The following is a 71291-nucleotide window of genomic DNA, read 5'->3' on the forward strand; positions in this document are numbered from 1 at the left end:
GAGAACAGAAATCAGAATACATTGAGAAATTAATAAATGGTAAGGAAGTAGAGACAGTGAAAGTAGATTTTTTTTTTTTTTTTTTTTTAGAAATTTACCAGTCCAGGGGCAGCTGGGTGGCTCAGTAGATTGAGAGCCAGGCCTAGAGATGGGAGGTCCTAAGTTTAAATCTGGACTCAGACACTTCCCAGCTGTGTGACCCTGGGCAAGTCACTTGACCCCCACTTAATACATAGTATTGATTCCAGGATGGAAAGTAAAGGTTTAAAGAAAACAAATTTACCAATGAAAGGGAAAAGAGAAAAAGAATGATAATTCAAGGCACTAGAAAGGTTAAGATTTTCTTTTTTTAAATGATAAAGTTGCCCTGAATATATTTGTGGGCTAAGGTGTGAATGAATTAATAGATAGGGAAAGATTGAAGATGCATGTAAAACAAGATTAGTGGAATAGGATCAATTGTACAATTTGGTGTGTAAATTGGGGAAATTCCTTCTATACATTGGACTTTGGTAATCTTACATGTAACTTCCCCCTGACCCCAAGGGAAAAAAGTAACAGAAATATGGCAAAAGATTTATTTTTGTCTGGTGTTTTCTAGGGACTGTAGTGAGAATTCCATCTATAATCACTTCCACATTGAGCTCTGTCTGGGAAATCCTTCTCTTGGAGCTTCCTTATTTTCCAGTTTTGTCGGATGAATCTTAATAGTAAGTGGATGGGGAGTAGGAATTATAAAATGGAGTCACTGCATAGTCCAGTGAGAGTGGAAAGAGGACTGGGCTGAAAGTCAAGAAGACATATATTTGAGTCCTGGTATTACCATTAAGTCAGGTTTTAACCTTGGTCATCAGTCACTTCTTTGTCTCAACTTTTGCCATCTAAAAGTAGTGGTCCTTGCCAAGAGATGCTATATGTAAGCAAAGAAAGTCTGATCGGATGATCTCTAATGTGCTTTCTAGCACTGATATTCTCAGATTCTATTTGGCTTGATATGCCTGAAGGGACTCTTCTCATGTTTGTCTATGTTCTTGAGCTAGACTTAATTATCAAGAAAACAGTATGGAGACCAAAAGATCTTTCTCCTGGACACCCTATATCATATTTATGGGAGACTTGATTCCAAAACAGTGTCTCTACCTTCCCCCCCACCTCTCTGCCCTATCTATCCCTTCATTTTAAATCTCTCTGGAGTTTAATAATCCATTCTCAGATTGGTGAAAAGAAATTAGGATTGTAGGGGGTAGCTAGGTTGCTCATTGTTTAGAGAGCCAGGCCTAGAGACAAGAGGTCTTGGGTTCAAATATGACCTCAGACACTTCCTAGCTGTGTGACCCTGGGCAAGTCACTTAAACCTCTATTGCCTAATCCTGGAACCAATACACAGTATTGATTCTAAAATGGAAGGTAAGGTGTTTTTTTTTTTAATTAAAAAAAAAAAAAAGAAATTGGGATTATTTAACCTAGAGAGCAAACGTTATAGTAGGAGATCAGGAAAAGGACATCATCATTTTCTCCAAAGTACTTGAGGGGTTAACCAATGGAAGAGCCATTACATATATTTTGCTTGGGCCACAAATATACAACTAGGACTGATAGGTAGAAGTTAGAGAGAAATACACATCAGCTCAACATAAAGGAAAATTTCTTGATAATTAAGGCTGTCAAAAAAAATGGAATGAGCTGCCTGGGATTAAAGGTGGAGATAAGGGATTTTGTTTTGGATTCCCAGCTTCTTGTCCTCTCATTCTATCCTCTCTCCATCCCTCCATATTCCCTCTACTTTCTTTCCAGTCTTTCAGCCTTCACCGATGCTGATACTTCATCTGATCTCTCCTGTTTCCACTTGGTTGACTCCTTCTTCCTCTAGAGATTTGTTTTCTCCATATTCTATGTGTTTTGGTCCGCTGCTTCCCCATCCCATCCCACACTACATTTCTCCCTTTATCACTTGCAGATAACCTTGTTCCACACTTACACGAATCTGTCCCTGCCCTATCTGTACCTGGTAATTTTCCTAGATGTAGCTACGAATTTATTCACCACACATTAGAATACATGTCTAATTCTGCTTTTATATACGATTGTATGGATATACAGATAGTTTCTCAGGGGGACCCAGATACCCTTCTCATCTACTACTTTCACACACCCTGAGGCTATCCATTTCAGGATGGAGGCTGGGGTGGGGGGAGGAACTTGGGGGAGAAACAACTACTGCATAGTCACTATGGCAACAGAGCCTAGCAACAGCTGAGAGACTGATGTCTGGAGGGGGAAAGGAGGTTGGGTGCTGTGTAATAGCCAAATACAGAACTTGGGGTTTTGAATTCCCCTGTTTCTACCCAAACCAGCCAGCCTCCACCCTCTTACCCCTCACTTCCACCCACCCTGCCTCAGAGCTGCCACTTAGGAGCCCTCCCATTAGAAATGCTGGAGCTGGGGAGCTACTGGGGAGAGCTAATCACAGGGAAAGTAATGCAGCATTAGGGAGCTCTGAGGAGGTTGCGTCAAGGTTGAGGAGCAAGGCCCCAAATGAATAATTAGGGCAGCTTCCCTCCAGCCTCCCACTTCCCCTTCATTTCTTATTATTTCTCCTCCCTTTTTCTCCTTCCATTTCCCCAAGTTTCTAATCTCCCTATATAAAAAAGAAAATCCTTTTCTTCATTTATTTATCTATTCATTTAACCTCTTCTTTCCTTCTGCCTCCTTTTGCCTTAAATACCTGGCTATCTTGCTATGTCTCTCTTTTGGGGGGGTTGGGGCGCAGATCTGTGATTTTGCTGGCAAAACGTAGTTTCGATGAGGAAACTTTCTCTATTAATGAATGAAAGTTGACACCTGCTCTGCAAATGATAGTCTTTGAGAGTGGACTGGAGCATTTAGAGGGCAAGCATTTGCCTCAGATTACACAGCTAATATGGGCAGGAGACAGATCTTGAATTCAAGTCTTTCTAAGACCAGCTCTCTAAGCATTACATCACATTGCCCCATCCCACTCTATCTCCCTCCCTTCCCCTCCGGAGTTAAAGCTTGAGACCCCAATTGGACTTACCTTCAGGTCAGAGCTGGGCTATAGGTGCAAGGGATTCCTCCACCCTGTCTTTCTCTTCCCTTCTCCCATTACCCATTCCTCTCAACAGGGGTCACAAGGCAGAAGTAGGGGGCTTGAGTATTTTGCAAAGGTTTTATTTGAAAATTCTGAAACTTACATCCCACGAGAATCAAAGATTATCACCACAAGAAGAAAGAGAGATAATACAAAAATATATATCACAGCATAGGGGGCAAAGAGGGGCAAGGAAAGGAGAAGGAAGAGAAGAGAGAAGAATGCAAAGAGAAAAAGTGGGCTTGGAGAGGAAGCAAAGGAATGGGGGAGGAAGGGCAAATGACAGAGGTAGAAAGAAAAGAGGAAAAAAGAGGCAGAGTGAGAGAAACAAGGAATGGTAGTGGGTAAGAAGGGCATAGCTGTGGGTACTGGGGGGGGCAGAGTGCCCAATGGCCTTGAGCCTCCTGGCTTTGCTTCCTCCAAAGCCGAGGCTAAGTTAATGAGGCCACTCCCTTAATAAAGAGCTGGCTCTGGGACTCTGATATCCAGAGGGACTGACACATAGACAGAAACAGCTGGCATTAGCAAGACGGAGGTGACTTGGGAGCTTTCTCCGGGGCGTGGGAGGTGTCTACCCCGGAACCCTTTCAGATACCAGAATTGAACTGGATGGTAAAGGGTGAGGCTCAGGGACTGCGGTGTCCTCCTCCACTCCCATCAAGAGGTCCACAGAGTGGTAAGAGCGCCTGGGGTGGGGTAGGGATAGGCTAGGACAACTAGGGAGGGAGAGCTGGGAAACACAAGACATTAGGTGGATGGGGGCAGTGAAAGCGAAGGGCATTAGAAGCCCCCCAAGCTCACTCCCTTCCCACCTGTAGGGCAGCATGCAGGGGCCACAAAACCTAAGTGAGTGTGCAAGAGAGCATGTGCAAGCCACTCAATGTGACAACAGAGTGTATATGGGAGAGTTAATATCTGTGGAAGTTAAGTGTGCGTGAGAGTATGGCCAATTAGGTGGTCAGATGGAGATGAGAAGGTTTAAAAGAAGTGATGAATGAAAGCCTGGGTGGGACAAGAGGGAAGGAGAATGTAAGAGATTAGTTTGGAAACAGATGTGGAAAAGGGTGAGTGCAAAAACCTATCTGTACAAGAGAGTGTGTGCAATATGGTTCTGATGTGGAAGTGAGCATTGGAGGCTTTTGTGTGAGTGCGCAAGGGCTTTGGGGGAGACGAGCCCCATCTGTGGGATGTGAACGGGGAGGCTGCCTTTGGGGCCTGGGGAGTGTGCAAGAGAATGGGTGTGCAAGAACAGGAGCAAGGGTCCTCTGCCAGCAGCATCTGGGGCCCCGGCTCACCACAGCTGCCCCACCCCCAGCGGGATGGTGGCTGGGTAGGCCCCATGGGCTTCTGGTTGGCCGGACCCCACCACTGAGGGGCATCACAGATTCACCAGGGGAATCCTAAGGGGAAGAGGGAAAGGGCAAAGTCAGGGACCCTGGGATGGGGCCGAGTCGGGGACGGGAGGCCTTGGCCGGAGTTGGGTGGAGTCGGCGTCGGGGGCGGGGCCGTGGAGAAGGGGTGGAGTCAAAAGTAAAGAGGGGGAGTCAGAACCAAAGGGGCGGGGCCAGCGCTAACAAGATGGCGTCGTGGCTAAAGGATCGTAATTAATGCTTGCTGGAATGGACTGGGCAATAGAATTATAGGCTCATAGTTCATAAAATCATAGTGTTAGAGCTGTAAGGGACCTAGAGATAATGTGGTCTCACCCCTTCAGGTGGGAAAGAGATCTGGAGGTGGGGTAAGAAAAAAGACGATATAGCCCAATCAGACACACTCCACAGTCTAGCCGCCCACTGCCCCTCTTCCCCACGAAGACTCACAGCTCCTGAGAAGCCTCCTCGTTCCCGCCCTCGGTCCCACACACTGACCCTTTACTCCAAACTTCTGCCCCATCTCCCCCCTCCTTGAAGCCCTCTCTCCCTCACCGGTTCAACTGGAAAGCAGGGGCCCCCTTGGGCTGGGGGGGCACAGGCCGGAGTCCCCCGTGGGGCTCCTCCCGATCGGGGGTAGGTGTGAGGGAGTCCCCGAAGGACCCCAGCACAGTGACTCCTGCCGGGGACAGGTCAGTGAGGGGCTGCTGACTCTCCTCTTGCCGTAGGGCACCCTGCTGCCCCGAAGGCCTTCGTCGCTTCTGGCTACGGTCCCAGCTGTGGAGAGCAAAGGGAAGAAGAAGTCAGTCACCACCCCCCACCCTTCCCCAAGCAATACCTTCCTTAAATATTGTAGGACATCATCCCATAAAGCTTTGGAAACTTCCTTTGCAGGGGCACTGCCCCCAAAGGAAATAGCCATCCACCATAGAAATTTCTTTGGACACTAGCCCTGAAACACTTTCTCCCAGAACCCTCTGTGGACTCTCCCTCTAGAGGAGGGCTCTTGGGACCACCTCTCCCAACACATCATTATTGACCACCCTCATCTAGGATCCACTCCACAAACCTATACTCCCCAACACGGTCTCAGCCCCAAAGTGGTGTCCTGAGAACCTGAAGTCCTCCCAGCCTCAACAGAATATGAAAAGCTCATCCTCAGACTGTCACCTGTGCATAATGGAAGCTCTATTCCAAACTTTAATTTTCTTTCAGGATAGGATATACTAAGGGTCTAATCTTGGTGTGGAGGGAGGCAAAAGAAATTCTCAGACTATAGTTCATCACAGGTATCATGTGGGGGAGAGAGGGTTCAGGAAAGGCAGGGAAGGGACTAACGCATAAATAATTTGCTTTTCTCTCTATAGTGCCTTGACTTCAAAATATGTAGAGCTCTTTTTACTTTCTTCATCTGGTTCTCTGGAAAGAGGAATCTTTTCTATCCCCATGTAGGCTATAGTATCCTTAGAGCCCCTCCCCCATCCCTCCTATTCCTAGCCTCCCACAGGGTCTCACCCTGAGTCTGTTCCCATCCTCCCCCTTGCCCTGCCCAGGAGTCTAAATCCCACTCTCTGCACCTCTAACATTTCCTGCCCTCACCCACCAATAACTCCTTCTCCAGACTCTAGCTTACCAGAATTTGAAGATTATGCCAGTGGCTACTAGGACAATGATGATAGAAATAGTGATGGTGACATACAGCTGGGGATCCACACCTGTTTAAGGAAGGACCAAGCATTAGAGAAACCTTGGGGAAGAAGGATAACTTAATCTCTGTGGATGCCTCTTGGGTCTTCTGCCTTTACCCAAAACTCTTCCCTGATCTCCAAAGTCATATCTCCCTTTCCCTAAAATGCTCGCTCCTACCTGCATTCTCATCCCAAAAGCATCTAAGATGGTAAAGCTTCAGGCAACAGATGCCTCAGACATCTCTGTCCAGATAGTGGGAATAAACAGGCCATTCAGCTGTCCCCTATCTACTCTTCTCTCAAGCCACCAGTCTCACCTTTTCATTTCCATTTATTTCTGTAACTACCATCATAGTCTACATAAAACTCCAATCATAGACATCACAATAACCTAAAGCACTGGGGGGAAGGGAGAAGGCCTAGTATCCCCAATATTAATTCACTCTGTCCAACTGCATTTCTATCTTTATTTCTAGAATCCTTATTTCCCACTTCAAATGAATTTCACCTTCTAAAACTCAGAATTCTCTAACCAGCCTTACCTCACCCCTCAGATGGCCCTTTCATATACCAATCTCACCTTCCCCACGGCCACCAAACAGAAATGGACGAAGGGTGGCAGGAGCTCCCCCAAGGATGATGCCATCCCCATCTCCACGTCTCAGGGAGTCCGAGTTGGGATGTGGGGTAGCCAGACCGTGGGGAACTGCGAAGTAGTCCAATGGCAGAAATCCGGGGTTAGCAGAATTGGGATCCCCCCCATCCTCTCGGGACACTGTGGGGCCCCACACAATGGCCCAGGGGTACTGGGATGAAGGTGGCCCCTCCTCAAAGCTAGATGGAGTGGCAGGGGGTGCAGTATCTGGTGGTACTTGACGCCTTGAACGTGAGACACGGGGGGACCGGCTTGGGGGAGGTGCTCGTTCCCACACACACACATGTCGAGGAGCTGAGGGACCCCCCCGGGCACATGGGGGACGGGCAGGAGCTGAAGGGGTACGAGGTGAAGAGGTAGATGAGCCCTGGGCTGGAGGTGGGAAGGGCAGCAGGAGCAGTGACCAGAGTGGGAGGAGGTGGGACATCAACAGTGTAGACCTGTATTAGGAAGAGAAAAGGAGTGAGATTAATGACTGTTCCTCACCAGAAACCATTTGTCAAGGGAATATGTTCATAGGGCTAGGGACAAATGGCTAAGACCATTCCTTTGCATAGGGGTAGGGATAGTTGTTTTTTCCTTAGTATAAAGATTTCTCTGTAGAAGCAGGTGAGATCTCTTGCAAGATTTTAACTAGTTTGTACCTCTCTAACATATTCTTTTTCTTTATGACGGGGTTTCCTAGGATTGGGTCAATGAGAAAGGGTCAACATCCTAAGGAATGGGATTTCTGGATTCCCTTTTGATGACCAATACCTACCACATCCTGGATTCCATATCTGAGGTCTCCCTCAGCTATGATCCTGATTCTCAGTCTTCACTGAAGGAGAGAAGAGATACATAGTTACAGTCTATAATTCCCTTTCCAAGAACTTTTTTAAAAACTCTTATCTTAAAGATTTTACAAATTCTATACTAAGGGGGGGGCAGCTGGGTAGCTCAGTGGATTGAGAGTCAGGTCTAGAGACACGAGGTCTTGGATTCAAATCCAACCTCAGACACTTCTTAGCCAGGAGACCCTGGGCAAGTCACTTAACCCCCATTGCCTAGCCCTTACCATTCTTTTGCCTTAGAACTAATATACAGTATTGATTCTAATGTGGAAGGTAAGATTTTTTAAAAAAATATATTCTAAAAGTCAGTTCCAAGGTAGAAGAGCAATAAGGGCTAGGCAGTTGGGGTTAGGTGACTTGTCCAGGATCACATATTGAGGAAGTATCTGAAGGCAGATTTGAACCCAGGGCCTCTCATCTCTAAGCCTGGATGTCTATCCACCAAGTCACCTAACTGCTCCTCATACTACTTCTGAACTCTTGACTTGGGCATCCATCCATCTCTTAATCAATCCTATGTCTGTCCTTCCCATCCTTCTTCTTCCCAACCTCTCCATATTCCCAAAATTAACTCCTTGTCCTAAGTAGTAGTATTATTGCTTTTATTGCTGCTCCCCAAAATCACCTGCTTCTCATCCACTGGGAGTCACTGTACTCTAGTCTCTTCTCCTCTCCTACCCCTGAACCAACCAGTCCCCACAATTCCCCTCTCTTCCCAGAATGTTTTTGTTTCCTTTCTTCTCACTTCCTTTGCTCCCAGCTCTCAGAACATCTTCTAGTTTCATAGACTTAAAATGGGAAGGGACATTGTTGGTCCTCTTATCCAACCCTTTCATTTACAGATGAGGAAACTAAGGTCAGAGAGTGATTTGCCATGTAGTGCATGGAAGATTCTATATTGGAACCTAGATCCTTTGATCCTAAACCCAATATTCTATGCCATGCTGCCTGGCCTCTGATTTTTGTTTAGGGTCCAAGAATTGTGTGAGCATTTGAGCAGGAACTATAGGGAAAGAGATCCAAAAAAGGGCAAGAGGAAGATGAAGATGCTTTGCTTGGGATGGGGTAGATAGTTCTTTCCCTTTTGTTCCTTAACTTCTTTGTAACCCCATGTTCTAGGAGGCCATGCCCTTCATGGGTAGGGTCCCAGATATCCAAAGGGGAAGACAAAAGCATAAACTAAAATTTTTGTTGTTAGTGTTTAATCAGCTAAGTGCCCAGGTGCTTTCTGAAGGGAGCTGAGAGGGAGTAAGCCTCTCAGTAAAAATAAGTAAGAATGTGGCATTCTTTCTGTGGCATTTCACTCTGAATCCTAAGGTACCCCAATGAATAGATCCCATTTTGGTCCCAACAGCAGTAAATGTTCTTATCTGAATGGTGTAGTTTTAATTCTGGGTTTGAATCTAAATTAGAAATGCCACCATTTAGGTTATGGAGAAGGCCAGGGGGAAAGAAACATTGAAGAGAAAGGGAGTTGGTAGAGACAGAGACAGAGCAACACAAAGGGTACAGATAAGAAGGTAATATGTATTGGGGAAAAGATGGAAAGATTCAGTTAAGTTCAAGAGGGTTAAAGGAGAGAAGAGTAAAAAAAAAAAACAAGAGGAGACAGAGAGAGGAAAAATAGGTCTAAGGGAGAGGAGAGAGGAAAAAAGACAAGAGAGGGTTAGAGAAAGGTAAGTAGAGAAGGATGCAATAAATACAGAAAAGGATGCAATGAGTACAGAAAGGGATGCAATAAATACAGAAGAGAAAGAGTAGAAGGCATTGAGAATGAAGACAAAGTAGGAGAAAGATAGGTGGGGTAAAAGATAGAGGGCAAGGAGAAAAAAGAGAGAGAGAAAGACAATGAAAGGAAGAAAAGAAGGAAGGTAACCCAGATGAGAGAGGGAAGGAAAAGATGATAGGAAAGTGCTGGAGACAGATCAATGTAGAGAAGAGAAGAGGAAGAGTAGGAGGGATAGAATATCTGACACAAGAGAGGAAGAAAAATGGACGAGAAAATACAGGGGAGTCAGGAATTGTCCCTTCAGATTTTCCTAAGAAGGGAGAGGAAGAATGTGATTGCTAATCAGTGAAGCGGAGAAGAGCCATGGGGCTATTGAAAACTCCGGATTCATCTCTTCCCTATCCATCCTCCCAACCTTAACTCCAGCACCTTGAACCCTCCCAACTCCTTCAGGAACCCCGCAGTCCCGAGGATTGTACACATCCCCCACCCACCTGTCCAAGCTCCGCACAACAGGTCTGTGCGCAAGAGATAAGCTGGGGGGTGGGGCAGGGGGCCCTTCCCAGAGAATCTGCCCCCATTCCCAGACCATCTTCTCACTACAAATTAGACAGAGCATCTCCCAGAGATGGACAGGAAGGGAGGGGGGGAGACACCGAGGAGGAAGAGTGGGTGGGAAGAGGCCAATGAAAGGAAAAGGAGGAAAACAAGAGGGAAGAGAGCGAAGGAGAAGGGATGGGAAGAGGGAGGAGGAATGGGGAATCAGAGAATGCAGGCAAGGAGAGGGAAAAAGGGATGGCGACAGCTGGGAACGGAGAGCCCCAGCCGTAAAATAAAGGATGGAGATGGAGACGGGGAAGGAAAGATGCAAATATAGGTGAATGGATGGTGGGGGGCGGGGAGGGGGCACGGAAACCGAGATGGGGAAGGAAGGAGAGAAGCATAAGAAATAGGGCCAGGACAGATGGAAATTTAAGGCTGAAAAGGAAGGAGGAGAGGAAAGGACGCAGGAGCCAGGAAGGACAGAGCCTGGGCACCTGGGATGAGGGATGGAGATTGCAGGGTGTCACACTCACCTGCTCCGTGGCTGATGTTGCGGGATGGCTAGGGGGGCTAGAGGCCGTGAGGGGTTGGGGGGCTGCGGGGGGCGCCAGGCCAGGCGCATGGTCAGGGGACTAGCGGGCGGGGCGCGGGAGGAGGCGCCCCGAGTGTGGGGCGGCGGCAGAGGCTCAGCTCAGCTCTGCTCAGCTCGTCTTGTCTTGTCTTGGCTAGGCGTCAGCTCAGACCTTCCGTCTCCGCCTGCCACGCACTATTTAACCCTCCTGTTACCATACCACTGGGGATACGGGGATCCCCGGATGGTTTGGGACAGCCAAGTAGAATAGGCTTGTTGGTCATCCTAAGATCCCAGGCTGTGCCAGGATGTACCTTTTGGTATCCCTACCCACTCTTCACCCAAGATGTGTCACCTCATTTGAGGGTCATTGTAACTCCCCAGGTTCCCACTATCACCACAATTCCATGTCACTCCATGCCCCCAAATTAAGGTCAGCCGAACTCTGGCACCCCAACTGTGAGTTATTCAATCCTATGCCATCTCAATTCATATCCCCTACCTCACCATCTTCTTTCTTCTCCCTGGGACTGGGCCCAGAAAATAGCCATAAAATCCCATCCTTATCCCCCAGCCTCCTTGGTTAAGAATATCTATATTCCTAACCTTATATACATATATACATATACATATACATATATATATATGTATATATATAAATAAAATTACTGATGCATGTGGGGTAGGGACTTAGCTCCAGTAAACTCTTCTGTGACCCAAATCATTCTTAACTCCCTCCTTTCTTTCTCAACTCTCTCTCTCTCTCTCTCTCTCTCTCTCTCTCTCTCTCTCTCTCTCTTTCCATCCCTGGGGTTAGTCTTTCTTTTTCTATTTGCCTTCTATCTATCTACTTCTCTTTCCCACTGCACTCCTCCACCCACATAGAGAATGTAAGCTACTGGAGGGCAGGAACTGTTTTATTTTTCTTTTTGCATCCTCCACATCTAGCTTAATGCCTGGCACACAATGAACAGTTAGGAAATGTTTCTTTCTTTTCTTGTCTTTTTAAAATCTTTACCCTCCATCTTAGAATCAATACTATGTATTGGTTCCAAGGCAGAAGAGTGGTTAAGTGACTTGCCCAGGGTCACCTAGCTAGCAAGTGTCTGAGGTCAAATTTGAACCTAGGACCTCCCATCTCTAGACCTGGCTCTCAATCCACTGAGCTACCCAGCTGCCCACAAAAATATTTCTTGATTGATTGACTTCCATCTCTGCTTCTACAACTCTCTCTGGCTTCCTTCCCTATCTTCTTTTTCTCAATCTTTGGTTCTTACTTCATCTTTAATATCTCTGTATTCAGAATCTAACTTCCATGTTCCAAACCTCTTTCCCCTCTCCCTTCCATTTGGTTATTACCCAGGATTAGAAGAAAGACTATTCCTAATGCAGATCAAAGCATATTATTTTTTTATTTTATTTGGGTTTTTATTTTGGGGTTTTGGTTTTATGTGATTATTCTCTTACAAAAATGAACAATATGGAAATGTGTTTTACATGATAATGCATGAATAACCCAGATCAAATTGCTTACCATCTCTGGGAAGGGGGAAGGAAGAGATGGAGGGAATCAGTTTGTATCACTCAACTTCAGAAAACTTATGTGGAAAATTGTTATTACATGTAATTGTAAAATAAAATATCTTTATAATAAAAATAAATTTAAAAAAGAAGAGAGATCATTGTTATGAGAAGAGGAGTCCAGATGATTTCAAGTGCTGCTGTGTTTCTGTCAATTTGTTCCACAAAAAATGTAGCTTCAGTGAAGAGGTGCCAGTTGTTTCATATGTACCTCTGAAAATAGAAGTGCACATTGGGACACTTAATGTGTGTTCTGTATGTTGTTTGTATGTACCCTGGTTGTGCCAGGCTACATGTCATGTATGTATGCTGAATGTATATTCTGGGTATATGTTTGGGCTTGGTTTTTGCCATGGATATGCATATGTGCAGTGGTATTCACAATTTATGTTGTTATATTTGTATCTGTGCCTATTTTTGTAGGGAGGAGGAGGGAGTGAAGAGGACATTAGGTCATTAATCTAATTCCATCTGCTGATTTTGCTGCATTTCTTTATTTTTTTTTTAACCCTTACTTTCCATCTTAGAAACAGTATTGGCTCCAAGGCAGAAGAGTGGTAAGGGCTAGGCAATGGGAGTTAAGTGACTTGCTCAAGATCACACAGCTAGGAATTGTCTGAGTTCAGATTTGAACCCAGGAACTCCTGTCTCCAGGCCTGACTTTCAACCCACTGTGCCACCTAGCTTCACCCATTTTGCTGCATTTGTTCAGAGATATTTCCATATTGGTCATTGTTGTAAGAGTACACTTAAACAAAAACAACCCCCCCAAATAAAACAGTAAATACAATGATGTGAAAGATAGCATGCTTTAATCTGCATCTATCTGACTCCAACAGTTCTTTCTTTGAAGGTGGATAGCATTAACCATCATAAGTCTTTTAAGATAGTTCTAGATCTGCGTTGCTGAGAGTAGTCAAGTTTTCAGAGTTGATCATCTTACAATATTGCTGTTACTGTGTATACTGTTCTCCCTGTTCAGCTTATTTTGCTCTGCATCAATTCATACAGAACTTTCCAGTTTTTTCTGAAATAATCTTGCTCATCATTTATTATAGCATAATAGTATTCCATGAGTAACATGTACCATAATTTGTTCAGCCATTTCCCAAGTGATATATATCCCCTCAAAGTCCAATTCTTTGCCACTACAAAAAGAGCTGCAACAAATATTTTTGTACAAATAGGTATTCCCCCTCCTTTTTTTTTTTTTCATCTCTTTGGGATACAGATCTAGTAGAAGTATTACTAGATCAAAGAGTATGCATAGTTTTATAGCCCTTTGGGCATAGTTCCAAATTGCCCTCCAGAATGGTTGGATCAGTTCAGAGCTCCACTAACAATGTATTAGTGTCTCAATTTTGCCACATCCCCTCCAACACTTATCACTTTCCTTTACTGTCTATATTGGCCAATCTGATAGGTGTCAGGTGGTATCTCAGCATTATTTTAATTTGCATTTCTCTAATCAAGAGTGATTTAGAACATTTTTTCATATGATAATTGATGGCTTTGATTTCTTCATCTGAAAATTGCTCATTCCATGTTATTTCTTTACCTAAAGTTGTGCTGTATACCTGAGTTTTGGCTTAGCAATTTAATATAATACTTTTCAATAGATGATTGGTTGAGTGGGTTTCTGTACTTTTCTCTCCAAGTCTCTATCTCAGACACTTTCTCTGATTATCTGTATCTCCCAATCTCTCCCTCAGCATTATTAACAGAATGCCTTGCACTGGTGTTAAATTAACGAATTGCTTGTTTAGGGAATTGTACAAAGTTAAAGAGACCCAATTTCTGTCTTCTGTTGTTTCTCTATTTCTATCCTCTTTTCTTTATCCTTTTTATTACCTCTCATTCACTTTTTTCATCTTTTTTTTTCCTTAGTTCCCTCTCATCTGTCCCTCTCCCTTATCTCTATTACTTAGTGTATTCTCTCCCTTTTTCTTTTTTTCTTCTAATAAGAATCATCTTATCTTATCTTCTGTCTTAGAATCAATAGTAAGTATTGGTTCTAAGACAGAAAAGTGGTAAGGGCTAGGGAGTTGGGGTTAAGTGACTTGTCCAGGGTCTTAGCTTAGGACAGCTAAGAAGAGTCTGAGGGCAGATTTGAACCCAGGTTCTCCCAACTCCAGGCATGGTTCTCTTCTGCTCTGCTATCTAGGTGCCCCCTGCCCTCTTTTTCCATCATTCTTCCTTGTCTCTTCCCTTCCTCTCTCTCAGTTCATAAACTGAATCATACACTTTTTTTTTAACCCTTATCTTCCACCTTAGAATCAATACTATGTATTGGTTCCAAGAGTGGTAAGGGCTAGGCAATGGCAATTAAGGGACTTGCCCAAGGTCACACAGCTAGGAAATGTCTGAGGCCAAATTTGAATTTAGGACCTCCCATCTCTAGGTGTGGCTCTCAATCCACTGAGCTACCTTAACTTCTGTGTATTGGCTTTTAGGTGGATGAGTGGTAAGGGTGGGCAATGGGGGTCAAGTGACTTGCCCAGGGTCACACAGCTGGAAAGTGTCTGAGGCCAAATTTGAACCTAGGACCCCCTGTCTCTAGGCCTGGCTCTCAATCCACGAGCTACCCAGCTGTCCCAGAATTATACACTCTTAAGAGCTAGAAGGGACCATAGGATCTAATCCAAATTTATCATTCTACAGGTCAGAAAACTGAGACTTAGGTGAAATAATTTCCCCATAGGCACACAAGTAGTGAATGGCAAAATGTTGAACAATAGAGCTGGGTTTAAATCTTGACTACTCTACTTATTTAGTGTGTCAACCACTTAAGGCCTACATTCCTGTTGAATAAGGAGGCTGGACAAGGAATTGACACAAGCTTATAGTATCAAGAGCCATCTCCAAATAGATAAATCGTCAAAGGATATGAACAAATAATTATCACACCAAATGCAAATAAGAAAAAACTTACCTCATGCAAATTAGCAAAGATATAAAAAGATAGCAACAATAAATGTTGGTGGGCTATGGATGGTTGGGTAAATTGGCATACTACTAATAAAGCTAAAAAAGTAATGCATTCTGGAATTATGCAAGAAAAGTAACTTAGTAGGACAATGACAGATTTTTATATATTGACTTATTTCTCTCTATATTTGAGAAATTAGACCTTTGTTAGTGATACTTACTGTAAAGCCCCCCCTTTCTGCTTTCTTCTCATCTTGGTTGCATTGATTTTGTTTGTACAGAATCTTTTAAATGTAATATAATCAATATTAATCATTTTATGTCTTATAATGCTTTCTGTCTCTTGTTTGGTCCTAAATCCTTTCTTTATTCTTAGAGCTGACAGGCAAACTATTCTATGCTTCCCTAATTTGCTTATGGTTTTCACCCTTTATAGTTAGATCATGTATCCATCCATGTTAACCTTATCTTGGTATATGGTGTGAGATGTCGGTCTATTCCCAGTTTTTGCCATACGTTTTTTCCAGTTTTCTCCAATTTTTTGTCAGATAATGTGTTTTTGTCCCCAAAGCTTAGATCTTTTGATTTATCAAACACTACATTATAATGGCCATTTATTACTAGGTTTTGTGTATCCAATCTATTCCACTGGTCTACTACCTGTCTCTTTGCCAGTACTGTTTTGATGATTACTGCTTTGTAATACAGTAGTCAAAGGATATGAACAAACAGTTTTCAGAAGAAGAAATCAGTCATCTATAAAATATAAAAATGTTCTAAATTGCTTTTTTTGTTATCTTTATTTTATTTTTAATACAAAATTTACACATAAATTTCTCAAAGTTATATGATTCATCTTGTCTCCCTCCCTTCTCTACCCCTCCAGTTGACAAGCAATTCAATTTGGGTTGTACATGTATTATCATGTAAAATATATTATGATATATGTATTTATTTTATTTATATAAAATATATAAAATAATAAAAATATTAATTTTTGTAAGTGAATAATCTTTAAAAATCAAAACCCCAAATTATATGTCCAAATAAACAAGTGATAAATTGTGTGTTTTCATCTGCATTCCTATTCCAATAGTTCTTTCTCTGGGCGTAGGTAGCATTCTTTCTCATATATCCCTCAGAATTATCCTGGATCCTTGTATTGCTGTTAGTAGCAAAATCTGTCACACTTGATTGTCTCATAATATTTCAGTTATTGTGTATAATGTTCTCCTGGTTCTGTTTATTTCACTCTGCATCAGATCATGTGGATCTTTCCATTTCTTTCTGAAATCATCCTGTTCATCATTCTTCTTAGTACAATAGTATTCTATCACTCTCAATGTACCACAATTTGTTCAGCCATTCCCCAACTGAGGGATATCCCTTTAAAGTCCAATTCTTTGCCACCATAAAAAGTACAGCTATAAATATTTTTGTACAAACAGGACCTTTCCCATTTTTAAAAATCTCTTTGGGATATAGACCCATTAGTGGTATTACTAGATCATGTTTTATAGCCCCTTGGGCATAATTCCAAATTGCCCTCCAGAATGCTTTTGGAACAGTTCAAAACTCCACCAGCAATGCATTAGTGTCCCAATTTTGCCACAACTCCTCCAACATTTATTATTTTCCTTTACTGTCATGTTGGCCAATCTGATAGGTATAAGGTCTAAATCACTCTTGATTAGAGAAATGCAAATTAAAACAACGATGAAGTACTCCCTCACACATATCAGATTGATCAATAAGACATAAAAGGAAAATGATAAATGTTGGAGGGAATATAGGAAAATTGGGACATCAATACACTTTGGTGAAGTTGTAATCTGATCCAACCATTCTGAAGAGCAATTTGGAACTATGCCCAAAATACTCAAAAACCGTGCATACCCTATGATCTAGCAATTACTAGGTCTGTATCCCAAAGAGATTTTTTAAAAAAGGGAAAAGAACCTATTTGTACAAAAATAGTTATTGCAGCTCTTTTTGACATAGCAAAAAATTGGAAATTGAGGAGTTGTCCATCAGCTGGGGAATGGTTGAACAGTTGTGGTATATGATTGTGATGGAATACTATTGTGCTACAAGAAATAACAAGCAGGATGATTTTAGAAAAATCTGGAAAGATTTGCATGAATTGATGCAAAGTGAAGTGAGCTGAACTAGAAGAACATTGTACACAATGACAGCAATATTTTGTCTACATTTATTTTTTTTAATTTCCATATAATTTATTTTGTGAGTAATCTTATAAAACCAAAACCCCTAAAACATATACCCAAATAAACAAGTGACAAATTATATGTTTTCATCTGCATTTCTATTCTAATAGTTCTTTCTCTGGAGGTGGGTAGCCTTCTTTGTCATAAGTCCCTCAGAATTGTTCTGAATCATTGTAATACTGATAATAGCTAAGTCTATCACAGTTGATCATGCCACAATATTGCTATTACTGTGTACAATGTTTTCCTGGTTCTGCTTATTTCACTCTGTATCAGTTCATGAAGATCTTCCCAGTTCTTTTTGAAATCATCTTGTTCATCATTCCTATAACACAATAGTATTCCATCACCAGCATATACTACAATTTGTTCAGCCATTCCCCAATTGATGGACATCCCTTTAATTTCCAATTCTTTGCCACCACAAAAAAAGAGCAACCCTAAATATTTTTGTACAAATAGTTTTCCCTTTTTTAATTTTAATTTTTATCTTTTTGAGATACAGACCTAGAAGTGGTATTACTGGATTAAAAGTTATGCATTGTTTTATAGCCCTTTGGGGCTTTTCCCTTTTTTAATTTTAATTTTTATCTTTTTGAGATACAGACCTAGAAGTAGTATTACTGGATTAAAAGTTATGCATTGTTTTATAGCCCTTTGGGCATAGTTTCAAATTGTCCTACTGGATAGTTGGATCAGTTCACAACTCTACCAGCACTGCATTAGTGTCCCAATTTTGCCACATTCCCTTCAACATTTACCATTTTCCTTTACTGTCAATCTGATAGGTGTGAGGCAGTACCTCAGAATTGTTTTAATTTAATTGTTTAAAAAAACAATTGTGAATTACCTAGTTATGCAATGCAATGATCTAAGACAATACCAGAGACTCAGGATGAAAAATGCCATCCACCCTCTGAGAAAGAACTGATACAGTCTGAATGTAGACTGAAACATACCATATTTAATTTTATTCTATTCTCTTTATTTTTCATTTGAGATCTCTTCCACAAAATGACTAATATGGAAAAATGTTTTGCCCAATTGCATATGTAAAATCTTATCAGATTGCTTATCATCTCAGAGAAGGCAAAGGATGGAAGTGAGTTAGAGAGAGAGGGTGGGAAACAGGGAGAAAATTTGGAACTCAAAAAAAATTTTAAATGAATATTAAAATTTTTTTAACATATAATTGGGGGGGTAATTTGTTGTAAGAAGTGTTTGGAATGTTCAGCTCTGCCAGCTTTTGCCTGGTCTGCTTTTGCACTAACTATAATAAATCCTAATCTATAATTTTCCTATAATAGAAGAAAGAAAGAAAAGTAAATAAACTGAGCATACTTTTTGCCCCACTAATCTCACTATTGAGTATATACTTCATGGAAGTAAAAGACAAGAAAGAAAGGTCCAAACTATAATGAAATATTCTCAGCAGTACTCTTTGTGGTAGTAAACAAATAAAACAAAATAGATGATCATCAGTTGGAGACTAGCTTTAAAGAATTAGGGGTTAATGTAACAATTATTATGATAGGTTATAATACAGTTAAAATAAAGTACCAAATATGAGAAATTTGGAGAAATGTGGAAAGGCTTTGTATGAACTAATACATAATAAGCAGTATTAGAACAATTTATGCAACTAGAACAATGTAATTTTTGTTTTATTTTGTTTTTTATTACAAAAATTTTTAAATCTTTGACCTTAGAATTGATATGAGTTCCAAGGCAGAAGAATAAGGGCTAGGCAATTGGGTTAAGTGACTTGCCGAGGGTCACACAGCTAAGAAGTATCTGAGATCCTATTTGAACCCAGAAACCCTGATCTCTAGGCCTGGTTTTCTATCCACTGAGTCACCTAGATGCCCCTAGTAGTTTTAATAAAAGGAATAATGAAAAAAACCAATGAAGACCTCTGAGAAGGGATAATAAAACATACCTCTTCTCCAATGTTTAGGACAGGATATTGTATATAATGCCAGATATGGTCAGGTTTTTTCCTTAATTGCTTTTTTGTTTCAAGGGAAAATTCATTCTGGAGGAAGTAGGAAATAACTAATACAAAGACAGAGGCATAAATAAAACTTCTTAAAATAAAATAGACTTTTTGTTGTAGCAGTGATATGTAAATAAGCAATTGTTAATTGAAATATGATGTAATATTATTGTGTCAAATAAAATTAGAAATAGGAAAATTTTAGAAAATCTTGAGATGAATTGGTACAGAATCAAAATAGTTTACAAGATGACTGCAATTATGTAAAGGAAAATAACACTAAAGAAATTCAGAACTCTGACAAATATAGTCTCAAAAGAGAGATGGTAGACTATAAGGCTACAAAAAGAGAAATACGTTTTCAGGCATGGCTAATATGTTGATTTATTTTGATTAACTGTGCTTCTTTACCCTGTCACTTTGTTCTTCTGAAGAACTTACCAGGAACCGGAGAATCACTGGGAAATCATTGGGACATCAATGTTAAAAAGACAAAAAAAAAAATTCAAAAAACAACAACAACAAATAACGAATAATAAAGGCTAGGGAAATGAGATAATGAAACACTCCTTCCCTCACTGCTGAGAGGTGGGGGACTACTAAGCCAGAGTGTTGTATACATACGCAAAGCAAAATGTATTAGATGTTTTTTGCTTAATTATCTTTCTTTAACACCAGAGGCAGTTCCATCTAGAGGGGGTGGAATAGGAAATGACTGACATAAAGACAAAAGGCATCAACAAGATATTTGTTTTTGTTTTTAAAGAAAAAAAGAATGGGTTGGACTAGACTTCTAAGGTCCCTGTCACCTCTAAATGTGTGAAAAAGAAAGGTTTCGCTGTGTTCTTCCATCTCCTCCATTTCCATCTTCCCCGTTCCTTCCTTCTCTTGTGGCACTGTAACCCCACCATCACTCCAGCTGCTGGTCCCTCGCAGCCTTAAGGGTTTCCCCGAAAGGTTTCCCTAATCAAGTGCATGGATACTCAGACTTGATGGAATGAAGAAGGGTGTGCAATCATATAGCGTTTCTAAACAATAAAGTTTTTTTGAAAGACAAGAAAAAAAAAAAAAGAGACAACCAGTAGTCACCTGCCATTCTCCAGACAATGGCCAATCAGAACGTGGAAAGGGCCAGAGAGCCCTTTTCGCACCGCCCCCTGGGCGGGCTCCCGAAGCCTATGACGTAGAGGAGCGGAAGTGGGGGGTCTCGAGAGCCGGTCATAGAGTTTTGTGGCCAGAGGGGCCACGGAGGGAGGCTGTGGTAACGGTTTATAGCAGCTGGCGGAGGTGAGGGAGGGGCCATCCCTCTAAGTGCACCGGAAAAGCGAAGCTGACAGGTAGCCGCTGCCCCGCAGAGCCTGCCGTGGGGCCTCTGGGCTAGAGTCCACAGCCCCTGAGTCGGCCCCCTTAAGGGCGGGAGGGGGGAGGAGGTCGTGGGGGGAGGGGGCGGAGCCCTGCGTGGGCGGGGGTCATGAGGGCTGGGAGGCAAGCAAGGGGCACGTGTCTTGCACGCGCACCCCTCGCCTCGAAGGTTGGGGGGCGGGCGGAGCGGAAGCATCCAATCACTCCCCCTTAACACCACGTTCCAAGGAAAGGAGCTTGTGGTGGGGCCTGGGTGGGGGTGGGGGGGTCAAGGGAGTGGGAAAGGAGCCCACAACCCAGGGATGTGGGGTGTCCCTGGCTCCCTAAACACTGCTCTGATGATTTTTTTCTTAATGAACCTACGTTTGTAAACTCCATGAGGCCCCACTCCCCTATTCTTGGGGAACCTCTTCTTCCCTGCCAGTCCAGGTTCCAATCTGATCTGTGTTGACCGAGCACCCCTGGACCATCGACTCCTGTGTCTCATTCTCACTGACTCCATGCCTTTCCCCACAACTGGCACCCCCCCCTCCCCAATTTGCTCTTCCTGCCTGCTTTCAACCCCCTTCTTCCTTGCAGCTCTAAGGCTCCTGAGCCCAGTGGCCCCCAGCCCAGTCTAGCCATGAGCTCAGAGGTGAAGGTGACAGGGCAGAACCAGGAGCAGTTCCTGCTTCTGGCCAAGTCGGCCAAAGGAGCTGCCCTGGCTACCCTTATCCACCAGGTGCTGGAGGCCCCAGGTGTCTATGTTTTCGGGGAGCTGTTGGATATGCCCAATGTCCGAGAGGTGGGTACCTGGTTTGAGGAGTCCAACAGACCTTCTTATGGAAATTCCATCAGCAATCCTTCCCTCCCTCTTTTAGATTAGAGCAGAGAGCGGCAGTCAGTGACTAGTACTGCTCTTCCCAAATACCTAAAACAAACATGGTCTGTAGAAGTTAGGGTCAAGAGGCCTTTCAGCAACAAAGGCCTCAGGCCTCCAGCTTTTTGTTGAGGTTACAGATATATAAGAGGGTCATTTCTATTATTATTAACGGAGAATTTTAGCTATGCAGATAACAAATGATGAGTAGGGAAAGATGGTTCCTGTTAAAAAGTATGATGTAGGTAAGAAGGGTGACACAGTGGATAGAGTGCTAGTCTGTGGAGTCAGTGGAATCTGAAGTCAGGAAGACTCATCTTCTGGGGTTCAAATCTGGCCTCAGATACTTTATAGCTGTGTGACCCTAGGCAAATCACTTAACCACTGTTGGCTCAATTTCCTCATCTGTAAAATGAGCTACAGAAGGAAATGGCAAACCACTCCAGTATTTTTGCCAAGAAAACCTTAAATGAAGTCACAGAGTTGGAAATGCTGAATAATCAGCAAACAACCAAGGGGCATGAAATCTCCTGGTTTTTTCGATCTTGGGCACAGTTCCATCAGTAAAACATTTTTTGAGCAAGTATCCCAAAATATGTGTATTTATTTTAAAATTACATGCATTAACTACTGTACTAGTAGTAATGCATATACATTTTGAAACATATACAAAACAGGAATTTGAGAAGGATGAGAAAAAAGAAATATTTTGAAATAAAGAAAAAAATTTTAACATTCTCAGTGCAATAAGAGCGCCCTATTTGAATATGCTTCCTTATTTTCAAAAAATTCCCTGTTTATGGTCTATATAAACTTGCAAACAGTAATTTTGTTAATAATTTACTTTGGAATCAGTATAGTTAGCCAAATAGGTGAATTTTTTAATACTCTTTTTTTTAGAAAATTGTACAATAATGAGCACAATAGCTTGTGTAAGTGTTCACCATATACAATGCAAATACAAGCAAAAATGAATTTTTCCTTATTTTAGCCCAGGAGAACATTTTTAATATTAAAAAATCCTTTTTTATATGATTCTGCTTAGTGGGTGATATATTATTTTCCTATTCATGTTTGTATTTTTATGTTTTTGTATGAGTTTGAGGAATAGTAAGAAGGTCAGTTTGGCTGAACTGTAGAGTGCAAGAAATCATAAATTATAAGGCTGGAGAAGCAAGTTAAAGCCAGATGATGAAGGACTTTAAATGCCAACGAAAGGAGTTTTATATTTGATTGTAGAGGCAATATCAGATCTCTATGTAGGAAAATCATTGTTAGGTCTGTGGAGAAAAGATTGGAGTGTGATTGTATTAGTCCAGTTAAGACTGGGTGAAGAGGGAATCATGTGAAGGGTTTGAATTAGGGTGTTGTGTGAGTGGATAGAAGGGAAAGGATTTCAGAAATATGCTAAAAATGTTTTATAGAGATGACAGGATTTGGCAACCACATTACCATTCTTGACTCTTCTTCTTACTCTATGGAATGGTAATGTGGCTGCAAACCCAGGTTTTTTTCTTCACATAAAGAGGGACTTTTGCAAGAGGGATGGGTCTGGACAGAAAGATAATGAATTCTGTTTTGGACATGTTTGAGAAATCCATTTGATATTCCATATTCAGTTGATGATGCACTGGAATTTAAGAGAGAAAATAGGACTGGATGTTTAGATCTGGGGGTCTTCTGCATAGAGATGACAATTGAACCCATGACAGTTGATGAGAGATGATCAAGAAAGAATGTAGAGCTAAAAGAGGTCCAAAGCTTTGGGGTACACCCTCAGTTAATGGTATGACATGGATGATGAATTGGCAGAAGTGTCATAAAATTATTCAGACTGTTAGGAGAAAAGTAGAGAGACCAGTGCCATGGAAATGCTGAGAGAGGAGACTATGGAGATGGTGCTTAGTAGTACCAAAGACTTCAAACAAGGATTTGATTGAGAGGAGAAGGGCCATTAGATTTGGCGATTAAAAATAACTTTGGAGAAGCAGTTCCAATTCTGTGATGAGGTTGGAAGACATTACAGAAGGTTTAAAAAAACAGAAAAAGATCAAAAGGAAAGGAAACTGAGACACTGATTTTTTTTTTTCTAGTTTAATTAGGAAAAGTAGAAGAGGCATAGGATGATAATAGTGGGTGATAGATTCTAGGAAAGGTTTTATAATGATGGGGGAGGTTTGGGCATGTTTGGAAGTAGCAAAAAAGAACCAGAAGATAGGAAGAAATTAAAGTTTAGAAAGAGGTGTTGATGGTGGGTCAGTTTGTTGGAGAAGGCAAGAGGAAAAGAGATTGAAGGTAAAAATAAGAGAATTTGGCTTTGGTGAGAAGAGCTACTTCCTTATCACAGTCTGGAGCAAAGGAAAAATGAGATGGGAAATAATATTGTTGAAAGATAAGGAGGGTTGTTCCACCGATAGAAAAGGAAATTTTTGGTAAATAATGGTGAGGCTAGGGCCTAAGGCAAGGGCAGGGAGGAAGTGCTTTTGTTGGCCTGAAGAGAGAATTTGTTAAAGCCTTTGTGGAGAGAGGAATAGATCAGTTGAAGATCTGTAAAAGAATTGTCTTGCTACCGAAAAGGTCCCTCCTCCCCCCATCTTGAGAAAAACAGATTTATAATGGATCCAATCAGTATGCTTGCACTTGTTTGAAGGAACTAGAGATGTGAAGATTTTGGGATTCCCTTTATGAATACGAAAGAACACTGCCTTTTTCTGCTTGACCCCAGAGGGAGAAATAGGAGCTGCAAAGAGGCATATTTAGACCGCATGCTAGGGAAATTCTCCTAATTATTAAAACTTTTCAAAAAAAGGATTTCAGAGGTTGTGTCTGGCCATTTGTCAGTTACATAGAAGAGATTCCTATTCAGATAGGTGTTTGAATATATAGGCTCCTGAATCCCTTCTTATTTTGTGATTCTTTGATTGTATCCAACAAGAAAAAGTATCACATATTGTCATTTAGTTAGTAAGCATTTGTTAAATACTTAGTGCTAGGTGCTGGGGGAAAATGGCAAAAGACAGTCCCATCTCTCAGGAGCTTACAGTCTAATGTGTGAGGCAACACAAAATCGACTATGTACAAACAAGATATATATAGTTTCAACTGGGGATTTTCAATAAAGACACTAACATTAAAGGGCATCAGGAAAGGTTTCTTGAAGAAAATAGCATGTTAGCTAGGACTTCAAAGAATTCAGGGCAGCCAAAAAGTAGAAATGTGGAGAGAGAGACTGTATTTCAGGCATGGAGAACAGCCAGTGCAAATTCCCAGAGTTAAAAGATGGAATATCTTGTTCAAGAAACAAGGAAACCAATGCCTTTGGATTGAAGAGTTCTTGCTGGGGAGTATTAAGAAGACTAGAAAGGTAGGAAGATGCCAGGTTGTGAAGGGCTTTGAATGCCAAACAGAGAATTTTATATTTGATCCTGGAGTTCATAGGGAGCCACTAGAGTTTATTGATTTGAGGGAATCAGAGAAGACAGTGTCACAGTATGATATGGTCAGATCTGTATTTTAGGAAGAATAATTTGATAATGGAGTAGATAATGGGGAGAAGTCTGAGACAGAAACCAACTAGCAGATACTGTAATAGTCTAGGCATGAGGTGATGTACTAGAATGGTGGCAGTTATCAGAGAGAAGCAGTAGTATAGAAGAGAAGTTATGAAGTTAAAATCAGTAGTACTTAGCAAAAGATTGACTGTGGGGGTAGGAGGTGTGTGAGAGAGTGAGGAACCAATAATAATATTTGGAGTTGAGAATCTAGGTGTCCTCGGAAGTAGGGAATAATTAGAGTAGGGAGGACAAGCTCAGTTTTGCATGTATCAAGTTTATGATGCCTATAGGACATCCAGTTTGAGATATCTAGTAGTTGGAAATTTGAATCTGGAGATTAGGAGAGAGGTTAGGGCTGTACAAGTAGATTTAATAGTCCTCACCATAGATGTGATCATTGAAATCACTGAACTGATGAGATCACCAAGTGAAAAATATATAATCTNTGGTAACGGTTTATAGCAGCTGGCGGAGGTGAGGGAGGGGCCATCCCTCTAAGTGCACCGGAAAAGCGAAGCTGACAGGTAGCCGCTGCCCCGCAGAGCCTGCCGTGGGGCCTCTGGGCTAGAGTCCACAGCCCCTGAGTCGGCCCCCTTAAGGGCGGGAGGGGGGAGGAGGTCGTGGGGGGAGGGGGCGGAGCCCTGCGTGGGCGGGGGTCATGAGGGCTGGGAGGCAAGCAAGGGGCACGTGTCTTGCACGCGCACCCCTCGCCTCGAAGGTTGGGGGGCGGGCGGAGCGGAAGCATCCAATCACTCCCCCTTAACACCACGTTCCAAGGAAAGGAGCTTGTGGTGGGGCCTGGGTGGGGGTGGGGGGGTCAAGGGAGTGGGAAAGGAGCCCACAACCCAGGGATGTGGGGTGTCCCTGGCTCCCTAAACACTGCTCTGATGATTTTTTTCTTAATGAACCTACGTTTGTAAACTCCATGAGGCCCCACTCCCCTATTCTTGGGGAACCTCTTCTTCCCTGCCAGTCCAGGTTCCAATCTGATCTGTGTTGACCGAGCACCCCTGGACCATCGACTCCTGTGTCTCATTCTCACTGACTCCATGCCTTTCCCCACAACTGGCACCCCCCCCTCCCCAATTTGCTCTTCCTGCCTGCTTTCAACCCCCTTCTTCCTTGCAGCTCTAAGGCTCCTGAGCCCAGTGGCCCCCAGCCCAGTCTAGCCATGAGCTCAGAGGTGAAGGTGACAGGGCAGAACCAGGAGCAGTTCCTGCTTCTGGCCAAGTCGGCCAAAGGAGCTGCCCTGGCTACCCTTATCCACCAGGTGCTGGAGGCCCCAGGTGTCTATGTTTTCGGGGAGCTGTTGGATATGCCCAATGTCCGAGAGGTGGGTACCTGGTTTGAGGAGTCCAACAGACCTTCTTATGGAAATTCCATCAGCAATCCTTCCCTCCCTCTTTTAGATTAGAGCAGAGAGCGGCAGTCAGTGACTAGTACTGCTCTTCCCAAATACCTAAAACAAACATGGTCTGTAGAAGTTAGGGTCAAGAGGCCTTTCAGCAACAAAGGCCTCAGGCCTCCAGCTTTTTGTTGAGGTTACAGATATATAAGAGGGTCATTTCTATTATTATTAACGGAGAATTTTAGCTATGCAGATAACAAATGATGAGTAGGGAAAGATGGTTCCTGTTAAAAAGTATGATGTAGGTAAGAAGGGTGACACAGTGGATAGAGTGCTAGTCTGTGGAGTCAGTGGAATCTGAAGTCAGGAAGACTCATCTTCTGGGGTTCAAATCTGGCCTCAGATACTTTATAGCTGTGTGACCCTAGGCAAATCACTTAACCACTGTTGGCTCAATTTCCTCATCTGTAAAATGAGCTACAGAAGGAAATGGCAAACCACTCCAGTATTTTTGCCAAGAAAACCTTAAATGAAGTCACAGAGTTGGAAATGCTGAATAATCAGCAAACAACCAAGGGGCATGAAATCTCCTGGTTTTTTCGATCTTGGGCACAGTTCCATCAGTAAAACATTTTTTGAGCAAGTATCCCAAAATATGTGTATTTATTTTAAAATTACATGCATTAACTACTGTACTAGTAGTAATGCATATACATTTTGAAACATATACAAAACAGGAATTTGAGAAGGATGAGAAAAAAGAAATATTTTGAAATAAAGAAAAAAATTTTAACATTCTCAGTGCAATAAGAGCGCCCTATTTGAATATGCTTCCTTATTTTCAAAAAATTCCCTGTTTATGGTCTATATAAACTTGCAAACAGTAATTTTGTTAATAATTTACTTTGGAATCAGTATAGTTAGCCAAATAGGTGAATTTTTTAATACTCTTTTTTTTAGAAAATTGTACAATAATGAGCACAATAGCTTGTGTAAGTGTTCACCATATACAATGCAAATACAAGCAAAAATGAATTTTTCCTTATTTTAGCCCAGGAGAACATTTTTAATATTAAAAAATCCTTTTTTATATGATTCTGCTTAGTGGGTGATATATTATTTTCCTATTCATGTTTGTATTTTTATGTTTTTGTATGAGTTTGAGGAATAGTAAGAAGGTCAGTTTGGCTGAACTGTAGAGTGCAAGAAATCATAAATTATAAGGCTGGAGAAGCAAGTTAAAGCCAGATGATGAAGGACTTTAAATGCCAACGAAAGGAGTTTTATATTTGATTGTAGAGGCAATATCAGATCTCTATGTAGGAAAATCATTGTTAGGTCTGTGGAGAAAAGATTGGAGTGTGATTGTATTAGTCCAGTTAAGACTGGGTGAAGAGGGAATCATGTGAAGGGTTTGAATTAGGGTGTTGTGTGAGTGGATAGAAGGGAAAGGATTTCAGAAATATGCTAAAAATGTTTTATAGAGATGACAGGATTTGGCAACCACATTACCATTCTTGACTCTTCTTCTTACTCTATGGAATGGTAATGTGGCTGCAAACCCAGGTTTTTTTCTTCACATAAAGAGGGACTTTTGCAAGAGGGATGGGTCTGGACAGAAAGATAATGAATTCTGTTTTGGACATGTTTGAGAAATCCATTTGATATTCCATATTCAGTTGATGATGCACTGGAATTTAAGAGAGAAAATAGGACTGGATGTTTAGATCTGGGGGTCTTCTGCATAGAGATGACAATTGAACCCATGACAGTTGATGAGAGATGATCAAGAAAGAATGTAGAGCTAAAAGAGGTCCAAAGCTTTGGGGTACACCCTCAGTTAATGGTATGACATGGATGATGAATTGGCAGAAGTGTCATAAAATTATTCAGACTGTTAGGAGAAAAGTAGAGAGACCAGTGCCATGGAAATGCTGAGAGAGGAGACTATGGAGATGGTGCTTAGTAGTACCAAAGACTTCAAACAAGGATTTGATTGAGAGGAGAAGGGCCATTAGATTTGGCGATTAAAAATAACTTTGGAGAAGCAGTTCCAATTCTGTGATGAGGTTGGAAGACATTACAGAAGGTTTAAAAAAACAGAAAAAGATCAAAAGGAAAGGAAACTGAGACACTGATTTTTTTTTTTCTAGTTTAATTAGGAAAAGTAGAAGAGGCATAGGATGATAATAGTGGGTGATAGATTCTAGGAAAGGTTTTATAATGATGGGGGAGGTTTGGGCATGTTTGGAAGTAGCAAAAAAGAACCAGAAGATAGGAAGAAATTAAAGTTTAGAAAGAGGTGTTGATGGTGGGTCAGTTTGTTGGAGAAGGCAAGAGGAAAAGAGATTGAAGGTAAAAATAAGAGAATTTGGCTTTGGTGAGAAGAGCTACTTCCTTATCACAGTCTGGAGCAAAGGAAAAATGAGATGGGAAATAATATTGTTGAAAGATAAGGAGGGTTGTTCCACCGATAGAAAAGGAAATTTTTGGTAAATAATGGTGAGGCTAGGGCCTAAGGCAAGGGCAGGGAGGAAGTGCTTTTGTTGGCCTGAAGAGAGAATTTGTTAAAGCCTTTGTGGAGAGAGGAATAGATCAGTTGAAGATCTGTAAAAGAATTGTCTTGCTACCGAAAAGGTCCCTCCTCCCCCCATCTTGAGAAAAACAGATTTATAATGGATCCAATCAGTATGCTTGCACTTGTTTGAAGGAACTAGAGATGTGAAGATTTTGGGATTCCCTTTATGAATACGAAAGAACACTGCCTTTTTCTGCTTGACCCCAGAGGGAGAAATAGGAGCTGCAAAGAGGCATATTTAGACCGCATGCTAGGGAAATTCTCCTAATTATTAAAACTTTTCAAAAAAAGGATTTCAGAGGTTGTGTCTGGCCATTTGTCAGTTACATAGAAGAGATTCCTATTCAGATAGGTGTTTGAATATATAGGCTCCTGAATCCCTTCTTATTTTGTGATTCTTTGATTGTATCCAACAAGAAAAAGTATCACATATTGTCATTTAGTTAGTAAGCATTTGTTAAATACTTAGTGCTAGGTGCTGGGGGAAAATGGCAAAAGACAGTCCCATCTCTCAGGAGCTTACAGTCTAATGTGTGAGGCAACACAAAATCGACTATGTACAAACAAGATATATATAGTTTCAACTGGGGATTTTCAATAAAGACACTAACATTAAAGGGCATCAGGAAAGGTTTCTTGAAGAAAATAGCATGTTAGCTAGGACTTCAAAGAATTCAGGGCAGCCAAAAAGTAGAAATGTGGAGAGAGAGACTGTATTTCAGGCATGGAGAACAGCCAGTGCAAATTCCCAGAGTTAAAAGATGGAATATCTTGTTCAAGAAACAAGGAAACCAATGCCTTTGGATTGAAGAGTTCTTGCTGGGGAGTATTAAGAAGACTAGAAAGGTAGGAAGATGCCAGGTTGTGAAGGGCTTTGAATGCCAAACAGAGAATTTTATATTTGATCCTGGAGTTCATAGGGAGCCACTAGAGTTTATTGATTTGAGGGAATCAGAGAAGACAGTGTCACAGTATGATATGGTCAGATCTGTATTTTAGGAAGAATAATTTGATAATGGAGTAGATAATGGGGAGAAGTCTGAGACAGAAACCAACTAGCAGATACTGTAATAGTCTAGGCATGAGGTGATGTACTAGAATGGTGGCAGTTATCAGAGAGAAGCAGTAGTATAGAAGAGAAGTTATGAAGTTAAAATCAGTAGTACTTAGCAAAAGATTGACTGTGGGGGTAGGAGGTGTGTGAGAGAGTGAGGAACCAATAATAATATTTGGAGTTGAGAATCTAGGTGTCCTCGGAAGTAGGGAATAATTAGAGTAGGGAGGACAAGCTCAGTTTTGCATGTATCAAGTTTATGATGCCTATAGGACATCCAGTTTGAGATATCTAGTAGTTGGAAATTTGAATCTGGAGATTAGGAGAGAGGTTAGGGCTGTACAAGTAGATTTAATAGTCCTCACCATAGATGTGATCATTGAAATCACTGAACTGATGAGATCACCAAGTGAAAAATATATAATCTTGTTAAGGTCTACATGGAATTAAGCAAGTTGGTTATATATAAATATATGTATATATTTATAAGGATATATATGTATATATATATGTATATATATACATATATATATATCCTTTTGGAGTGGGAAGAGACCAATAATGAGGCCATCAAACATTAGGCCAAATAAGAGATGTTAAGGTGTCTGAACTAGGATGTTTTATGAGTAGACAGAAGGGGAAGAAAGAATTCTAGAGATGTACAGATAGAAATGACTGTTTTTGGCAACTATTTGGATATGTGGGATGAGAGAAAGTGAGGAGTCAAGAATGACAACAAGTTAACCCCAGTGACTAGAAGGAAGGTTTGAAGAGATCCAGTAACATATATAGAGGGGCAAGGGCCAAATAGAAACAAGACCTACTCACATTCTCTGACTCATTAGAATAACAAAATCCCAGAATTAGGAGGGAAGAGGCTACCTAGTCCAGTTCTTCTGCCAACCAAGCACTGCTTTGTATTACATATAGTGACTCACTACCTCCATAGGCAGTCCATTCCATTTTTAAACATCTAATTAATCCTTGACCATGGTGATGAGAGAATAATAAGATGGGCTTAGCTCTATAAAAATTCTAAACAAGCTGTGGAGATTTCTCCCTTAACCAGTCTTTGACAGTGTGGTACTTTGATCTTTCATTTTAAAGGGTCTGTTTAAGGCAAGTTTATGTATGTCTTGACCTAGTGACATTATTATTATTCTAATTAGAAAATTAACCTTTGACCAGAAAATGAAAAGGTTCACACATTATCCAGAATCCCCTGGTTTTCTTTGGAATTCTTCACAGAATTATAACCATCTCAACAGTAACTTTCAGATACCAACATTTTAGTTAATATATTCCAACCTATTCTTCCCCATAGCTATAGACCCACTGACCAACTTTTTTTTTTTAACATTTATTAATATTCATTTTTAACATGGTTACATGATTCATGCTCCTCCTTTCCCCTTCCACTGACCAACTTTTAAAGGAGGATGAGGATATTGATATAGGGAATAAAATTCCTTGGAAGGAAAGTATAATTTTTGGTGCTTTGAAACAAGTACCCTCATCACAAATTTTTGCCCTTGTTTTGTGTTCCTAGTAGGTACTCCACATGACATATATTTTCGTTTTTACATATACCCTTCCCTCTCAGGTATGTCTAGGTAAGGGCTTTTGCCCTGAGGGTCAAAATGACATGCACATCTGTCCCAAATTATCATCAAGGAAACTGATACACTGGTTACTATAGCTTTGTAAAGGTAAGAGTAAAAGCCTAGGGTGGTTGTCATCTTCAGGGGTTGATTGAACTCATCCTGGCATCACTCTATATGCTGTATATATAGACATAGAACATGAAAAGATTCCAAACTAAAGATATTATGAGCTGATCATTCTGCCTTTTCAGGCTAGTTTTTGGTGGAGAGAATGTTGTTGCTGGCCTCTGCCCTTTGTTTTCTGTAGGATAGAATTACAAAGTTTCATTTTACAACAATTGCAGCTAGCATTTATTGAGTTGGGCTTGTACCCAACATAGATTGTACCCAACAGATCAGATTTGGGACAGACCTTAGAAATAATCTATTTCACCTTGTGTTGGGTATGAATCCTTACGTGATTATCTAACCTTTGCCAAAAGAACTCTAGTAACAAGAATTCACTAGGCCTTGCTACTTTTTTGGGAGTTTTAGACGGTGTTAGACTCTATGACATATACAAAAGAAGTGAAGACATGATCCCTCCCGCCTCAGGAATTTTTAGTCTCCCTGAAAGAGAAAAGATAAGCAAACAAAATAATGAGAAAATCGTTATTCTTCCAGTCATCATTGACCAAGCACCTACTAAGTTTTTGGCAGTGCCAGCCCACTAGAGAAATTGGGAATATATTTAGAGAAGTGAAAGAACGACAAACAAAAGAGGAAGTTAAGTAATAATAAAAGGTAGTGTGATTCAGTCCTAGAATAAGCAATACAGATAATTAGTAGGAATTTAGAGAAAGAAAAATCAGCATGATTGTAGGATGGCTTCAGATAGAAGATGAGAATTAAATTTGGCCTTAAAGGATGAGTAGGATGTAGATTAAAGGTAGATATTCCAGGTCAGCAGGTGGGATTGGGGGAAACTGGGACATATACAAAAGAAGTAGGCAGGAATGAGGATAGAGGACTTTAAGGACATTGATGAAACTAGGCCCATTATAGTGGAGATTGTTGAATAATAGTGGGAGACAGGGTTAGATAAATAGGGTGGGGGCAGATATGAGTTCAAAATAACATAAATGTTGGCAATTATGAAATAACTTTTTCTGTGATCTTATCTCCTCTAGCTGGCAGAGAGTGACTTCGCTCCCACTTTCCGGCTTCTCACAGTGTTTGCTTATGGAACATATGCAGACTACTTAGGTAAGCAGAGGGTCTGGAGAGATAGGATGGGACCAAGGAGGGAGAGAGGGGCAGAGAAGCATAGTCTTTCCTGGGAACATCTTGTTGGAAATTCATTCCTAGGACACTGCTCAGTGTTAAACTCGTAGGGGACATTTATATATTATTTTGTATTTTAGTTTTTTGTGTATGTATTACCTTTTACTAAACTTTAAGTTCCTTGGTGGCAGAAATCTTACCTAAACCATACCTAGCACTGTGTTCTATATAAAATAGGTATTTAATAGATGTTTCCTGAATTCCAGTTGAATTTGTTGAATAAGTATATTGGGGGCCAAAACCTAGAATGGCATGAGAGACTCAGGTCTGGGTAGTGAGTAAAGGAGAATTAAGGCCTCAGTTCAGCTTTGAGTAATCAAGTCCCCATTCATAAGACTTGATTTCCAGTTGCTAATGTGTTTTCCCTAGCTTTATGACTATAGGCAAGTCAGCTTCCCAGACCATCAATTTCTTCTTCTATAAAATGTGGATAGTAATATTTGTACTACTCACAAGTGGATCAAATGAGAAACATGTGCTTTGTTGTTTTTTTTTAATTCAATTTTCTTTTCACTTCTAAGTTCTTTCCCCATCAATTAAGAAGACAAAAAAAAAAAAAACCCAAGACCCATTATAGTAGTTATATAGAACAAGTTTCTTCATTAGCTATACTCAAACCAAAAAAAAGGCAATAGAAATAAATAGAAAAAAGTATGATTTGATCTGTACTCTTGAATCCATTAGTTCTCTATTTGGAAGTAGTTAGCATGTTTCATCATGCTTTTGGAATTATAGTTGTTCACTAAGTGTTGATCAGTAACTAAATCTTTCAAATTGATTATCTTCACATATTGCTGTTATTTTACAAATTATTCTCCTGGTTCTGCTCACTTTACTTTTCATCAGTTTATACAAGTCTTCTCATATTTTTTTTTTTAAACCTTTACCTTCCGTCTTGGAGTCAATACTGTGTATTGGCTCCAAGGCAGAAGAGTGGTAAGGGCAAGGCAGTGGGGGTCAAGTGACTTGCCCAGGGTCACACAGCTGGGAAGTGTCTGAGGCCAGATTTGAACCTAGGACCTCCCATCTCTAGGCCTGGCTCTCAATCCACTGAGCTACCCAGCTGCCCCTTCTCATATTTTTTTTAAACCATCCCTTTCATTATTTCTGACAGATAATTTCTTCCATGCTCCATCAATTTGCTTATGATATCACTTTTTATGTCTAAATCATATACCCATTTTGAATTTATCTTGGCGTATGATGTCAATGTTGATCTCTACCTACTTTCTTTCTAGTTTTCCCAAAAATGTTTGTCAAATAGGGAGTTATTGCCCCCTGGTAGCTGGGATCTTTTGATTTATCAAATAGTAGATTAATGTGTTCATTTGTTTTTGTGTATTGTATACTTAATCTGTTCCCCTGATCAACCTCTCTTTTTGTAATCTAGTACTAAATTGTTTTTGAATGATTTTAGTTTCATAATATAATTTGAGATCTGGTACTGCTTGTCCCCTTTCTTTCTATTTTTTTTTCCCATTAATTCTCTTGATATTCTTGACCTTATATTCTTCCAGATGAATTTTGTTATTTTTTCTAGCTCTATGAAGTAATTTTTGGTAAATTTATTGGCATGGCACTGAATAAGTACATTAATTTAAGTAGCATTGTCATTTTTATTATATTGGCTTAGCCTACCTATGACCAATTCATATTTCTCAGACTATTTAGATGCTATTACTTGTATGAAGTATTTTATAAATGTATTCATAAATTCCTATGTGTCTTTATGGGTAGATTCCCAAGTATTTTGTCTGTAATTATTTTAGGTGAATGTTCTCTTTCTGTCTCTTTTTTCTGGGTTGTATTAGTAACATATAGAAATGCTGATGATTTATGTGAGTTTATTTTATATCCTACAACTTTGCTGAAGTCGTTTTGATTAGTTTTTTAGTTGACTCTCTAGGGTTTTCTAAGTAAACCATTTCATCTGCAAAAAAATGATGGTTTTGTTTCCTCATTGCCTATGCTTATTCCTTAAATTTTTTTCTTGTTTTATTGTCATAGCTAGCATTTTCACTACAGTACTGAATAATGGTAATAATAGATGTTCTTGCTTCACCCCAAATTGATTTGAAAGACCCCTTATCCTTATTACAGATAATTCCTGATCTTGGTCTTTGATGGATACTACTTAACATTTTAGGGAAAGTTCCATTTATTCCTTTAGTTTCTACTATTTTTTTTAAACAAGAATAAGTAGTGTATTTTATTAAAAGTTTATCCTGCATCTTTTGAAATGATCATGATTTTGTTGTTTTGTTATTAATATGATCAATTATGCTTATAATTTTCCTAATGTTGAACCATTCCTAGTATATAAATCCAGATTTATGATAGTATATGATCTTAGTGCTATATTGCTATAATCTCCTAGCTAGTATTTTATTAAAATTTTTGTATCATTCATTAGGGAAATTATTCTCTAGTTTTCCTTCTCTGTTTTAACTTCCTGTTTTGGTTTAGATAATATTTGTATCATGAAAGAATTTGGTAGGACCCCTTCTTTACTTGTTTTTCCAGTTTTTTGTAGTTTTAGAATTAGTTGTTCTCTTATTGTTTGGCAGAATTCACTCTTAAATACATCTGGGTTTTTTTTCCCTTAAGGTGCTAATTTATGACTTGTTTAATTTCTTTTCCTGAGGTAAGGTTATTTAAGTATTCTATTTCCTATTCTTTTAATATGGACAGTTTATATTTTTATAAATATTCATCCATTTCATATAGATTATCAATTTTATTGGCATTTAGATTGCTTTTATTTCATCCTTTTTGGTTGTGAATTCACCTTTTTCATTTTTGAAGCTGATAATTTGGTTTTTTTATTAAAAATCAAATTAGTCAGTGGTTTATTTTATTTTTTTAAAACAGCTTCTAGTTTTGCTTATTAATTCAGTGATTTTTTTTTAACTTTCAGTTTTGTTAAGTGCCCCTTTGATTTTCAGAATTACTATTTTGGTGTTTAAATTAGTATTTAAAAAAAATTTAATCCCGTTACTTTTATTATCAATTACTAAGTATCAGTTCCAAGGCAAAAGAGTGGTAAGGGCTGGGCAATTGGGGTTAAGTGACTTGATCTACCCTTTCTCTTTTATTGATATAAATGCTTAGAGACATAAAATTTCTCCTAAATACTGCTTTGGTTGCATATAAATTTTGATATGTTGTCTCATTGTTGTCAATATTTTTAGTAAAGTTGTTTCTCTGATTTGTTCTTTAACCCATCCATTCTTTAGGATTAAGTTATGTAGTTTGCAATTAATTTTTAATCTATGCTTCAAAGGCCCATTGTTGAAAAGAATTTTTATTATAGTCAGAAAAACATGCGTTTCCTATTTCTGCATTTGTTTGTTAGGATTTTGTGCACTAATACTTAGTCAAGTTTTGTGAAGATGCTGTGCACAGTTGAAATAGACAGAGTCCTTTTTATTCCCTTTCAGTATTTTCCAGTATTTTCCTAACTTCTCCAAAATTTTATTCATCTTCTTAACTTCTTTCTTGCTTATTTTATGGTTAGATTTATCTAGGTCTAAGAGGAGCAAATTGAAATTTAATTTTTCCTTTAAGAATTCAGATGCTATATCATCTGGTGCATATTTGTAGAGTATTGCTATTAATTGTTTATGATACTTTTAAGAAAAATGTAGTTTCATTATTTTAATTAGATCTATATTTGCTTTTCCTTCATATAAGATGATGATTGCCACTCCTGCCTTTTTTACTTTAACTGAAGTATAACAGATTCTGTTCCAGAACCTTATTTTAACTCTATATGTATTTTTATGTTAAAATGTGTTTCTTGTAGATCACAAATTGTTGGATTCTTGTTTCTAATCTGTTGTTATCTTCTTCTGTTTTTTGGGTGAGTTCATCCCATTCATAGTCACAGTTATGATAGTTAACTGTACATTTCCCTCCATCTCTTTTTTTTATCCTGTTCTAAGGGTTTTTTTTTCTTCTTTTGACTTCTACCTCTTTTAATCTATTCTTCCCCTCATTTCCCATCCCCTCTTTTAACCATTTTCCCTCCTATTTTCCTATTGAGCAAGATGAATTTCTGTAGCTAGCTACACATGTATGTATATTCTTCCCTCTTTGAATCAGTTAAGATTGGCTCTCTATCCAATAGCTCCTATCACTATATAACTCTTCTTTGTGCACCATATTTATTGAAGTTATTTTCCCCATTCTTCTCCATTTCATCTTCCAGTATATCCCTTTTCCTCACCCTTCCATTCTTCTTTTGAGATTATTAAAATGTAATAAAATCATACCCAAGCCCTCTGTCTAATTAGACTTTCTCTCAGACCCCTGGTAATGGTGAAGTTCTAAGGGGGTTACTTGATTCATCTTTCCATATAAAAATGTAATAGTTTAACCTTATTTATTAATCCCTTATTATTTCTCACTTATCTTTATTTTAGATTTATCTTAAAAGTCATGTGTTTGAATGTCAGATTTTCTATTCAGCTCTAGTCTTTTTTACCATGAATTCTTGAAAGTCTTTTATTTCATTAAATATCAATTTTCCCTACATTGAATTGTACTCAGTTTTGCTGGGAAAGTTGTTCTTGGTTGTAATCCTAGAGCCTTTACTTTCTAGAATATCATATTCCATACCCTTCTTTTATTTATAGGCATGGCTACTAAATCTTGTATGGTCCTGAGTGTGGCTCTACAGTACTTAAATTCTTTTTTTATAGCTGCTTGCAGTATTTTCTCCTTGTCTTGAGACACCTGGATTTTGGTTATAATAGCTATTACTGGGATTTTATTTATTTTTTACAGGGGTGATTTCTACTTTGCCTTCTGATTCTAAGATATTTGGGCAGTTTTCCTTTATAATGTCTTGAAATTATAGGCTTTTTTTCCATATAATTAAGGTAGTGCAATAATTCTTTTTTTCTTTTAAACCCTTACGTCCTATCTTAGAGTTGATGCGAGTATTGGTTCCAAGGCAGAAGAGTGATAAAGGATATAATTATATTTAAGTGACTTGCCCAGAGGGTCACATAGCTAGACAGTATCTGAGGCCAGATTTGAATTTATATTCTCCTAATTCCAGGCCTGGCACTCTATCCACTGATATATTTACCTGCTAGTCCAATAATTCTTTTTTTTTCCCCTAGTCCTTTATTCTTAAAATATCTCCCCCAATCAGTTTTCTAGGTCATTTTTTTGTGTGTGAGATGTTTTACATTTTCTTCTCTATGTTTTCAGTCTTTTGCCTTCATTTTATTAGTTTTTTATGTCTCATGCAGTTATTAACTTCAGTTTGATTACTTCTAATTTTCAAGAGGTTATTTTCATTAGTGAGGTTTTTGTATCTCTTTTTACCAAGTTGTTAATTCCCTTTTCATATTTCTTCTATAGCATTCACTTGATTTTTTAAAAATCATTTTTTAGTGCCTTCAGTAACTATTCTAGGAATTCTTGTTGGGTATATGTCCAGTCTGTATTTTTCTTTTAACCTTTTCTTATAGATGTTTTTAAGTAATTGTTTCCTTTGTTTGAGTCTTGAGCTTCTCTGTCACCATAATAGCTACTTATAGGTTGTGCTTTAAAACCATTTATTCTTTTGTTTTTCTAGCTGAAGCCCGGAACTTGCCCCCCCTCACAGAGGCTCAAAAGAACAAGCTGAGGCATCTATCAGTTGTCACACTGGCTGCCAAGGTCAAGGTAGGCTGTGGGTGCAACCTCACTACTACTTATCCTTTCATCCATGTTTCCAGTATGATGTTATCTGTATTCCCTTTTAGAGAGAATATATTATGGGAAGGGAATCTCTGACCCAACTGTTAGTCTCATTTTCCTCATGACATTTCTCATTATACACATCCATACAGGGGGGTAGACTGAGGACCCCTCAATATCCCAGATGCTATAGACAACATGAGGACTTAGCCTTTGTGGGATTGCTATCTTGGAAAAATAGGCAAGCATGAGTGGGGGTGGGGAGATATACAAAAGGAAGATTAAAAAAACTCCAACTTCATATGCCAATGAGGAAAGAAAGAGCCTTTTTTCTGTTCCCTTCAGCTTCTGAAATAAGGATGACATGTAGGCTAGATGGGTAATAAGTTCCTTTAGGACATTTACATCACCCCCTTTTCTTTTTTTATGATTTCTTTCCATTCTTATGATTTCAGTGTATCCCATATGCAGTGCTTCTAGAAGCACTAGCTCTACGAAATGTTCGGCAACTAGAGGACCTGGTGATTGAGGCTGTGTATGCAGATGTACTTCGAGGCTCCCTGGACCAGAGGAACCAGCGGCTTGAAGTGGATTATAGCATTGGGCGTGATATCCAGCGCCAGGATCTCAGTTCCATTGCTCAGACCCTTCAGGAATGGTGAGACTTTATCCAGGAACAGTAGGGGCCACCTCTGTGATGTTTATAAAAGGGGCTTGGTCCTTTAAGATAGAGCAGAAAAGAGGGACTTCAGAAATGGCTGACCTGGAGCAGGCAAAAGAACAATATGCACCAGTGGAGCAAAAGAGTCTGGCAGAAGTCTGCCATTATCATTTTCCTGGCAGTTACAAATAGAGTAGTATCAGGAGAGAAATAAAAATGATATGGAAATGTGGGTTAGATCCAAAGTCCCTGAGATGGTGGTTGGGATAGAGGCGAAAAGATGGTGCTACCTTAAGAATGGCTTGTTGTGGAATGTTAATCATCTAACTCAGCCCTGACATCTCAGTTATTGACTGCTCGACATCTTTCTATTGTAGTCCTCCTGAGTCTTGTAGATTTCTCTCCACCATGCCTCTAATCCGTGTTTCCTATTTTGTATCCCCTCTGATTCCATCTCATCTCAGGCCCCTATGTTCATGTTGTTCTGTTTTCCCCTCAATACTCCTTGCCCCATTTCCTCTTCAGTATCTGACCCTTACTGTACTCTATATTCTCTCATTCCATGTGTTTTCATTCCCATCTCCCTTTGGGGATTTCATTGGTTCCCCAGATGGCTTTCAGATTGATACTTCTAAGATTAAAACTGTGGAACCTTGCACCTTGGCAAAGTTTGGATCCCAGAACCCAGGGTTCCCTTCAGACCAAGGGATTCATCTATCCCAACAATACTCCTGGAACACATTCTTTCCCTCTTTCCATGCAGGTGTATGGGCTGTGAAGTAGTGTTGTCAGGCATTGAGGAGCAGGTGAGCCGTGCCAACCAGCATAAAGAACAACAGCTGGGCCTAAAGCAGCAGATTGAGAGTGAGGTGAGCAGTGTATGGAGCAGGGTACAGGTTCTAGGGAGGGGGCCAGGTATAACTTGTGTGCTCCATATCCTGAAGGGTGAAGTTAGGTTTGTACAAGAGTAGTGGAGTAGTGAATTTAGCTGTAGAAAATGGTGAGCAGAGAGCAAAGGGCACAGTGGGATTCAGAGGGCTATGACACCATTGTTGTTCCTACCTTGGCAGGTGGCCAACCTAAAGAAAACCATCAAGGTAACGACAGCTGCAGCTGCTGCAGCCACATCCCAGGATCCAGAGCAACACCTGACAGAGCTGAGGGAGCCTGCTCCAGGCACCAACCAGCGTCAGCCCAGCAAGAAGGCTTCTAAGGGAAAAGGGTGAGCCTACCCAGTAGAAATTCCATATTGCCTGGGATTTTAGTTGCTTTAAAATCTAGGAATCTGGCTCCTCCAATCAGTCATTTGGGGGAGGTACAAGAAGCCTTAGGATCGGAGGTTTCCAAACCTTCATGCTCAATCTCTCTTTTCTCCTTCTTGAACTAGGCTACGCAGCAGCGCCAAGATCTGGTCCAAATCAAACTGAAAGGACTGTCATTTCACCTTGGGGGATCTGGGGACTGACTGCCAGCCCCTTTTGAATCATGCCCCACTTACCACTTCCCTAGGTCTGAGCCCCAACCTCTCCCTGCCCCAATCCCCATGGCTAATTTATACCTCCTTGGGAGGAGGCAAGTACAGGCCATGTTTCTCTCTCATCCTCATGTTGTGTATAACCGTATTTTGTGTGCATATTCTTTCCCTTCCTCCTCAAAGGCCTTTATGACTGTGTCCTTGTCTATAACTGGTTGGATGTCTGGGGTTGTGCATGTCATTTGTGTATCCCTCTTCCAGTACCTCTACCCCTTGCATGAATGTTTCCCTCTTGCCCCTTGACTCTTGGGGGTATCCAAAGAGCCTTAGATTCGCCTACTCTTTTCCCTTCTCCTGGGAATTCTGGGAGCCAATCCATTATCCCAGGGTTCTCCTGGGAAACCCACCCCCTATAATCCTGGACATTCTGGGATTGTTTCCTCCTGTCCCTACTTCCCCCTCAGGAGCACTGCTGCCTGGCTCAACCCCAGAACCCATAGAGACTGCTGCTGCTCGAGGGAATGTTGGAAGAAGTTTCCTGCCTACTATTGGGCATCCTGGGAAAGCCCAACAGAGCCCCTCAAGGATTATTTGTTTTTCTTTGGCAGGGTGGGATATGAATTGTATTTAAAAAAAAAAAGTCTGCGTGTGCGTGTATACACAGACACAAATGACTCAAATAAATCGAAGAAGATCTATATGAATCTCTCCAGAGTTGAGCCTCCTCTGTTTATGGAATGTTTGCAAGAGGAGAATCATTAACTCTCTCTAAGCCTAGTGCTGGAAAGACTAGAGAGCTGTGTGGAGAGCCTCCAGCCTGGCCACAGAGGGATGGAGGGATAGGAGTTGGAGTCTAGCACAGCATCATGGGAATGACAAATGGCCCAGGATCTCTAGGGGAATCTAAGAGAAAAGAAATCTTGATGTTCCTGGTGACAGAAATGGATGGAAAAAGGGGTTCCCACATCTGCACATCCACTCACTCCAACCCTGGCTTGTGTTAAAAATTGGACTAAGGGGAGCTTCCCCTACTACAGGGGAGAAGAATGAGAACATTAAGTTGACAGTGAAGGCTCTGAGCTTCTTATTCTAGCTTTGCCTGTAGCTCTAATGCCCTTTCTTTCCTTTTGTAGCTTCATTTTCCCCACTGAAAAGAAAGAATTCTTCAGGAGCAGGTTTGAACTATATGATCTCCCTCCACTTGTCCCCCAGTTTTCTCCTTGATCTCCATGTTTTTCACCTCCCTTCCATACTCTATCTGGAGCAAATGAGCACTCCCAGCTAATGATTTGTTTTTTCTTATTTTTTAAAAAGATTGATATCTTTTGTCTTTACCTCTATTTCTGAATATATTTCTATTCCCTTCTCTATCTAGTGACCCATCCCTGGTAACAAAGAATAAAAAAAAGAAAGATGAAAAAGGAAGTTCAGCAAAACTAGCCAATACATTATATATGCAATCTTCAACACCCATATACTGCCCCACTTTTGCAGAGAAGAGAAGGAGATGCATTTTCTCTTCCCCTAGGCTAAGTTTGATCTACATTAGCCAATAACTTCTAATGGTCCTCTAATTTCCTAACATCAAATGTTTATAGCATATGATCCTTTTTCTTGGGACCAGTAATCTTTGCATTCTAGAGATTTACCTTTGAGGAGTTTAGGATAGCCTTGGTTTGCAAAGCATTTGGAGACTATGAAGAAAAGAGCAAGATAATCTGGAAAGTGACAGGGTCATGGTATTTTGAAGGATTGTGAGCCCCAAAGAATAGCCAGAGACTCAGTTATGACTGAGTACTTCCAGATTCTCTATGTTTAAGCCCCACAGTTTAAAGCATATTATTTTCACCTCATAAATTGTTGGTGGAAGATACAGAGAAAAGAAGAAAAATGGTCATGAAAGCTTTGGACATGCATCCATAAAACAAAGGAAAATTAAGAATGGCTCTCAGGTTTATTCAATCCCTTTCTGCTACTCAAATGACAGGAAAGGGGGAAAAAGGTACTAAGAATGACAGCTTGTAGATTATAAACATGATCAACAAATCAATATGCCATTGGAAGAATGATTAATACTCACATTCTCTTAATAAATAAATACAATTAAACCAGAACACAAAAGGAAGTTGCAGGTAATGGAAGGATGGCTCATAAGTTTTCCATGAAGATGCAAAGGAGTTGGCAGAATCATTTTCAAACCTAGCCCTCCCCTTTCCACTCCTCTCTTTTTTACCCCCATATCAGCAAACATTTATTATGTTATCTATTGTACTAGGTACTAGGGGATGTGAAGACAGAAATGAGACAGTCTGTGCCTCTAAGAAACTTAAATTCCATTGGGGCAAGATAAAATGTATCTGAGTACACACACAAAAATGCAACAAGTATATACAAAGCCAACACAAAGTAATTTTTTGTGGTCGTAGGGGAGGCCCTAGCAAGGCTGAGATTTCACATAGAGGGTGGCACTTGGACTGAACCTTCAGGGGATTCTAGGGTGGGGAGGAGGCCTGGTAGGGGAGGAGACCTGGGCAGAGGCACAGAGATCAGACAAGATCATGGTGCCATATTAGCTGGCTTACAGAGTTCAGAAATGGGGTAATGCAGGCCACAGGGAGGTGGAGCTTGATTATGAAGGTTTTAAATGCCAAACAATATCCAGTCAGTTGTGAGTCTTATCTGTTCTTTCCTTCCTTTCACCTGCCATATTCATCTTATTGTTTAGTCTTGTCAGTTCTATCTCTACAACATATTTCATATCTCTTTACCCATCTAGCCACCTACTAGATCAATCTTATTGCCTCTCTGCCAGACTATTACAATAGCCTCTTAAATGGACTTCTGGCTTCTGGTCTCTCCTCTCCAATCTGCCCTCTTCAGAGCTACACAATCTTCCTAAAGCCCACATCCAACGCTTCACTCTTTTGCTCAAGAAACTTCATTTGCTCTCTGTTGCCTCTAAGATTAAACAGGCACTTCATCTTGATCATAATCGAACACCAGCTTCCTTTTCCAGGTTCATTGCACATTACTCCCTTTCATGCATATTATGTTCTCACCAAACGCCCCACTTGCCATTCTCTAAGCAATACAATATTATAGTATCCTGATTCCTTGCCTTTGCAGAGGTTGTTTCCTTCCCCCATCTGGAATATATTCTAGCCTGTCTCTTCCTTTTAAGAATACCTAGTTTCCTTCAAAGCTCAACTCATTTACCATCTGTTAGGGAAACCTTTCCTGATCCGTGCGCACTCCTTCATCCTCCAATTAAATGGATCACTTCATTTCATTGGCATATAGTAGGTTCTCAGTGAATGCTTTTGGATAGCATTGGATTGAGTTGCCCAGAGACAAAAAGAAATATTTCATAGGACACTTGGTAACTAATACAATATTCAATGATATAATCAAAACCACCCTGAAAATAACTAGCTTATGCACCAACATCTGTTGTAGATGGTGAAGAGGCAGAGAAATGACGTGAACTTTAAAAGATCCCCCAAAGCAAGTATGTTGGAAAATATGGCTCAAGTATGAGAAGAGAGAGGCCAAGGTTTTCTAGATTACTTAAAAGCTTAATACCTCTGTAAATGTTTTCTTATAAAAAAAAGGGCAGTCAGATGTTGAACGTGGCAAACACAGAAAAATATTGCAGAAAATTATGTCCTGACAAGAACACTATCTGGCTATTTATGTAGGCATCGTGTCAGAATTAGCTTATGCAATCATATCAGCTAGAGAAAAAGTAAAAATTAATATCATGAAAAGATAGAGACACTATAATCATAACATCTTAAGCCTGACCTATTCAAATAAGCTGTGCATGCCAAAAAAAGTGGGGAATGTAAAAAAGCAAAGATATTGACCTTGATTTCCTATAGAAGTATAGCCAACATAAAGTAATTGCCACACTGAGGAAGGCAAAGAATCTAGAAACTGCCTCAATTGTAAATAATTTCTTTGCCAAGGAGGGAAGAGATGTGGCAGCCAAAGGAAAGCCAGTTTATTTTTTTATTTAATTTTTTTTATTTTTTTAGTGATCAGGCATTCATTTTTCCCTCCACCAACTGCAAAAGAATACAGAACCCCTCTATCAAATAAGCACAATCAGGCACAGCATATTCCCATTTGATCAAAGATACATTTCTTTTCTGCATGTTAGGCTGTCCTAGGGTAAGTAAGTAGTGATCATTTATTTGATCAAAGTTCTTGTCATTCAGTTGTTCATTTTTTGTAATATTGATATTATAAATTGTTTTGATACAGATACAGGCTGTATTAGTTCAAACAAGTCTTCAGATGTCTTTTGAAATGATCTTATAGCACTATAGTATTCTATTCCATTTCTAAACTACAGTTTGTCCCCCAGTTAGGCATCTTCTTAGTTTCTACTTTTTTTTTGTCACTACCAAAAAGTGCTATATTTTTGCACAAACTTGGGTTTTTTTACCTTTTAAAAAACCTTTTTTGGTACCTCACAAGTAGTGGCATATAGATAGCATGGTCAAAAGATTGCACTATTTAGTAACTTTTTGTGCATAATTTCAAAAGGCTTTTCAGAATGGTTGGCCCTATCCACAGTTTCACCAAGAGTGCATCAATGTACCGGTTTTCCTACAGCCCCTCCAACAATTTGTAATTTCTTTTTGTGTCAGCTTTGCCAGTCTGATGTATCTGAGGTGGGACCTCAGAATTACTTTGTCTTTTTCTAATTATTAGTGATTTGGAGCACATTTAAAAAAAAAACCCTTACCTTCTGAAGTCTTAGAATTAATACTGTGTATTGGTTCCAAGGCAGAAGAACAGGAAGGGCTAGGCAATGGGGGTGGGTAAGTGATTTGCCCAGGGTAACACAACTAGGAAGTAGCTTAAGACCAGAAGGAGCATTTTTTTTATCTATCTGTAGATAGGCTGACTTTCTTCCCTTGAAAACTGCCTGTGCATATCCTTAGCTTATTTACTAATTGGAGAATGGTTCTTATTCATATACATTTGAATTAGTTCCTTATATATCTGGGAAATGAGGTCCACATCAGATAAATTTTCTATAAAGATTTTTTCCCAGCAAGTTATTTCTTAGTTGTATTATATTTGTTTGGACAAAACCTTTAATTTTATGTAATCAAAATCATCCATTTTATTCTTTCCTTTGTTTGGTCATGAACTCTTCCCCCAACCGTTGATCACATAAGTCGTTATTTGTTTGTGTTGTGACCTATTTAGGGCATGTATTTATTCAGAGGTTATTTTGGTATAAAGTGATGTTGTTGCTCTAAACTTAATTTCTTCCATGCTGCTTTACAACTTTCCTAGAAGTTTTTAGCAAACGTTGAGTCCTTCATCCAGTAGTTGAGGTCCTTGTGTTTAATGAAGACCAGTTTAGAATACAAACTAATTTGTAAAATACTCTTGGAGAAGCACAGTTGAAAATTAGGATCAGCTTTACCTCATCAGTCAAATGAAATGAATATGACAAGCCTGAGAAAATAAGCTTGCTCTGAGACCCAACTAAGCTGTATCATCCCCAGATCAGTCATAGATGAAACTGGCAGGAGTTTTTAAAAAATTTAAAAATGGGAGCAATTTATTAGTCCTTCCATAATGATCTGTTTGTATGTTTAATGACGAAGGAACCATTCTATTTGGACCCTAACTCCTCAGCCTCTAGACTATGTATACTACATGAACAAGTGAAAATGACATTTAAGAAAGAACAGTTGGGCCCAGACCAAGTATACACGGAGTAAATCTATGCTGAAGGTGACACAATCTTGGAAACCCTGAGTAGTTTTTAAATAAGATATTTCAGGGAGGGGAAGATGGCAAAAGAATAGGAAAAAAAATCAATACTACCCTAAAAAAGCAATTGATAATATCTATATCTATTTATCAATATGTTTATCTTTTTTTCCTGAGGTATATTATATATTCCATTGTATCTTACGTGTCTCATATACCTTTCAACGCCTGGCATGGTATTAAAAATGTGTCCAACACTAAACACTTAATAAATACTTTTTTAAAAAAGAAAAAAGGAGTCAATAGGACATTAATCACTCTGGATGCAAATACTTATTTCCTCAACTTTTTATTTGCAATTTATTTTGAAAAATGAGCTACATGCAAGAAGTAGTGAGAGAAATTGTTGAGAAAATGGAAGTGGGTTAGTCATGGAATAAGAGTGAGTGAGAATGGATGAGTAGTCGGAGTGCTGCAATGGTATCCAAATAAAGTTTAAGCCCCAGAGAAAGGCCTGGATCCAGTACACTGGATGGATCATCAGTGAATGGTTTATAAGAGAATATGGACCAGTGTCTTACAGAATGAAGTATCAGGGATCAGTTTCGATCTCTGGAAGTCTACTGGAAAACCACACCTATGAAATCATTGGCTCATTGAAGAGTTTCTTTATAAAGAAAAGGTATTTACCCTTTATATATTAAACATACATTTCTAAAGAAAGCATTTATTGGGCACTGACATGCATTTAGTATTAACTAGAGTTTAGGAGGAACTCCATTACTGAGTCTCCATAGAAGAAAATGAACGTGTAAAATAAACCATCTGAAGTTGTAGGGGGTGAAGTGGTGGGGAGCTGAGAGAAAGAGGAAGGCACCATAAAGGAAGGTGACACAGAGGAAATGGAAGACTGCAAAAAAAACAATTTCTTTATTCCTGCTTTCCTCACTGTCTTCCCTTTCTGTGCTTGACTGGTTGGGGAAGGTGAAGTCACAGAAGCCACATCGTATGGGAATGGTAGTGGATTAGTGTGGGAAAAGCCTGACAAAAATAAATTGGGCTAAAGATTAGCCCAGAGAGACAAAGAGAAAAGAGATGCCCTATTAGTGATGGAGACTGGGCGAGATAAAGAAGGGATTAAGATTAGAAAAGGGATTGGTTTAGGGAGGAAAAAGGAAAAGGGAGAAGGCCATTGGTAGGACTTCAGGAGTCAAAGTGGTTCCAGGGATTTAGTTGCTTTCAGGTTTTGAAACAATTCCTCCTACCCTGGGTTTTTGAACCTTACAGCCCATGGGAGAAAAACTATTGAAAAGCTGGTTTTTTCATTTTTTGTTTTGTTTTGTTAATAGAGAACTACCTCCAAATTCTATCAATAAGAAGGTGAGGTCTGAACATTTAGAGATTAGGTTCTGAGAGGGGAGAAATCAAGGATTAAAGCTAAAAATCAGGAATCTCTTCCTGGAGAACAGGGAGAACTTAAAGAATTCAGCAGAATCTATTCCTTTCCTGCCTTCCCAATACAGCCTTTAGAAAACTAAATTGCAGGCTGGAACGAGATAGCTGAAAAGGGCACTATTTTGTTGTTCTATTGTCTGCCCTCTTCCAAAACTTTGAAAACCCTCATTGAGAGCCATCACCTAACTAAGATCAAAGCTATCCCAGACCAGCTGAAGCACTTGCTGATGCAGGGTCCATGAGAATATCTCAGGCTTCCCTCCCTCTCACGTTTCACAAGGGGCACAAATGACTCCTTGGAGAGGGGAGATTGAGAAGTACTGAGGGGAAGTGGGAAGAAGAAAGGCAGTTTTTTACTCCAATTCAAGGGAATGATCTGGAAAACTGACTTTTTTTTTTTTTTTTTTTTTTTTTTTTTTTTTTTTTAGGCTATAAGGTACCCTGTATAACAGGACAAATATTATTGCATGAAAAGCAGAGTATCTTTAGGGGCGAGATGGGAGCACAATTTCTAATTCATTCAGTCATGTAATAAATCTTGTAGTTGGAAAGGGATAAACACATTAGGCATCCTTTTCTGGGGGCTGGGCTCATTAAGAGATGCGCTGTCTGGTTTTTGGAAAGCTGGCATCCAGGATGAAAGGGTGGCTCTGCTGGGATCAACTAAGCAGTTGTCTTAAATGGCATATATATGTGCCTATACACCACATATAAACTCACTTTGGGCAGACACATTTAAAGGAAGTGGAAGACTTTGGACTCTTTCACTACCTTATTATAGTTACAAGCTACCCAACTTTTCCAGGCTTCACCACAACCTTAAATTGAGGGGATTGGGGTTTGAATCTAGGACTTCCTCATTTAGACAATTAGCTGCCCGAATTTGGCCTTACTTCTCCTGGACTATTTTCTAATCAGAAAAAATGGGGAGGTTGGACTCTCTGTGGTCTTTTTTGACTTTAAATATTATGATCCTCAATGACACATGTAAAACCCAGCGGAACTGCTTATTGGCTACAGGAGGAGGGGTGGGAGGAAGGGAGGGAAAGAACATGATTCATGTAACTGTGGAAAGACTCTAAATTAAATAAATAAATAAGCTTAAAAAATAAATACTATGATCCTATGTAGTTGCTATTCATTCCTACTTAACATTTTGTAAACCAATAACCCAAAACATTTTTTGTTTAGATCGGAACATAGACTCCCAGGTTCTAGTCTTGGGTCTATCATTAATTAGGGATCATCTTTCTAGGGCTGTTTCTTCATACATAAAACGACTTGTTTCTGCTTAAATCAAAGCACACCAGGCAGCTATAGCCTCATCCACTCATATTCCCCATCACTGTTTATTGCCCTTTGCTCAATTTACTTACCCACTCTTGGATCTCCCCAGACTGTCCCCATACCCATCCTCCCAGGTTCCCCTGACCCTTCCCCATAGATGACCAAGATAGCCTCCTGGTTGAAGAAAGCTGACATGCTTCTCCAGAATCTGCTGATATTCCAGAAAGTAGATACCCGTAATCAGAGGGACAAAGGAAGTATCTGAATTCTTAGGATGGATAAGGGCCAAATGGGGAAAGGAAAAGCAGCCAAAAGGACCAAGAAATGAGAAACCTTTTGAGAGGGTTATAATATGGGTCAGTGGATGTGGTGGTTCGGATAACATTTTGCCACAACCCCTGGAGGAGAGAGTGATTCCTTCCCCCCCCCTCCCCCTATCCTTGCTTACCAAACCTGTCCTCTTCCCTCCAGAGTCAAGGAGAAAAGCATAAACTTTATCTGGGAACAGTTAGTTATTTCCTCAGAACCTCTAGTCCTTTTCTGGATGAAGGGCCCTGGAGACATGGACTTCTTTGTTGTCCATCAGTCCCTTTGTCTTCTATCTGCCCATTGGTCTCCCCTCCATTCGTTCCTCTAGTCCAGCATGTCCCCAACCTTTTTTTGTTTTATTTTTATATAAAACCCTTACCTTCCGTCTTGGAGTCAATACGCAGTATTGACTCCAAGGCAGAAGAGCAGTGAGGGCTAGGCAATGGGGGTCAAGTGACTTGCCCAGGGTTACACAGCTGAGAAGTGGCTGAGGCCAGATTTGAACCTAGGACCTCCCATCTCTAGGCTGACTCTCATTCCACTGAGCTACCCAGCTTCCCCCTTGTCCCCAACATTTTTGTCTTCCCATTGTGAAGATCATGGAGAACTTTAGTTATAGGAATATAGTTATTTCCTCTAATTCCTTCTGGTACAGGCCAATTCATCCTTACAGCTTTGCATGTGTTATAGAATGGTTATATGAAGATAAATGGGGGCAACACAAAAACTTGGGGTGGGAGATTGAATTCCTGGTGTAATAAATATAGCTGATTTAGCTCTTTAAAGTTTGCAAAGGGCTTCTCATACAGCTCACTCTTGTGCAGTAGGGCTAAGAAAACTAAGCCTAGAGAAATTAAAGCTTAAGATTCAATTAGGCTTTCCTAACTCCAGATCTGAAATTTTATCTACCACTTGACTAGTTGTACAATGTGTACAATTTGTGTTTTAAGGGAACAAGGGAACCACAAAGGATGTCACTCCAACCAGGGGGCCTAGTTTTCTCATTTTTATAAAAGGGAGAAGAGAGCTTAGCTGTAACTACTTAGTACCCTCAGAGGGATGGCATATCCTGAGGGCATCCACCAACTCCAGTGCCAAAACCTTAGCAAAGGCTTTGCTGTTTTTGTGTGGGCCTCAGGGAGAGTTCTAGGGAGGGAAGGGAAATAAAGAATGGAAACAGATGAAAGTTAGGAAGCATCAAAAACCTCGAAGTGCCTTATCAGATCTAGAGTATCCAGTTTTTGCATAAGGATGGCCTGGGGAACCCACCCTGATGTAGTACCTTGATTCTTGTCCAAAGACTGAGACAATGGTGATAACACCTAGGAATGAAGCCTGGGCAGAAATAAGATCCTAATTTACCCTGGGATCTAGGATGGAAAAAATGTTAACATTTATCTCCAAGCTACATCTAAAGTCTTAGGAATGAGAAAAGGCTGACAAAATATAAGGTCTTACCATTTTTAATTCCAACTTCACCTTAAAGCCAAATGCCCTCTGGTTTTAATACTATCTAGGGCTGGGGACCTAATGGGAGAAATCGTAGCAAGCTGGGAGTTTGGGTTGTAACTGGAGATACAAAACCATTGGTTTTAACAGCATGTTGGGGTTTCCGGGTATATAAATAGTTAGAAATGAGTTATATTTAGATCATACAGTATTAAAGAGCTGAAAGATTCCTTAAGAGATCATTTAGTCCAAATTCCTTATTTTGTAGATAAGGGTTTCCTTTGCACAAGGTCACACACCTGGGCAGGAGGCCAGTCCCAGAATGCTTCTGGTTCTGATCCTGCTCCTTTCCACCATATGTTGCCTCTGGGGAAGTCTGAAATGAAAGCTTCTCCTCAGGTCCTCCTCTGCTGGTGCTTGATTGTCTGAAGGGGAGGGACTCAAATCTTACCTCTAAGCTAGATGTTCCTATCTGTTTTATAGCTTCAAGAGGTAGGGTACCTGGGTTTCAATTCAATTTCCTTCTTTCTTTTCTCCATCACTATTTAACTTTAGTTTTCTCAACTTTATTCAGCCTATTTCACCATCTAGATCTTGGAGGAAATAATCCCTTTTTCTAGAACTAGAACTTATGTGAAGACATAGCTGTATAGGGGGATAACAATGGTACCCTCTATAATTGGGTTGCAGAAAAGTAGACTTCCAGGTTTTAAAGATGAAACCATTATCAAAGTTTGGTCTAACAATCATTACATAAACCCTTAAAATTAGGCAAGCAGTACTGGGATGTACTTGGCTGGGCTAGAGTCAAAAAGAGAGATCGAGGAGAAGCAAAACTTCTAAAGGAGCAGGAAGAGTAATTGGAGAGATCCATATTCACTTTCAACACCTATCAGTTTGCAGATTACCTTTCTCCTCTGGGATCCTGTTCTCCACCCCCCCCCCTTCACCCCTCCCCTGCCTAGAGGGAGTAGAAAAGAGCAAAAGTCTATACTGGCTACTAAAGAATCTTCATTCTGCATACCAAAATATGCTTGAGGTTGCATGAACTCCCTGACTGGAGGAAAAAGCTTAGAGGAAGGAGCCAGAGAAGAGTTCAAACTACTTCTCCTGGTTCATGTCTACTTCCTTCTATATGAGTGTGAAACAATGATGATTAAAATGGCAACTAAGTGCTGGGTCAAATCTATATGAGATGCTGGAAGCCAGAAGAAACGGGAGCTGGGCAGATGGAAGTATGGGGCTGACGGCGAGGCAGTCAAGGAAAGGAAACTGGTTGCTTGGAGATCACAGCTGGTGTAGGATTGGGAACAAAATACAACCACATGCCTAAAAACTCTCTTTTCCATTCCCCTTTATTCCATAAAGTTACAAGTTACATACACACACACACACACATACACACACAAAGGGCAGAGGGACGCAGAGACAGACAGTGCGTGTGCATGTACGTGTGCGCGCACATGTATGTGCATGGCGCATGAGAGCATGGGGTTAGAGGACAAGAGGAAAGAGGACCTGATACCCACCCCCTACTCATCCAGTAGGGAGGGGGACACAGCCCCAAACATGGGACTTCTAGGTAGAGGTGAGAAAGGATCCAATGGTCACTGATAGACCTTTGGGGAAAAAGGGGGCACCTACCCCCGGAACTTATCCTAAAAGACCTTGTACTTATTGAGGGTTAGAGGGGAGAAAAAAAATCAAGACATTAGGGAGCAACAGAAAGAAAAGTCAGTAAATTCACTATGGGAGGGTGAGATTGAAAAGGTGTGGGGAGAAGTAAAAGCAGTAAAGGGGGCAGTGAAAATCTCCCCCTAAGGCTCCCTAAGCTTGAAGGGGCCAGCTCATCTCTATTTAATATTAAATTGGGGGGAAGAGTTATTTCATGGGGTGATTCCTCTGCCCCTCACAGCCTGTACCTAGAGGGTGGAGGGAGAAAGCTTGTCATATAGGAAGAAGGGGGGGGGAGGGGGAACAGAAGCTGGATGATGACGGTCTTGGTGCTTGTGGTCAACTCTCCAGTTCAGGAGAATGTCTTTCCTTTCCTAGACCAGCTGAGACCTATTATCACCAAAATAGGCTCTAAGAAGATCTTTACCCCACTCCCACACTCTAAAATATTAGGAACAAGTGGGTTTCCTCCAAATGCCAGAGGAATGACTGAGGGACTACATCCCTCTCTGTGATCCCTCCCCCATCAACACTTACGAGAGGACCTGGGGGGAAGGGGCCCTCACCAGTCATATCGTCGTGACTGTCTGGAAGGGGAGTCCTCAGGGCCCTGTATAGCCAGCCGAGGGGGTCCCTCAGCCCTTCTACCCCCACCCGCCCCAGTAGCCTCATGCCGACGAAATTCCAGGGGACGTTGTGGCCGGTATCGGGATGTCTCTCGCCTCCACTCATTGTCAAATGCTTCAGCATCACCTGAGAAGGGAATACTCAGAATGGAGTTGGATTCCTGGTCCAAATCAATTTCAAGGGGCAGATGCAAAAAATAGGCATACATACTTCCAAGACAAGTGGACAGGGGAAGAGGCTACCAGTCTAGACCAAGGGTTAGCAACCAGTGAGTGGAAGGCACTGTGGAGCCCTAGTACCTCCCCAGAAAAGAAAAAGCAAGAGGCCTTCTTTTTTTTAATCTCCTCAGTAACTACAATAGTACCATGTATATAACAGGAACTCAATAAGTGCTTATTGATTTGAAAAAGCCAGGAGAAACTGAGGTTAGATAACAAAAAAAAAAGAGCAGAGAAAATAGTCATATAAGGAGATGGGTACATGGCAACAATAATTCCCTTGAGCTTTCAAGGAGTGCCTCTGAACACTGACACTACCTATTTAAGCTTAAAACCTCCCAGAGAAATAACTCCCTAACAGGAAAGGGATTTCCAGGTCCACCAGAATTGCAAATCCTTGAAGCACTGTTTTGGGGGCTGGGGAGCTACTGGACAAGAATGATGAGAAGAATGGGAAGTGGAAAGGTCACATGAAAGAGGCTTACTCTCATCCAAATTGATGTAATCCTGCCGTTCTTCCTGGTCCCCAGTTCGGTGATTTCGGGAACGTTGCAGGATGTGTGCCCTGTCTCGGATGTGATGCCCAATGGACATCTGCTCTAGTCCACTATCAGAGTCCCTCACAGTCCTCCTTGTCTCCCGGATCTAAAAAAGGATGGATAGCTTGTCATATGTAGCTAATTTACTTCCAAGTTTCTACTGACTTTACTTGGGATCAAAATTTCCCAAGAAACACCCGGATGTTTTTCCAGATGATGACTAGAACCACCTGCTTATGAGGAGTCAGTCCAGCCCTTAGGCTCCAAAGCTACTCCACTATTTCCCCACAGCACTTACCCCACCTGGTGCTGAGCGCATCTCAGATGTTTCTTGGTAGACTTTGGGAGCACCATCACCCAGGTTGGAATAGGAGATGACAGTGGAGGATGAAAAAGTCTGACAGTTGGCTCCAGTTGTCATGTGCTCCTGTAGAAGAGGAAGGCTGGGGCTGAACTGGTAGGGGAGAGAGGGGATCCCACCCTCACCAGATAGTCTTTTTAGCATTCCAGTTTGTTTAGAACTTTTTCTCCATCATAGTACTATAAGAATTCGCAACTGGTCTCCACCCCATCCTTGCCGCCCTTGAAATGTCTTTCTGTGCTCAAAAGTAGGCAGGAAGGAATAGCAATCAAGAGCCTTTGCTCTAAACTGGATGACTAACAAGAAATCTTTGTCTTGTTCAAGCTTCTGCACAGGGACCTGATATCATGTCTTTATGTCAGTATTCAATTCCAGTCTAGAATTAAAGGGTCTAACATTTTAGGGAGTCCTTTTATAGAGCATGAGGAATCCTTGGGTTCAGACTATCATTAGGGCCGAAAGGTTCAGATTCAGGACTAGATGCTTACCACATTCCCAATCATGTCATTCATCATCCCAAACATATCCATGAAGCCACCTGTCTGGGGAAGGAGAGTCAGAAGAAAAGGCTCAGGAAACCAAAATCAACAAACTTTAGGTTTCTTTACCAACTTCAAGAAACCTCCCCCTCACACCAGGACATCTGTTCTAAGACTTCCTAAGAGGCAATGTGGTTAAGTGGAAAAAAGCACTAGATTTGGAGTCCAAATCCTAGCCTTGCCAACAAAATACCTGTTTGACCTTGAAATTTTGTAAAATGAACAGGTTAGATGAGATCTGGGTCACTTCCACTTCTAAATCCTTTTATGCAGATCCTCGAACCTCTCTATCCAAACAACACTGACCCTCTTCTTCTCCCTGTCTGGCTTTGTTTTTCTACTCCATTTCCTAGCTTCCCTATCTTCCCCTTCTGCTAAGACTCAAACCTAGAGTCAATGCATTTTTAACCTATCAAGAATCAATACTAACTGTTCCCCAACACACACACACATGCAAAACAATAACAAAATGGGGACCTTCACGCACAAAAAAAAGAGGAAGAAAGCATTTAGTTTCTAGAGATTCTGGATCTGAGGAACAGCTAACAAATATGTAACGTTGTATAGGCTTAAAGCTTTGTGGATACTCATTATGAAATGGGGGAGGGGGAGCAGCTGGGTAGCTCAGTGGATTGAGAGCCAGGCTGAGAGACGGGAGGTCCTAGGTTCAAATTTGACTTCAGACACTTCCCAGCTGTGTGATCCTGGGCAAGTCACTTGACCCCCATTGCCTACCCTTACCACACTTTCTGCCTTGGAGCCAATACACAGTATTGACTGCAGGACTGAAGGTAAGGGTTTTACAAAAAGAAAAGAAGAAATGGGGGAGGGCAGCCATTGTAGTCACTCTGAGAGACCTCTTGTAAGAATAAATGTGAAAATAATACTGAAATGGAATAAAGAAAATAGGATGAGGGGTACATGGAGGAATGAGGACTTACCATTCCTAGCATCCCAAAGGGTGAGACAGCCCCAGCCTACAGGTCCAAGGACAAGGAGTAGTATTAGAATATATGCCTCCTTCACACCATCCCACCCCTTCCCAATAAGCCTAAATTAGGCTCACCTCCCTAAGTTTACCCCTCGATCTCCTTTTAAACAGCAGGAATTTGGCTTCCCCACTCCCCATGAGGGGAGACAGAGACCCTTCCTCAAGTTCCTTCCCAATCTCCAATGTCTGACAGTCTTAATTGTGTCACCCTATTACCTGCATCCTTCGACTGGTAGGCCGAGCCCCTGGTATGCTCCCATCTGTGATGCTGAGGAAAGGGCTGTAGCCAAAGCCTCCTGACAACATCCGACTCATATGTTGTCGGTGAATAGCAAAAGGGTCCCTGTGGAAAGTATGAAAGAAAGCAGAATGGCAGGAGGACCACAAGCCCCGACTGGGTTCCTTCCTTTTCAAATTATAATACAAAGAAACTAAGACAAGGGAAGCAGGTATTGGCTTTGGGGTCCAGAATAAACTCTAAAACCAAACATTCTGAGTCTCAGTTTCTTAAATTGAAGAAGAGAACTCAGGGATCTATCCCAACTTCTCCCAGGCTCAGTGTTGGAGGGGATCAAATGCCCTGGTATGGGGGGGAGAGAGGGGAAAGACTCACATGAGAAACATGGGATCCTCAGGTTCTCCGTCCCTCATGAACCGGAACATCCTGCTCTTGGCTTCCTGGAGCTCTGCACTAGAGGGGTGAAGAAAGGAGATGGAGAACAAGGTTAAGATGCCAGAAGGTTTCCCTACAGATTCATCCTATCCTGGGGGGGGGGGAAGACCTTCCAATGCATGACTCAAAATCTCAAATACTACAGCTGGGCCCCCACCCCACACATGAGGGAGGTCTTTTTCCTCAAGATGCCCAACATAATGCACACACAAGAAAGCCCTCTCTTCTCAGGATGCCCACCACAATCCAATATGGAAGAGCAAGTGGCTCTCCAACTTCCCTTCCTGTCAAGGCTGGCCAGTAATTTTTTTTCTTTTAACAAATATCACGATCTCTACTTCTTTTGTCTCATCTCTCCAGACCATTCACTCTTTCCTGTGGCCACCCCCAGACCTGGTTAGCAGCACCCTCCTTTTGTCCCTGTTCTGGATAATGATACCCCATTCAAGGCCCCGAACCCTGCCCTGCCTCCTTCTCTCCCAAGGACCCCACAGCCTTAAACTTAAACTCGGCTCATCGAAGTCAGTCCGCCCGGCCCCCGCGGAACCTAGGCCGGCCTGGGCCCTGCCCCCACCTTCTCCCCGCCCTCTCCCCCCCCCCCCCACCGCCTCCGGCCTTCAATCCCGAGACCATTGGGATCCGCTCCGAGGCCTGATTCCGGCCTTGCTCGTTCAGGGATCTTGGGCAGTGAGGGGGAAACTGTTCCTCTCCTTGCCCTCAGGCCCTGTGCCCGCCCCCGCCGCTGACCCTCACCCGGCCCCGATCCAGGGCGCTGTAGGGCCCGAGGCTCAGGCGCCCATCCGGCCGGGCCCGATCCCGTGCGTGGCGTAGGCCCGCTGAGTCGCGGCCTCGACTGGGTGCTCCGCTGGGCCCGGGGCGCGCTGAAGCGGTTGGCTAGGCCGGATGCTCCTTCCTTCCTTCCCTCCTCCTCCTCCTCCTCAAGCTCCTGCTACTGCTGCCGCCGCTGCCCCGAGCACAGACAGCCCCAGCCACTGCCAGGCCTGGGCGGAAGTGACGTCAGCCGCCCCGTCCTCTCTCTCCCCTCCCCCGCCTCCGCCCCGCTGGGCTTTCCCTGACTGCTGACTGGGCCGGGGGAGGTGCCCCGCGGGGGGGGGGGGCGGACTTTGGTTGACCTGTGTTTGTTTTCCTGTCGGGGCGTCTCCCCCTCCATACGCACACTTAGGAAATAGCTGGGGTCTCCTAGGGTGGTCCCCTGGAAGAAAGGATGAGGGTGGGGGTGGTGGGCGAATGATGCCTACGACTGAGGATAGGCAGGTTTCTTACAGTGGAGGAAGAGGAGGGGGCAAATTTTCTCCACGGGAGGGCAGATATCTCTGCTGGGGAGGAATGCCAGGAAGTGGACAGAGGGTCAAGTTTTTTGTTTTTTGTTTTTTTTTTTTAATAGGGGAGTATCAGAGAGGTTTCCTATATTGGAAAAAGGAGCAAATTTTCTGTAGGGAAGGGAGGTTTCTTGAAAGGGGAGGGGGAGCAAGAATAGGAGAAGGCAGGTTTCCTATGGGGGGAGGGATATTACCCAAAGAAGGGGAAGAGGTTTCCTTTAGGGGGAGGGACAGATATCCTATAGGGGTAGGTTTCTTATAGGAAAGTGGGAGGGTTGGAGAGGGAGGGTAGATTTCTAAAAGAGGATGGACAGGTTTCCTATGGCGGAAGGGCCGGAGGGAGGAGGAAGAGCAGATTTACTATGGGGGCGGGGGAGGGTTCCTCTAGGGCAGTGCAGTTTCTAAAAGATAAAGTGCAACTTTCTATAGGGCTAGTCTTGGGGGGGGGGGAGGGGGAGGGCGGTTTCAATAGAATAGGGCAAGTTTCTAAGAGAATGGACAGGTTTCCTATTGGAGAGGAAGAGGAGGTAGGAGCGTAGTTGCTATAGGAGTGGGCAGGTTTCCTATGGGGGAACCGAAGGAGGAGGATGGAAAGGCAGGTACCAGGGCTGCGTTCGCGCAGGCGCTGGCCAAGGCGAACTGGACAGTAATTATGGTGGCTCCTTTTGCTGCAGTGGCCCCAGCCCGGGCTGCTGAGGTGCCGACTTCAGCTCGGGGATTGACCACTAGAGGGCTCCACTCTGTCATTGGCACTTTATGGTCACTCACCCTTACTTTATAGGGTCAGTTACCCCAGTGAGAAGACTGGGGAAGAGGATTTGGAATCTGAAATCACTTAGACTGGGATTCTTCTCCTTACCGACCTGTGTTGCTAAGACCTCCCAAGTGGGAGATGGGAAGGAAAGGGTAGCAAAGGGCCTCATTCTCGGTCAGGGCTGAGGGGTAAGGAGTGGGACAGGACTGCAAAGCAGGAACTACTTCAAGATAGCCATTTGGTGCCAGAACAGAATTTAGGGTACAGGAGACTTCACTCCCTTGCTATCCTGAGTTTCTTGGATTGGTCTTGGCTCTCTTGGAAGAAAGATCCTATCCCTTTTAAGGGATTTGCCAAGTTGAGATAGGACAAAACCTATACAGACTCTCACCTTCCCTCATTCTTTTTCTCTGATCAATCATCTAGTTGGTACGACCAAATTCAGGGTAAAAGGATAAGTTCCTAATTTGACCCTTCTGTTGGGGAGGTCAGGTAATAGGCAGGAGAAAGAAGATTCTTGAATGGGGAAAATGCTGGTGATGACTTTTTTCCTTTTAAATTTTTTATCCAAAGAAAATCTATTTCCCCAATTACATGTACTAATAATTTTCAACATACTAGTTTTCCAAAATTTTAAGATCTGATGACTTTTTTTTTGAAGGCTTCCATCTTAATAGTGGGAGGAAAATAAAGAAGGCAGCAGATACTAGCAGAAACAGAAAACCTCATAGGCAGGAAAAAATGAAAGGAAACTACTGATAATAAAGGAAGAAACTTTAAAAAGTCTTTGTTGCTCACACTGCAGATGCAGCAGTCCAACAGCCTTGTGGTACTCATGCCCCTCAAATTTTTTTCTATTGTTCCAATCTTAGATTTCCTTCCTTCTTTCCTTCAATAAATATGAAACAATTGTGGTAGGGAAATGGTGGATATAAAAAGTTTAGATAAAGAAAGTCTCAGCCCCTCAGGAATTTATAATCTAGTTAAAAGAGTGGGCAGTGTTCCACACTCCCCTCCCATCAATATAATAAAATCAATGTAAAGGCCAGGATTGAGGTTAAACATTTAAATGAGATGGTTCAGAACCTTGATCTCTTTATGAAGTGTGAACCTCTTTGGATTAGGAATTGAATAGTTGATCATATTCAGCTGTTCACATCTAAAGAGACTAGAAGTTGCTGAAAGAATTTCATCAGAGAGCGATCTAGTAGTGAAGAAGGTCAAACAAATGGTGGAGAACTTCAGACTCAGACCCTTGTACATGTAATAGGATGTAACAAGGGGGAAGAGAGTGCATCCACATGCTAGACAATTAGGAGAAAACTCCTCCAACCAAGAATATAGATGGATCTACATTAAGGACAAACAGACACCAATGGTTCTAGAAAAGTTATATGAGGAAAGAAGCAGCTCCAGAGAGTGACATCTCCCTGTGATAGAAAGGAATGCCCAATAGGAACTCAAGAAAGGACTTCCAAGAAGCAGGAATTGTGAATTTACCAGCTGGCCACATACATACTCTACAATTAAGAAGTTACTCATCTGCCTTTATGTATTTATGGGAGGATATGTCCTAGGCTTTGGAATGGGAGAGAATGTTTTATGCTAACTGTTCTTACCATACCACATCAGTAAATACCCTTTACTAAGAAAGCTAATGAACTGATTAAAATGGGGAACAAACTTGTGAGTACTTGTGAGTAAAGGGGTATTTACTAAGTCAGTCTAGTTGGCAGGGTTGTCATATGACACACTCCAAAAGTCTGTGACACTCTCTCATAAGTACATGCAGAATCCAAGAAAAAGTGGGCTTAAATTTAGAGAACACATGTAGCAGAGGAATAACTAAATAGCTTCTGGTTGCTGGAAATCCTTTTCTCCCATTCCTGAAGCACTTGGGAAGTCCCCCTTAGGCAAAGCATAGTTTCTTTGCTGCACAGCCATAAGTCCCGTTTGTCCTTGGCTCCTGATACAGACTGCAATCAGCCGATCCAAAGCTTCAATTATGACACAGATCAAAAGATGAGAGCCACTGCTGACCCAGAGGATAATGCTAGGACATAGGTAGGAAATGTGGAGGTCCAGCTTCTTCTAAACTCTTCAAAGTTGGCCAAGTCCTTGGACAAACAAGAGGAGAGAGAGGGCACAAAGAGATCTGGTCGAGGCCAAAATTGATCCTACAGAACTTCTTACTCTCCTAGACATACTCTTTGATCCAGTGACACTGGTATGTTGACTGTCCCATCTCTCAACTCTGGGCATTTTCTCTGGCTGCCCCACCAAGTCTGGAATTTTCTCTCTCTTCTGTTTCTACTACTAATCTCCCTAAGGAAGATGACCTTCCTTTAAGTCCCAACTAAAATCTCAACTTCTACAGGAAGCCTTCCTTCTGTTCATTATTTCCTATTTATTTTGCATCTAACTTGGTTTTGAAAAGAAAATTATTCTATTGCCTTTATATTTAATAATATTTAATATAATATATTTAATATAATATATTTAATATAATATATTATGAACAGAGTGATCACATATAATCCTTTAGATAAGTAGCTACAACCAGTGGAAATGTACTGGGGGATAGGGAGTGGGGGGAGAGAGAGCAAGAACATGAATCATGTAATCATGGAAAAAAATTTTCTAAAAAATATAAAATAAATAAAATAAAATAGATAAGTAACTACAATTATAAGTTTTAGAAAGAGTTAGGCTTAGTTAGTAAACTATGCATAAGATGTCAGTTATGATAATAGAACATTAACCATAGTATTAGAAAGGATATATACATACATAGTTTGCTATATTTGAATGTTATAGCAATTAGCAATATTAAAGAATAAATCTTTAGATCTGTGTAGTTATCTAGGGAAGCTGAGGCCCATGCAAGGAGCTGGGTACCCTGAGAATGGAGTTTGGGCAGCTGGTCTGATAAGACAGTATGAAAAGAACCTTGTTTTCTTCAGGTGTTGTTTGATCCTTTAAAGATTTATGCCACTATACACTCTAGGCTCCCAGGGTATTGTGGCCAAGACAGGTTACTCTGACCTAAGAAGGATGATAGTTAACTTTGAGGACTTCATAGCAAATGTTTCAAAGCCTTGTTTTCAAGCACTATTGCATATTTCTTAACATCCTTTGTATGGTCTGCGGTGTTAATGACCTATGCTAATTAGCTATCAAAACCCCCTATAAAACATACTAGTTGAACATCTCTGTGAGGTCTTATCACAAACTTGGTGTGGCAAGATCTCCAGCTTTAATTTTCCACAATTAAAGTTTCGATCTTCAGCTCAGAATCCCGGCCCAGAGACTAGTCTACTGTGACTTATATGTACTTTATTGTACATTTAAATGAATGTGATATCTTTCAGGGACATTACATTTTAAGTCCTATAATGGCATGAAGAGCTTTGCTCTCTATTGAAAGAATTTCAGACGTAAATGAGCAGATTGCAGAAGTTGTTTTAGTAGAAGGGGAAAGATCTCCTAAAGATTCTAGCTTCTCTTAGACATGTAATCTGAATACTTTCTCTCCGTATTTCTCCTCTAATTTACCCATCCAACTAGGATTTCTGGTAAATTATTTGTAATAAGAGGCAGTGAGTAGAGCGCTGGGCCTAGAGTCAGGAAGACCCAAGTTCAAATCTGGCCCCAGACACTTACTAGCTGTGAGACCCTAGGCAAGTCGCTTAACCTCTGCCTCAGTTTCCTGTAAAGGAAACTTCCTTGTAAGATGAAGATAATAATAACAGCCTTCCCAGATTGTTGAGAGGATCAAATGAGAGAATATTTATAAAGTGCTAAGCACATTGTCTGGCCTATAATAAGTGCTGTATAAATGCTATTGTTATTATTATTAATGAGCAACTGTCCCTTCAGACCTTGGAGTGTCCTACTAAAATTAAGAACCCTAGGGAGGAGGAAGGGAAAGGATCATCCTCCTTTAGGCCCAGTTAGGGGACTCTGCAAAGGGGACAACTGAAATGTTGGAAAATAGATTAGTTGAAGATATATAACTGTGGGGGGTGAAACCCCCCCCCCCCCGAAAATAGTGGCCTGTTTGGTTATAGAATCTCCTCCCCACTCAGAAGCCATGTGGCCCTGAGAAGAGACCTCTATCCTTGGCCTTTTCATTTGTTTTTTTCCATTCTACGTGGATCTTGGGAATTCACAGGTCAGTAGAAGTTTAGCCACAGGAATTCAGGAGTTATAATCAAGGCCAGGTTTTGGAGCCAGTACAGGCAGCACTGATGCCCTGAGCAGTAAGGAGAGATCTTAGGGAGTAACATTTGAGACCCCCAACCCAGTGGAAGGATTGACCTTAGCAAGTGATGCTGAATCTGGACATGAACTTGGCAGGACCACTGCTATGCACCTACTTAACTAAATTCTGAGTTTACTTCTCAAAGATCAAGGTCGTGTAGAGGAGAGTTTTGGGGGGAAAGCGTATGTGTTTGTTCTTGTTATCCCTTCGGAATATCCTTTTGGAATGAGACCCCGATCCCTTAGGACACCCTTTAACCTCAGTAGGGGAGATCAACCAGCCAGGCTCTGGGAGAGAGAGTCAGCATAGACCTGCTCCATGTAGATGTATGTGAGAAGCAGCGTGGTGCAGTGGCTAGAGAGTGGCCTCTGAGTCACGTAGAGACTTTTTAGTTCTGCTTTGGACCCATGCTGACTAGGGGACCCTGGACAAGTCATCTTATTACTTTATCTTACAACATGTCTTAGAGTTATTACTAAGGCAGAAAATAGGAGTTTTTAAAAAACAAAAACAAAGTATGCCACACATATATCATCAGTATGTGCTATATATGTGTGTGTGTCGCACACATGCATACAATTGTACCCTTTGGGGGAGGGAGGGATAGAATAAACATTTATTAAGCTCCTACTCCGAGGGTGGGCAAAAGGGATCCCAAGCTCCTGTGCCCCTGCTCAAGGTCATAAATGCCTGCCGAGTAGTCTAGCCTTTTTTTAATCCCACAGAAAATGCTAAAGACACTTAAGAATTCACAAGAGCCAATAACCAGATACAGAAAACACATGAAGCACTCAAAGGACTTACAGGAGCTTTTAAGCTGTTACTGTACACATATAATACTAATGTAGCCAGTAAATTCCCCATGGAAGAAGGTTATATGTGTGTGTAGGCTGCTGAAAAAACAACCCCCATTCCTATCGAAGGGGCACCGTCCCCATCACCCGCTGGAATCCGTGGTCGGGCGATGGTAGTGGTCATACAGTGGAGGTCCCTTGCTTTTCCAAGCCACAGGGCCTCTCCCAGGCTTTTCCACTTAAGATGACCAAGGGGGTCATTATTCTTTGAGAAGCACATTATTCAAGATCTTTCCCTTCTCTGGCTAGAAGACTAGATTCTAGAAGCACAGCTCGATGTCTAGATTGAAACCCTGTTCTATAAAAGAGGTGGGGGTTTCCGAAAGTTGTTCAGGAGCTCTACCCTTCATCCCCGTTGTCAGGATTACTTAGGCTAAGTGGAAAAGCCATGCCTTCTCATTCTCCTCCTCTTAAGACAGCTATCACCGACTCTGAGGATGGGGAATAGGAAGAGATCACACATTGATAGAAGAATCTCCCCTAACACAGGGTCCCTCTGCCATTTTCCTGCCTGTCTTCTGAATGGAGAAAAAAGTAAAAAAGGTAAAAGGACTGGGTGGAATCTGTCACTCTTCTTCATAGAACACATTTTAAACTCTTCTCTTTGGCTCTTAAAGCCCGTCACAATCTGCCTCCAACTTCCTTTCTGGTCTTCCTCTACATTCTTCTTCCTGAAATCTGTTGGTCCAGTGAAACTGACCTTGCTGTTCCTCATCCTTTGCCTTTCTGTTCCTTTGCCTTTACTGTCTGTCTTCAGTGCCTGGAATGTACTCCACTCCTCTTGACCTATAGAACCCTTTACTTCCAGACTTCTGCCTACTAACGTGTGCCATTCTTCCCAAAATTACTTGGTATTTTTATTCTATACTTTTTCTGTAAATGTATATGTGTTTTTTTTCCTTTGAAAGAATATAAGCTCCTTGAATGTGGAAACTTCCATTTTTGTTTTTATTTCCCAAGTATCTGGAACATAGAAAGCAATTAATAAATGCCTACAGATTGATATCTGTTCATTTGATCATCTGGCAGAGAAGGAGAACCTTTGAATCTTTTGTGAGTTCCAACTAGACAATTTATGAGCAGCTCAATCATTGGAAAACAATTAAGAATTTTCAATTGTCCTCTGAATTAGGTGCCAATTTGTCAGCCCATGTATGTATTGGTGAAGGATATATTTGAATTGATCAACTTCTCTTCCTTTATTTAATATTTTCCTTTAATTTATTTCCATCAATTAATTAATTTATAATAATATTTATATTATTATATATTACAATAATGAACAATAATTTATCAATAAATAAATAAATAAATGTTTAATGATTATTAAGAGATCTTATTATTGAGAAAGATATTATAATTTTAGCTTTTAATATAGAAATATTAGAACTTATTCCTGATTAACTTAGGACCTAGGATGAGAATGAGTTCCATCAGTTGCAATAAACCTCCCTCAGAGACTAGAGATATTGTTACTATATTTTTAAGAGGAAATAGAATCTCATGAGACTGGAAGTTTAACTGCAGTTCTAGTGAGATCGTGAATTCGGCGACTGAAGAGGGATGTTTTGGATACGGAGAGAAAGGGGATGAAGAGAACCCATTTTTTGAGAAAAGTATTTTAACTTTTATTACCTCTAAGAAAGTTGAATATTGTGACTGTATTTCAGAATTGAGAAGTCATCAGTTTTAAATCATGGTTAGAGGGAATCATGGCTGATTGTTCCCAGAGCTGAAACATTGTAAATAATTATTTATATCTTTCTGTTGTTTGTAACATTACTCTAAAAACTGCATGCCCAGCATAATTTTGATGTTAAAATTCAATACAGGAGATAAGGGCTTTTGGTATATAGTAAGATTTGAACATGTTCACAGGAAAAGAGACCTCTAATTTATTAAAGAAATATTTAATAAAGTGAGATTGGGTCTCAGTAATTGACTTATTATTGAGAAAGATGTTTTGATTTTAGCTTTTAATATAGAAATATTAGAACTTATTCCTGATTAACATAGGACCTAAGATGAGAATGAATCAAGAAAATGGGTTAGTAGCAGTTGGAAAGAGGAATGATTAGGCTACATGTGAGGAACAACTTTTAAAACCTTGCTACTCTTAGGATCTCAGTCTAGTTGTTTTGAAGACTTTATCTTTCTTTCTTATCGGAATTTTCTCATGGAATCACAAATTGAAAGTGTCTGACAATGCTCTTAAGATTAATGACATTAACTTGATTGTTTTACTAATTCATTTGCTACTTATTACTTGCAGCTATTATTTGTTTTATTGATTCATCTCTTGGCATTGATTTGCTAAATGGAAATCTTATCATTATTTTTATTTTTATTATTTTTTTTAACCCTTAACTTCTGTGTATTGGTTCCTAGGTGGAAGAGTGGTAAGGGTGGGCAATGGGGCTAAGTGACTTGCCCAAGGTCACGTAGCTGGGAAGTGTCTGAGGCCAGATTTGAACCTAGGACCTCCCATTTCTAGGCCTGGCTCTCAATCCACTGAGCTACCCAGCTGCCCCCTTATCATTATTTTTTACGTGAACACTCATATGTTTAATAAATATTGTGACTTTGTTTTGAACTGGAGCCTCATGGAAGTCTTCTGATTTTAAGAGAGGATCCAAAGAATATCAATTAGAACTCGTAAAAATATTGAAAATATTGAAAAGTCAAAAGATTGTAAGATATTACTTACTAAAGTTGAGGCTGGGAAAAACACTCAGCTAATGTTTTGTGAATGATCAGAGTCTCAAAACCCCTAGAAACACTGGTACCCTAACAGCAGGAAACAACACTTGGGAGGTCATTTTCTCATCTCATTCTGAGGAGGAGGAGGAGTTGGTCAGGAAAGGAGAGATTGTAATGAGAAAAGAGGGCATTTTTGCAAGGAAATTGACAGGATTTTTTAAAGTCAGAAAGTGGTAGCAAACCTGTGAGAATGGCTCAGTGTTCTTCCTACAGCAAAAGGAGAGAGCTTATCTCTGAGTGAGGCAAAGGCGAGATCGCCAAGGCTTGGAAGAGGATGGCAAGAGTCTGTCTGTCTTCTCTGGAAGAGAACCAGGTCCCCCTAGGGGATATACTGTAAAAAGCTTGAATCATTTTCCTGATGGGCTTAGAGCAGACTTGGCACATCGACGAAGATATTTCAATGGAAACTATTAGGGGAGAAGCATATGGACTAATGCAGAGTCAGAAGAGCAGGCAAGAATGTTTGCAAGACCTGGAGAGAGAGTCAGTTTGGTGAGAGCGAAACTACATAGGAAATGTTTGCAGCATTCGCCAATTCTATTATCAGGAAGAAGAAAAGACACCTGAGTTCATGGTTCAAGTGCATGCCAGGATATAGAGACCCATATCCAGAGGATCAGTGGCCCCAAAGAAGTAGACTTCAGAAAGAAAGGAGAGACATGGCATATGGACGGGAAGGATGTCTATTCAACCCTCATTATTCTTTTTTTTTTTTTTTTTTTTTTTTTGGCCTTAGGCAAGCCATTCACCCATTTATTTATTTATTTACTTGTTGGGGGGTGGCATTTAATTAATTAATTAATTAAGGACATTTTCCCATGGTTACAAGATTCATGTCCTTTCCCTGTCCTCCCCCTACCCCCTCCTGTAGCCGACACACAATTCCACTGGGTTTTACACGTGTCATTGATCCAGACCTATTTCCATATTATTAATATTTGCACTGGGGTGATCATTTAGCGTCTGCATCCCCAATCATATCTCCATCGACCCATGTGATCAAGCAGTTGTTTTTCTTCTGTCCAACCCTCATTATTCTTGAATTAAACGTTTATTTTATTTTTCTCCCCAGTTACACGTTAAAACAGTTTCTGATATCTTCAAAGCATTATCGAGTCTTGAATTCTCTTCTGCCCTCCCTCTCCCCCCATCCCTCCTTGAGATGGTAAGCAATCCATATAGATTTTACATGCGCAATCATGTAAAACATTCACTGTTCTTGAGATACAATGAACGATACTACAATTGCACTAGTTGATGAAAATGGTACGCAGGATATGCAGCAGGCGTGCAGCTCCAGAGAAGGATTCTCAACAGGGAGATCCCAATCCTGACGGGCTAATGTCCCAAAGCCAAAGAGCCACCCCGAAAACAGATTCAGTGACAAGAAGTTTACAGAGACTCTCTAGAAAGATGGAACATCTGAAAAATTCCTGAATTGGGGAAGAGAAAAGATAAAGATCAAATGATTTAATATTTGCGAAGTGCTAAGTACACAGGTAGTTGCTTGATAAGTGCTTATTCTCTTTCCCTTCTCTACAAAGGAAAAAAGGTCATAATAGTCTATGGAAAATTCATTACCATCATGGTACAAGAAGCAGAATTGTCTTCCGTTATAATTGTGACCTGGGGGGAACATGTGAGTGATGAGTGCTTCCAGAGGACTCGCCATGACTCATGGGAGGCCAAATTCCAAAGAATCAAGATATGAGGATGGTGTCGGGGATGGATGTCTTCCTGGATGCTCAAAAAAGAGCGCAGTGACCTCATCGTCAGTCACCGCCATCATGACGAGAAAAGTAGGACTAGTTTTGATGATAAAGTTAGAAAAGATGACCACTGAAGAGTGTACTTGAGGAGGGGAATAATGAATCTGCTTAGAGGAAGGTGACTCCTCAGAAATTAGTATCAAAAAACAAATGATGAGGGGGCAGCTGGGTAGCTCAGTGGAGTGAGAGTCGGGCCTAGAGACAGGAGTCCTAGGTTCAAACCCGGCCTCAGACACTTCCCAGCTGTGTGACCCTGGGCAAGTCACTTGACCCCCATTGCCCACCCTTACCACTCTTCCACCTATGAGACAATACACCGAAGTACAAGGGTTAAAAAAAAAATTAAAAAAAAAACCCATTCTCCAAAAAACAAATGATGATATGAGGCCCAAGTTTGTTCAAGAAATAAAGCCAGATGACAGAATTTTGCTGGAAAACTTTGATGTTAGGGAATATTGGAGAGAATAACCAAACAGAAAAGTTTAAATACAAGATTTTACAGTAAGAGAAGAAATTGGAAAATGAGTCAGGATGAAGGCCTACATTTATGAGAAATCAAGATGTTGATATTTTAGATATAAAGAAACAGCTAGATCCTGAAACAGACTTTTAGTTGGATATAAAAGAGAATTATTAAAAGTTGCTTAAAAAAACTGCTAAGTTGGAATAGCAGCTGCTCAGGACACTGAAGAAACTCAGCTTGTTTCCCAATTAGTACAAAGAACTGGAAAAGGTGTTTTTTTTTCCAATAGGGCTGATATTGTATATAAAAATTCCTTTACTTTTCCTAGATCTTAGAAGGTCCCGCTTCAGACAAAGAGTGAGGACTGAACCTAAAGGTAATACCTTCTTGCTTAAAACTTCAGCTATAGTGTCCCCTAGAGTAATGAGATAGGCCATAAAATGTGGAAATACTGGTACCATTCTTAGGTATAGGCATAGAAATATTAATAGTAATGAGAACCATTCAGCCTATAAATAGGCAAATTCATGATGCTGCAAGAGGAGCAGAAATGGTTGCTCATTTAGCCAGATGTAATTCATTACCTAATTATATGTAACTTTGCTTTCTATTTATGTGCTTATGCAGCATTATGTATTATAATATAATATAGTATTATAATATTCAAATATTAGTTTTACTATTGTCAGTGTTGTATTTTTCTCTCTATTTGAAGCAACCTATCAGGTAGGGCTTTGCATTATGATATGTGTACTGTATTAAAATTTAGATTTGATGTACCCTCAAATGATTTTGCAGGGGATTAAAAAATTTTGGCTGCTGGGAGAAATGTAACTCCAGCTAAAATAGTCTATTTTACAAAGAATCTCTTTAAGAGTCAATTGAGGGGGCAATGAGGTGGCTCAGTAGATGGAGAGCCAGGTGTTCAAATTTGGCCTCAGACACTTCCAAGCTGTGTGATCCTGAGAAAGTCACTTAATTCCCATTACCTAGCCCTTACTGCTCTTCTTTCCTGGAACTAATATACAGTATTGACTCTAAGACAGAAGGTAAAGGTTAAAAAAAAAAAAATCAATTGACTTTTTTTTTTTTTTTAAACCCTTAACTTCGGTGTATTGTCTCATAGGTGGAAGAGTGGGCAATGGGGGTCAAGTGACTTGCCCAGGGTCACACAGCTAGGAAGTGGCTGAGGCTGGGTTTGAACCTAGGACCTCCTGTCTCTAGGCCTGACTCTCACTCCACTGAGCTACTCAGCTGCCCCCTCAATTGACTTTTAAAAAAACTGATAGTTCAACAATCATTCTGAAGAGACTGAACTTTATGGATCAAGAGAGACTGAGTAAAGTATAGAGATAAAGGAGACGAAGAGAATTTATTTCCTGGGAGAACTATTTTTTAACATTTATTTTGAGAAAAAAATCGTAAGGACAATTCTTAGAAAAACTTTGGCTATTTCCTTTTGGAAGTGGCAAAGAACTGGAAACTAAAAGAGTGCCTGCCCATTAAATGGGTAATGACTGAACAATTGTGGTATATGAATGTAAAGGAGTACTATTGTTCTTTAGGGAATGATGAAAGGGACAGTTTCATAAAAACTATGAAGATGTATGTAATTATCCAGAGCAAAGTGAATTGAACCAGAACAATTTATGTAATGAAAAGGACATACAACTTTGAAAGATTTTAAGAACTCTAATCAATGCAATGGCCATTCTAGAGCTATGAGCAACTGATTATGGGAAAAGAAGTTTCTTCAGTTTATTAAAGAAATGTTTAATAATTTAGGGTGGAGTCAGATCTAGTAGAGTAATAAGAAATATATTACATTTTAGTAACAATTTGTATCTGCAAAAAAAATTAGAGCATGCTTCCCTTAAAACCTAGAATGAGAATGAATTTTTTAAAATGGGCCATTGATCCCCAGAGAGACGGATGGTTACCTCAGTCATTATGAGTTTTCAGTCCACTAAAACCACCAGATTTTTTCAAAATAATTACTAATTGACTATAATTTCCTTCATCTTATAGTGTGAAGTTGATTTTTTTGGTGCTCAAATGCAAGATGCTATATTGATCATTTTAGAAAAAAAATTTTTTTAAACCCTTACCTTCCATCTTAGAGTCATAACTGTGTATTGGCTCATAGGTGGCTAGGCAATGGGGGTCAAGTGACTTGCCCAGGGTCACACAGCTGGGAAGCATTTTGAACCCTTACTTCCCATTCTCTAGGCCTGGCTCTCAATCTATTGAGCTACTCAGCTGCCCCCTATTGATCATTTTTAAATAAAGATATTATTCAAGTCATCTGAGTGTTCTAGCCCATCAATATTTTTTTGGATCCTGATACTGTCATCCAGTGTGTTAGCTGTCCCTCCTGGCTTTGTGTCATCTGTAAAATTTGCCGAGTATACTATTTATGAATTTATTCAAGTAATTGACAAAAATATGAACTAATGGAGGGCAAAGCTGAAGAGTACTCCACTG

General features: G+C 40.7%; 3 protein-coding genes across 3 annotated transcripts; 1 reads left to right on the forward strand and 2 right to left on the reverse strand.

Moving 5' to 3' along the window:
• Nucleotides 1-4487: 4487 nt before the first annotated feature.
• LOC123250430 (PILR alpha associated neural protein) lies at nucleotides 4488-7599 on the reverse strand. The gene is made up of 5 exons (XM_044679490.1): nucleotides 7583-7599; nucleotides 6748-7262; nucleotides 6113-6194; nucleotides 5035-5256; nucleotides 4488-4509 (listed from the first exon to the last, which is right to left on the reverse strand). The coding sequence occupies exons 1-5, from the start codon at nucleotides 7597-7599 to the stop codon at nucleotides 4488-4490; spliced, it is 858 nt and encodes a 285-aa protein (XP_044535425.1).
• Nucleotides 7600-25465: 17866 nt separating this feature from the next.
• COPS7A (COP9 signalosome subunit 7A) lies at nucleotides 25466-41446 on the forward strand. Its single transcript, XM_044677578.1, has 8 exons — nucleotides 25466-25530; nucleotides 26135-26339; nucleotides 32760-32835; nucleotides 38504-38592; nucleotides 39063-39265; nucleotides 40032-40137; nucleotides 40339-40490; nucleotides 40656-41446. The coding sequence occupies exons 2-8, from the start codon at nucleotides 26178-26180 to the stop codon at nucleotides 40693-40695; spliced, it is 828 nt and encodes a 275-aa protein (XP_044533513.1). The 5' UTR covers nucleotides 25466-25530; nucleotides 26135-26177; the 3' UTR covers nucleotides 40696-41446.
• A 10872-nt stretch (nucleotides 41447-52318) lies between these two features.
• MLF2 (myeloid leukemia factor 2) lies at nucleotides 52319-57576 on the reverse strand. Its single transcript, XM_044679879.1, has 8 exons — nucleotides 57357-57576; nucleotides 56544-56621; nucleotides 56147-56273; nucleotides 55881-55916; nucleotides 54889-54942; nucleotides 54338-54466; nucleotides 53986-54145; nucleotides 52319-53408 (listed from the first exon to the last, which is right to left on the reverse strand). The coding sequence occupies exons 2-8, from the start codon at nucleotides 56591-56593 to the stop codon at nucleotides 53218-53220; spliced, it is 747 nt and encodes a 248-aa protein (XP_044535814.1). The 5' UTR covers nucleotides 56594-56621; nucleotides 57357-57576; the 3' UTR covers nucleotides 52319-53217.
• Between the last annotated feature and the right edge of the window lie 13715 nt (nucleotides 57577-71291).

This window comes from Gracilinanus agilis, chromosome 5, assembly GCF_016433145.1.
Source record: "Gracilinanus agilis isolate LMUSP501 chromosome 5, AgileGrace, whole genome shotgun sequence".
NCBI lineage: Eukaryota > Metazoa > Chordata > Mammalia > Didelphimorphia > Didelphidae > Gracilinanus > Gracilinanus agilis.

Coding starts and splice junctions, on each gene's coding strand:
- LOC123250430 (XM_044679490.1), bottom strand. Junction 6,195..6,747: donor GTTTGGTGGCCGTGGGGAAG/GTGAGATTGGTA, acceptor TTCCTTAAACAG/GTGTGGATCCCCAGCTGTAT. Junction 5,257..6,112: donor GGCATAATCTTCAAATTCTG/GTAAGCTAGAGT, acceptor TGCTCTCCACAG/CTGGGACCGTAGCCAGAAGC.
- COPS7A (XM_044677578.1), top strand. CDS start 26,178: ATGAGCTCAGAGGTGAAGGTGACAGGGCAGAACCAGGAGCAGTTCCTG. Junction 38,593..39,062: donor CACTGGCTGCCAAGGTCAAG/GTAGGCTGTGGG, acceptor TTATGATTTCAG/TGTATCCCATATGCAGTGCT. Junction 40,138..40,338: donor AGCAGCAGATTGAGAGTGAG/GTGAGCAGTGTA, acceptor CTACCTTGGCAG/GTGGCCAACCTAAAGAAAAC.
- MLF2 (XM_044679879.1), bottom strand. CDS start 56,593: ATGTTCCGGTTCATGAGGGACGGAGAACCTGAGGATCCCATGTTTCTC. Junction 54,943..55,880: donor CCTTTGGGATGCTAGGAATG/GTAAGTCCTCAT, acceptor CTCCTTCCCCAG/ACAGGTGGCTTCATGGATAT. Junction 53,409..53,985: donor TTACATCAATTTGGATGAGA/GTAAGCCTCTTT, acceptor TTCCCTTCTCAG/GTGATGCTGAAGCATTTGAC.